Source organism: Panthera leo, chromosome D4 (genome assembly GCF_018350215.1).
Source record: "Panthera leo isolate Ple1 chromosome D4, P.leo_Ple1_pat1.1, whole genome shotgun sequence".
Classification (NCBI taxonomy): Eukaryota; Metazoa; Chordata; class Mammalia; order Carnivora; family Felidae; genus Panthera; species Panthera leo.
Window position 1 is genome coordinate 81,219,686 of NC_056691.1, and position 71,838 is coordinate 81,291,523.

At 39.9% G+C, this 71,838-nt stretch overlaps 5 protein-coding genes across 7 annotated transcripts; 1 reads left to right on the top strand and 4 right to left on the bottom strand.

Moving 5' to 3' along the window:
* Positions 1–15,992: 15,992 nt before the first annotated feature.
* Positions 15,993–16,937, bottom strand: LOC122205090 (olfactory receptor 1L3-like). The gene has a single exon (XM_042913155.1). It carries the CDS (start codon positions 16,935–16,937, stop codon positions 15,993–15,995), a length of 945 nt encoding a protein of 314 aa, XP_042769089.1.
* On the bottom strand, positions 16,678–32,166 carry LOC122205088 (olfactory receptor 1L8-like). 3 transcript variants are annotated; one of them, XM_042913152.1, is made up of 5 exons: positions 31,147–32,166; positions 26,784–26,886; positions 26,195–26,356; positions 21,294–22,565; positions 16,678–16,743 (listed from the first exon to the last, which is right to left on the bottom strand). In XM_042913152.1, exon 1 carries the CDS (start codon positions 32,164–32,166, stop codon positions 31,222–31,224), a length of 945 nt encoding a protein of 314 aa, XP_042769086.1. In that variant the 3' UTR covers positions 16,678–16,743; positions 21,294–22,565; positions 26,195–26,356; positions 26,784–26,886; positions 31,147–31,221. The 3 variants fall into 3 exon arrangements, with proteins under 3 accessions (XP_042769086.1, XP_042769087.1, XP_042769085.1); XM_042913153.1 differs by lacking the exon at positions 16,678–16,743 and adding an exon at positions 17,886–17,958 and having other exon boundaries at positions 26,195–26,257; XM_042913151.1 differs by lacking the exon at positions 16,678–16,743 and adding an exon at positions 17,886–17,958.
* Positions 32,167–46,831: 14,665 nt separating this feature from the next.
* LOC122205087 (olfactory receptor 1L8-like) lies at positions 46,832–47,857 on the bottom strand. Its single transcript, XM_042913149.1, has one exon. The coding sequence runs from the start codon at positions 47,831–47,833 to the stop codon at positions 46,874–46,876; it is 960 nt and encodes a 319-aa protein (XP_042769083.1). The 5' UTR covers positions 47,834–47,857; the 3' UTR covers positions 46,832–46,873.
* Positions 47,858–58,301: 10,444 nt separating this feature from the next.
* LOC122205086 (olfactory receptor 1J4-like) lies at positions 58,302–59,312 on the top strand. The gene has a single exon (XM_042913148.1). The coding sequence runs from the start codon at positions 58,302–58,304 to the stop codon at positions 59,310–59,312; it is 1,011 nt and encodes a 336-aa protein (XP_042769082.1).
* A 6,584-nt stretch (positions 59,313–65,896) lies between these two features.
* LOC122205089 (olfactory receptor 1L8-like) lies at positions 65,897–70,082 on the bottom strand. The gene is made up of 2 exons (XM_042913154.1): positions 69,976–70,082; positions 65,897–67,046 (listed from the first exon to the last, which is right to left on the bottom strand). Exon 2 carries the CDS (start codon positions 66,839–66,841, stop codon positions 65,897–65,899), a length of 945 nt encoding a protein of 314 aa, XP_042769088.1. The 5' UTR covers positions 66,842–67,046; positions 69,976–70,082.
* Positions 70,083–71,838: the final 1,756 nt, after the last annotated feature.

Consider the following 71,838-nt stretch of genomic DNA (forward strand, 5'->3'; position numbering starts at 1 on the left):
CAAAGATTTTGGCTTTAGTGCTGGCTATTTTTATCAATATTTTGTTGCCAATGCCTTTTGATCCTATTTAAGAAATATCCCCTTAGCCCAAGGTCTAAAATAGACCTACCTTTATTTTCTACAAAATGTTGTATTTTTTTTTTTTGAGTCAGGTTTTATGGCACATACATGTATTTATACATTTATGCATTTTATGTATAATAAAATTTATCCATGTTAAATATTCTGTTGGATGAGTTTTGATAAATGTATGCTAGTTATGTCATAATCACAATCAAGATATAGAACATTTCCATCACCCTGTAAATTTCTCTCCTGCTCTTTTGTAGTCATTACCCTTCTCCCACTCCTGGTTCTATACAAATACTGATCTGAATTTTGTTTCCTTTTCCTGAATATCAGATGAACAAAACCACGCAATATGTAGCCTCTTTGTTTAGCTTTTTTCCACTTTGTATACTGCTTTGAGTTCATCCAAGTTGTTGCACGTATAAGTAGGTCATTCCTTTGTATTGCTGAGTAATATTCCATGTATAGATGTACCACTTGCTTATCCATTCATCAGTTGCTAGACTGTCTCCAGTTTTTGGCTACTGTGAATAAGGCTATAGTTCCTTGTGTAAACATATGTTTTCAGTTCTCTTGGGTAAATACCTAGGAGTGGGATTACAGGGTTGTGTAGTAGGTGTACGTTAAACATTTTAAGAAACTTTGAAACCATTTTAAGTAACTGCCAAAATAGAAAGTGACTATTCCATTTTGCAATGGATAAGATTTCCAGATGATGCCCTCATCAAGACTTGGTATTGTTAGTCTTTTAAATTTTAGTCATTTTAATGGATGTGTAGTGATATCTCATTGTAGTTTTAATTTGCATTTCTCTAATGACAAATGATGTTGAACATTTTCCATGTGGTTATTTGCCATCTGTATGAGAAAGAGAGCTATTTAGTTGTTTGTTTAAAGGAATTGGCTAAGGCTGAAGACTGAGGGAAGTGTTGTAGTTCAAGTCCAAAGGCAGTCTGCTGACAGAAACTCTTCTTGCTTGGGGGAGGTCAGTATTTGTTTAATAAATATTTAATAAATATTCAACTGATTGGATGAGGCCCACCCACATTATGGAGGATAATCTACTCAAAGTCCACTGATTTATTTTTATTATTTATTTATTTATTTTTAAATTTACATCCCAGTTAGCTCTTTCCATAATTTGGCTACTTCAATGTTTATTTTCCATTTTTATAAAAAGATTTTTCTTTAATTTTTTTCTACAATATTTTTTATTTTTTGGTAAATTTTTTATTCTATTTTACTTTCTTCATTTCATTTTATTCTATTGTGTTCATTTTTTTTAATTTTCAAACGTTTTCCTAGTTTTTTTTCCTTTTTTTTCTTTTCCTTTGTTTCCCTTTTTTCTCTATTCTATCAATCTTCTTCCAACAACCAGACAAAAACGCATCTAGGATCTAGCATTTTTTATTTGATTTTTGTGTTGTTTTTAATTTTTAATTTTTAATTATGTTATTAATTCTTTTTCTTCCTCCAAAGTGACAAAATGAAGGAATTCACCCCAAAAGAAAGAAGAGGAAGAAATGACAGACAGGGACTTAATCAACACAGTTATAAGCAAGATATCTGAGCCAAAATTTAGAACCATAATAAGAATGTTGGCAGGGGTTGAAAAAAGCATAGAATCCCTGAGGAGATAAAAGAAGTAAAATCTAGTCAGGATGAAATTAAAAATGCTATAACTGAGATGGAATCTTGAATGGATGCCATGGCAGCAGAGATGGATGAAGCAGAGCAGTGAATCAGCGATATAGAAGACAAACTTTTGGGGAATAATGAAGCAGAAAAAAAAAAGAGGGAAACTAAGGCAAAAGAGCACGATGTAAGAATTAGAGAACTCAGTGACTCATTACAAAGGAATAACATCCAAATCATAGGGGTCCTGGAAGATGAAGAGAGGTAAAAGAGGTAGAAGGTTTATGTGAGCAAATCATAGAAGAAAACTTTCCTAACCTGGGGGAAGACACAGACATCAAAATGCAGGAAGCTCAGAGAAATCCCATTATATTCAACAAAAACTGACTATCAACAAGGCATATCATAGTCTAATTCACAAAATACACCGACAAGAAAGAATTATGAAAGCAGAGAGGGGAAAAAAGCCCTTAACCTACAAGGGAAGACAGATCAGGTTCACAGCAGACCTATCCACAGAAACTTGGCAGGCCAGAAAGGAGTGGCAGGATATATTCAATGTGCTGAATCTGAAATATATGCAGCCAAGAATTCGTTATCCAGCAAGGCTGTCATTCTAAATAGAAGGAGAGGTAAAAAGTTCCTCCAGATAAACAAACACTAACCGAGTTTATGACCACTAAACCAGCCCTGCAAGAAATTTTAAGGGGGACTCTTTGAGGGGAGAAAGGATGAAACAGAACAAAAAAGGCTAAAAGCAACAAGGACTAGAAGGGACCAGAGAACACCACCAGAAACTCCAACTCTACCGGCAACACAATGGCAATAAATTCATATCTTTCAGTACTCACTCTAAATGTCAATGGACTAAATGCTCCAGTCAAAAGACATAGGGTAACAGAATAGATAATAAAATAAGATCCATCTATATGCTGTTACAAGAGACCCATTTTATTTATTTTTATTTTTTTTAATGTTTATTTATTTTTGAGAGAGAGAGACAGGTGAGCAGAGGAGGGGCAGAGAGGGAGAGGGAGACACAGAATCTGAAGCAGACTCTAGTCTGCGCTGTGAGCACAGAGCAAGCCTGATGTGGGGCTCGAACCCACAGACTATGAGATCATGACCTGAGCTGAAGTCATATGCTCAACCAACTGAACCACCCAGGCACCCCTACAAGAGACCCATTTTAGATAAAGACACCTTCAGACTGGAAGTAAGGAGATGGAGAACCATCTATCATGCTAATGGTCGCCAAAAGAAAGCCAGAGTAGCCATACTTATATCAGACAATCTAGATTTTAAAATAAAGACTGTAGCAAGAGATGAAGAAGGACATTATATCATAATTACATGCTCTATCCACCAAGAAGATCTAACAATTGTAAACATTTATGCACCCAATGTGGAAGGCCCACATATGTAAATCAATTAATCCCAAACATAAGAAACTCATTGTAAGTGATTTCAACATCCACTTACGACAATGGACAGATCATCTAAGCAGAAAATCAACAAGGAAATAGTGGCTCTGAATGATACACTGGACCACATGGACTTAACAGATATATTCAGAACACTCATCCCAAAGCAGCAGAATACACATTCTTCTTGAGTGCACATGGAACATTCTCCAGAATAGATCACATACTGGTCACAAATCAGCCCTCAACAAGTACAAAAAGATCAAGATCATACCGTGCATATTTTCATACCACAACACTATGAAACTTGAAATCAACCACAAGAAAAAATTTGGAAAGACAACAAATACTTGGAGACTAAAAAACATACTAAGGAATGAATGGGCCAACCAAGAAGTTAAAGGGGAAATTAAAAACTACATGTAAGCCATTGAAAATGATAACACCACAGCCCAAAATCTCTGGGACGCAGCAAAGGCAGTCGTAAGAGGGAAGTATATAGCAACCCAGGCCTTCCTAAAGAAGGAATAAATAATAAATCTCAGATACACAACCTAACATTACACCTTAAAAATCTGGAAAAAGAACAGCAAATAAAACCTAAAACCAGCAGAAAATGGGAAAGAGTAAAGATTAGAACAGAAATCAATGCTATCAAAATAAAAAAATAAAAACAGTGGGAATGCAAGCTGGTGCAACCACTCTGGAAAACAGTATGGAGGTTCCTCAAAAAACTAAAAAGAGAACTACCCTACGACACAGCAGTTGCACTACTAGGCATTTATCCAAGGGATACAGGTGTGCTGTTTCGAAGGGACACATGCACCCCCATGTTTATAGCAGCACTATCAACAATAGCTAAAGTATGGAAAGAGCCCAAATGTCCATCAACTGATGAATGGATAAAGAAGATGTGGTTTATATACACAATGGAATACTACTTGGCAATGAGAAAGTATGAAATCATGCTATTTGCAGCAACATGGATGGAACTGGAGGGTATTATGCTAAGTGAAATAAGTCAGTCAGAGAAAGACAGATCATATGTTTTCACTCATATGTAGAACTTAAGGAACTTAACAAAAGACCATGGGAGAAGGGAAGGGGAAAAAATAGTTACAAGCAGAGAGGGAAGGAGGCAAACCATAAGTGACTCTTGAATACAGAGAAAAAACTGAGGGTGGATGAGGGGATGGGGGAGAGGGAAAAATGGGTGATGGGCATTGAGGAGGGAACTTGTTGGGATGAGTACTGGGTGTTGTATGTAAGCAATGAATCACGGGAATCTACCCCCAAACCAAGAGCACACTGTACACACTATGTTAGCCAATTTGACAATAAATTATATTTTAAAAAAGGAAAATAAAAATATTTTTTTCTCTTTCTGTACTCAAGAATAAGAAAAGAAAAAGAAAAAAAAATTGAATATATGGACCAACACAGAATGAAATGCGAATGAAATTATGTCTAGTTTCCCCTAGAAGTCAAACTATGAAGAACTTTATAGTCCATAAACTAAGCAGGCAGAGAGACTTCTGGTGGTCCTCTAGAGCTTGGTTGGCGCAGTTGGATGGGGCTTGGTGTAACAGCTTTGTTCTCCACTAGATGGTGCTGCTTAGTGGGGTGGATTGTTGTGGAGCGTATGCAGGGGTAGGTGCATGTCTGGAGGAGGTGAAAATGGTGTCACCCAGCTTCCAGACTCTAGCATCAGAACTCTGTGCTCTCTCCTACCGGCAGTCAAGCACTCTCCTTTGTCTCTGGCTTCCATCCACTCCCTGCCTCTGTAGTGCCTGAAACCAAGCTATCAGCCTGCTAGGCAGCACCTCCCTCCTGAATTTTATCTCAGATGGGGCTGTGTTTCCAAACCCCTCACTTCTGAGGGCCCTGCAGCTTGGACCTGCTCTGACCCTTTGGGGGAGGGCCTTCTAAGGAATGTCTGGGTGCTGGCTTGCCCCTGGGAATGGCTACCATGCTGCTGCAGAGGCCCAGAGCCTTTGGCTGGTTGCCCCCCCCCCCGCCCCCCGAAAAAGTTTGCGTGATTGTGCAACAGCAGCATTTCAGGGACTACAGCAAATCACAGCACTCATCTGGCACCAGACTTCACCGCCTCCTAACATCCTTGTTCCAACACCAACAAATGTGGCTGTTCTCCGCGGTTCCCTGGGACCTTTGCCTGTGGAGAAGCCACATGACCTCTACCAAATGTCCTCTCAGCAGGGGAATTGCCTCTTCCCATATGGCCCAAGGACCCCTTGGACCTCTCTGTTCCTAGGGATTTGACCTTCCCACCAGAGCTCTGCCAGATAACAAGCTATGGAGTTTCCATCTCTGTGGCCCCCTGTTTATAGAGTCCTAGTGGTATTGCAACCTTCTCCTTTGTTTCTTGTTCAGTCGCTTATGGGTGTTTCCACTCTCACTTTCTCTCCAGCTGCTTTTGGAGGGAGTGCTTTTCATATACTTCCCCCCTGTCTCCATCCTCTCTCTGCAAGGAAAAACAGCTCGCTAACCTCCATGGCTTCTCTCTCCCCCCATTAACCTCTCCATGCCACAAACCTCCTGAGTTCTTTGGCTCAATTTATGCAGATTGTTGTGTTAATCTTCAGATCAATTTTCTAGGTGTGCAAAATGGTTTGGTGCTGATCTAGCTGCATTTCAGGGATGATAGAAGAAGAAAACTTTCATACTGCTCCACCATCTTGCCCCTCTTGCCCAAATCCACTGATTTAAATGTTAATCTCATCCAGGGGCACCTGGGTGGTTCAGTCAGTTAAGTGTCTGACTTCAGGATATGATCTTGTGGTTCAAGACTTTGAGCCTTTTGTCAGGCTCTGTGCTGACAGCTAGGAGCTTGGAGCCTGCTTCAGATTCTGCGTCTCCCTCTCTCTCTGCCCCTCCCCTGCTCATGCTATGTCTCTCAAGAATAAATAAACATTAAAAATAAATAAATAAATAAATAAATAAATAAATAAATAAAGTATGTTAATCTCATCAAAAAATATCTTCACAGAAACATTCATAACAAAGTTTGACTAAATATCTGGTTATCAGGGCTCAGCCAAGTTGACACAAAAAGTTAACTATCTTCGTTCTTTTCCTCTCAAATGTCTCCATCTTCACCTTCAACCTCCATAAATGGACTACACTTTTACCAATATCAAAAACAAAAAACTAAAAATAAATAGAATCTTACATTTTGTGTGTGTATATATATATATATATATATATATATATATATATGAAATAATGCTTATGATCAGAATTGGGACCTTTTATGAAGAAACAAAGTTTAAAAATCTATACTTTCACTACCCAGAGAAAACTATTGTTTCTATGTCTTAGTAGATTTCCTTCTCTGACTTAAAGTTATTTATTATTTATACCAAGTCTTCTTTCTGAAGAGCATAAGACAGCTTAGAAAAATATATAAAATACAAGACAGGATAAACTGAAAATGAAGTTAGATGCAATCGAAGAAGGTAAAAATAAGGGTGGGAACTTAAAATTGGGCCAGGGATGACTGAAAACACAGAGTGCAATGACTCTTGTTAGGGGTGGGCCTCATATTTGGTTCCAAGCTTTCCAGTCAGTCACAGAGTTCACAGTAGCCAAAGATAAAAATAAGCCAGTTGCTTTGGTGAAATACTATCATGTGTATTCTAAGAACAGACACATATCATGGGCTTTCTTTCAATCAGCTTCAAAATAGCCTTTTGGCAATTACACTGGTACATAAAAATTTACATAGGCAGTAATTTGGAGGCAGAAATAATACCATCTAGATGTTCGGGTCTCCAGTGATCTGGGCTGGCAAGATGTTGGATTTTAGATTTGTAGGGAAGTATGGATGGGTTGCATGTCCTTTGCACTATCTTCTCTAAATGATTTTCCTTTAGAATTTTGATATAAACACCAAGTCCTTTGGTTGTCGCCTGAGCTTTGGCTGGTGTTTATTATTACTTGAGTACACATGAGTCCTATTCAGAGTTGGCAATCAAGTACACTGTAGTACTGAGAGCTGGGTTTGGAGTCAGACAGATATTACAAAGCCACTCTCTAACTGGGGCCATAAGCAAGTGTCAGGGTCCTCACATGTAGAGAGGAGATAATATTAGTACCCATCTTCTTGGGTTCTGTGGAAATTAAGTAAGATAATACATGTAAAGTATTTAACATAATAACTAGTACATGATAAGTGTTCAATAAATAATAGTTATTAGTTTTATTATCCCTTTATAAAGCTGAGGGACATAACAAGGACTCGTGCTTACAAAAGAATGCCATCAGACATCTGCTTCCAGGTGAGCTGAGGTAGCATCCATTGAATACACTCAAGGACCCAAATAAAATGTCTACCTTAGACTACTTAAATTTTGAACTACCTCTCGAGTTCAAGTGTATTCCATACCAGTGCTTTTCAGATATCAGTCTATAGCCCATTATTGGTCCATGAGGAAGTTTCCATTGGTCTTGAAGTTTTCAAGTGCATGCGGCAGGTCTCTCTCTCAGCTTTTCAGCCTTGACAGAAACATTGTACATGAATAGATTGTAGAGATAATTACCTGTTTTAGTCCATCTGGGCTGCGATAACAAAAATCCCATAGACTGGGTGGCTTAAACAGCAAACATTTATTTCTTATAGTTTTGGAGGCTGGGAAGTCTAAGATCAAGGTCCCTGAAGATTTGGTGTCTGGTGAAGGCTGGCTTTCTGGTTCATAGATAGATGGCTGTCTCTTTGTTGTGTTCTCACATGGTAGAAGGCGCAAGGGAGCTCTCTGGACTCTCTTTTATAAGGGCACTAATCTCATTCAAGAGGGCTTCACCCTTGTGACCTAATCACCTCCTAAGGCTCCACCTCCAAACACCATCACATGGGGGAATAGGGTTTCAACATAAGAATTTTGGGAGGATATAAGAATTCAGTCGCTGTGTTATTTGAGGTATGAGCTCGGTGTATTAATTCATAGAGGCCAATAGCTAGGTGACTCACCTCCAGCTTTACCAAGCAAGGCTAACTTGGTTTCAATAAATTTCAGGCTACTTGCTATATACGGGCTTGAAACACTGCCTCATATTGTACACTAAGTGTATGGATTTAAGTGGAACAAATGATCCCATTAATAATCATAGTAAGATAAGATCCTGAATATTTCATATAAATGGATATACGACAATTAAATTTTTTAAATATTTATTTATTTTTGAGAGAGATAGAGGCTGAGTGTGAGCACGGGAGGGGCAGAGAGAGAGAGAGGGAGACACAGAATCAAAAGCATGGTCCAGGCTCTGAGCTGTCAGCACAGAGACCAATGCAGGCCTCAAACTCATGAACCGCGAGATGATGACCTGAGCCAAAGTTGGATGCTCAACTGACTGAACCACCCAAGTGCCCCAATATACCACAATTTTTATATCCATTTGTCTGCTGATGGATAGCTTAGTTATTTCCAGTTTTTGACAATTTAAAACAAAAGCTTCATACACATGAATGTTTACAGCAGCTTTATTAATAATTGCCCCAAATGGAAACTGACAATACTTGAGTAAACAAACTGTGGTACATCCATACAATGGACTATTACTGAACAATGGAAAGAAATGAACTATCAAGTCATGAAAAGAGACAGAAGAGCCTTAGAGGAAACTTACATGCATATTGCTAGGGGAAAGAAGCCAGTTTGAAAAGGCTGCATACTCTATGATTATAATTATATGACATTCTGGAAAAGGCAAACTATAGAGACAGTTCAAAAGATCAGTGGTTGCCAGGTTTTGTTTGTTTGGTGAAGGGGGGAGATGAACAGGTGAAATACAGAGCACTTTGAGGGCAGTGAAACTATTCTGTTGTAATCACAGCTCAAATTAGCGTTTCACTGGTACATACACATTCAATTTTAGTATGGAGAAAACATGTCAAATTGTTCTCCAAAGTAACTTAGCTAAATTATCCTCATATGGGCATTGTCAAAGCCCATCATTGTCCCCTACACTTGCCAACACTCAGAATTTCCAGAAATATTTTTTTCCTTGCCAATCTGTTGTATGTGAAGTATCATCTTGCTATGGTTTTGATTTGTGTTTTCCTAATTACTCCTGAGGGTGAGCATCAACTACCTTTTTGTAAAAATCTTTCCAAAATGAATTATAAATTTTTCTTCCTTTTAAGAGTGGCTATTAAATGTAATTTGACTTTTCTGATGGGCCATGGTCTCTATAAAGTCCCATCTTCCTTCAGGGCATAATAGAGTGTGGTTTTTGGACAGTTTGCTCTTCAAATGAATGGCCCCAGTGGAAGTTGGGCAGAGATAAAGAAGAGGAATCATGATGGAGCCAGTAGGTTTGGGAAGGGAAGTGGGAGAAGGAACTGGAAATGTCAGCAGGGTGCTGATAGGTGTACCCAAGTCTACTGATACGTTGTAATACCAGTCAGGGGCCTGTTGGGGCAATTAGGGTGGAGTTAAAGTTGCTGAGCTCTGGCACGTTCTATTTCCTATGTCTTCCTGTGTCTTACAGAGTCTCTCCCCTGGAGCATGCAGCTGTACACATCCTGGCATGGAGTGGTCATTCCTAAATGGAGTGGTCATTCCTAAAAGGAATGGTCATTCCTAAATGCTGTTGCACAACACAGTACGGAGTCTGTTGCCTCAGATAATCTGAGGAGCATGTTCAAATCCCCTGAGCCTCTTTCTGGTGATGCTGGTCAACTAGTCTGGGATGGGACCCTGAAGGCTATGTTTTCCAGATCTTTCTGAGAGTTTCCCCGGGAACTGCCCCATGGAAAAGGACATGGTATTTTGCTTAAGCCTCCATGTCATGAGGCTAACCCTTGTGGGCTTGTTGCTTTGATGCATCTGAATAGAGGTTTTGCTGGTACCTCCCAGACTGGCCAGAGGAAGGAAACTCCCTGCTCCATATCCACAGCTACATTCCGGAATCTTTCCTAGGTGGCCAGAGCACAGTAAAGAAAAGGATCACCTATTATGATATTACTAAAGATTCAGAAGTACTAAAAGAAAATTATACCACAGAGGCCACCTTACAAGTACAGCACAGGCCCCAAATTTCTCTAGGAACTCTTACCAGGCCAGTGACTTCCTGTCTTAACAGTGGACAAAGATATTTCACACCCCATCCCTGAGACAGAGGCCTTTTCCTGCCTCAGGGTCAGAGCCAAAGTGGCTCTCAAGACCCACAGAAGGAGGTGTTCCCCTTACCTGTGTCTAGCTCCACACCCCCAGTGTGCTTAGCCATCTAGAATCAGTTTTTATAGTTCTGAAGGAAGGATTAGTGACTAGTATAGAGAACTCTCCAAAGATCGCCTGTAACACCAAGTTCGTAAACAACTACAAGTTTCAAAATACATTAGAAATTTTAAAACATATCTGAACACATGACCAGAAATTTAATAAATTATCAGAACCTCATGCCAAAATGAATATCCTAGAATTGAAATGAGTTCTAAATAAACAGCCTAGAAAGTTCATAGTCTGGGTTGCGGGCTTTGAAAAGTCCCTTGAGGCAGTGTAGTGTAAACCCTGACAGTTGTTTTTTTTCATTTTTTGTTCAACCGTGACTTAAGGTTGGATCACCATGACATCCATTTCAAAGAAAGATCCACTTCAGACAAACACACTGTGAGCCACACAACCAGATAAAGAGAAAGGCCATCTCCCCTGACTGAGGCTCCTTTGTTTTAGAAGTCTTGGTTGATTTTTTTAAAAATTTCCTTTCTTTTCTTTCCTTTTTTTAAAAAAAAATTTAAATGTTTATTCATTTTTGAGAGAGAGAGAGACAGAGTGTAAGTGGGTGAGGGGCAGAGAGAGAGGGATACACAGAATCTGAAGCAGGCTCCAGGCTCTGAGCTGTCAGCACAGAGCCCGACGCAGGGCTCAAACCCACGAACTGTGAAATCATGAGTCGAAGTTGGACACTTAACCAGCTGAGCCACTCAGGTGTCCCTTGGTTGATTTTGATAAAAGGACCAATTGGGCCATTTGTCCTTTCTCTTCCTTTGCTCTAAATTCCTGCTCTTTAGTTGTTGTTTTTTTTTTTTAATTTTTTAAATGTTTATTTATTTTTGAGAAACAGGTTTGGGAAAAGTATGTTTCTGTCAAAGAACAATTTGCAAGAAGCTCTCTGAAACTAGTTGTGATTATAGGGTACTCTTAGGAGGCCTGAGAAACAGGACAATAAGGTGGCAGAGAGAGGTCACCTTTATATGGACAAAGGTTGTGGTTTAGTCAAAGGAGGGAAAGTCAAAGGAGGGAAAATGAGGCTGTCTTCTCCACAGGCTCAGAGATGCAGAGAATTTCTTCCCACTGCAGGTGAGGACTGAGCCAAGCAGATGACCAAGATGACCTTAACAGTTCCCCTCAGCTTGCATTAAATGGTAGCCTTCTTCCTGAATCTGGGACCCCAACATTCCTTTTATTAGAAAACTTGTAACTGTGAATTCTTTCTCTACCTCTTTGAGATACAAATCTTTTAAAAAACTTCTTGCCAGTTTCTCAACCTAGGCTTATCTTTCTCAAGGACCTGGAGCTAACTCTTTGAAATGTAATCATTTCACATGAGATAGTGCCCCATCTCCCAATGTCTGTGGGTGCCTTGCTCCAAGTTGCAAAATTGCCTTCTATCACCAAGAAACAGGAAGTTTATTTTCCCTTTGCATAAAGCCAATTAGCAAACACAGATGGTGTATGACTCCCCTAATGTCCTCTGGTACTTTTCCTCTGGCTCAGCCCAGGGCTTACAAACCCTTTCTTTCAGACTGAATTCTGTTCTTTCTCCCTATTTTGAGAGTTTTAAATAAAGTCTTCCTTTATTTGGATTGGAAGAATAAACATTGTTAAAATGTCTATACTACCCAAAGCAATCTACACATTTAATGCAATCCCTATCAAAATAACACCAGCATTCTTCACAGAACTAGAACAAACAATCCTAAAGTTTGTATGGAACCACAAAAGACCCTGAATAGCCAAAGTAATGTTGAAAAAGAAAACCAAAGCTGGAAGCATCACAACCCCGCACTTCAAGCTGTATTACAAAGCTGTAATTATAAAGAGAGTATGGTACTGACAAAAAAACACACACATAGATCAGTGAAACAGAATTGAGAACCCAGAAATAGACCCACAAATATATGGCCAACTCATCTTCTACAAAGCAGGAGAGAATATCCAATGGAAAAACACAGTCTCTTCAGCAGATGGTGCTGGGAAAACTGGACAGCAACATGCAGAAGAATGAAACTGAACCACTTTCTTATACCATACACAAAAATAAATTCAAAATGGATGAAAGACCTAAATATGAGACAGGAAACCATCAAAATCCTACAGAAGAAAACAGGGATCAACTTCTTTGACCTTGGTTGCAGCAACTTCTTATTAGACATGTCTCTGGAGGCAAGGGAAATAAAAACAAAAATGAATAATTGGGACATCATTAAGATAAAAAGCTTCTGCACAGAGAAGGAAACAATCAATAAAACTAAAAGGCAACCGACAGAATGGGAGAATATATTTGCTAATAACATATTGGATAAAGGGTTAGTATTTAAAATCTATAAAGAACTTATCAAACACAACATCTTCCAAATAAATAATCCAGTGAAGAAATGGACCAGAGACATGAATAGACACTTTTCCAAAGAAGACATCCAGATGGCCAACAGACACATGAAAAGATGCTCAACATCACTCATCATCAGAGAAATACAAATTAAAACCACAATGAGATACCACCTCACACCTGTCAGAATGGCTAAAATTAATAACTCAGGATACAACAGATGTTGGCAAGGATATGGAGAAAGGGGAGCCCTTTTCACTGTTGGTGGGAATGCAAACTGGTGCAGCCACTCTAGAAAACAGTATGGAGGTTCCTGAAAAAATTAAAAATAGAATTAGCCTATGCCTCAGAAATTGCACTACTAGGTACTTATCCAAAGGATAAAAAAATGCTGATTTGAAGGGGAATATGCACACCAATGTTTATAGCAGTGTTATCAACAATAGCCAAATTATGGAAAGAGCCCAAATGTCCATTGACTGATGAATGGATAAAGAAGATGTGTATATATGTATGTATGTACATATGTATGTATGTGTATATATATATAATGGAATATCACTCAGTATCAAGAAGAATTAAATTTTGCCATTTGTAACAATGTGGATGGAACTAGAATGTATTATGCTAAGTGAAATAAGTCAGAGAAAGACAAATACCATATTATTTCACTCATATGTGGAATTTAAGAAACACAACAAATGAACATAGGGGAAGGGAAGGAAAAATAAGATAAAAACAGAAAGGGAGGCAAACCATTAGAGACTCTTAAAAAGAGCAAACTGAAGGTTGCTGGAAGGGAGGTGGGTGGGGGAATGGGCTAAATGGGTGATGAGCATTAAACAGGGCACTTGTTGGGATGAGCACTGGGTGTTGTATGTAAGTGATGGATCACTGGTTTCTACTCATGAAACCAATACTACACCATATGTTGACTAACTTGAATTTAAATAAATCAAAAAAGGTCTTCCTTGCCTGTTTCACTTTGCCTGGTGCCAGTTTTGCTTTGATACATGCCAAATATGTGTTTCTCACATTTACCGATCAGATAAGACACTCATATTCCCTGGGATAGAAACCGAAACAGGGTGGGAAAAAAATGAGACAGTGCCTTAACTAAATCCTCTTCTCATGGAGGAAAAGATTGAGACCAGGAAAGCAGCATTCCCATCAGACAATGATGCTTACTTAAACTTTTTACTTTTAGATGTTCACTTATAATATAAAATTTTCCATCTCATTCTGAATTTTCATTTCTTGCCACTGGAAAAATATCTTCCCAAGGTAATTGAGACTGATATTTCTTTTAATCTCTATTGCCTAATAAAATTATAACAAAATGTCTAAATCTAGGACATTCTCTAGAGTCAGCCTTACTTGGACATATACTTTATTATAAAATATTGTTGCCAGTTGTGAACATGAGGAATTTGAAACTCTTTAATATTAAATTATTTCTATGAATTGGAAGTGACCTTGAATATCATCTAGCTCAATTCCAGTCTGATATATAAAACGTCTTTGTACTACCCTTCTCCAGTGAGGGTGGATGTCACCTTTCAATAACTCTGACATTTGAGTTTCTTTCCTTATAGTGTGTTAGGAATTACTTTCCCCAGTCTTACAAATATTATGTCTAGTTCTGTCTTCAAAAGCTACTCAGGGTAAACCTCATTACAGAGAAATATTTTTCTCACCTTAGAAAATAGATCAATAGACAGTAATGATGTCAGAAATATAGATACTTCCAGGGTGAATGACACCAAAAAGATGCTCAGAAGAGGCCATGGACCAAAAGCTGTCAGAGGAACAAAGGGAAGGAAGCCAAGGAAGACACAAAAAAGTAAACGTCAGTTCCATTGCACGTGGCTGGTCACCTGGAACATTGGACCTAAGTTGTTAAGTCAACCAGGTCCTGAGGGCCAACTCTTGATTCTATACTGTGTTCAGGACCCAAGACACTGCCAAGAGAGATTCCAAAAAACGAGGAGACATTATCTATTCTCTGTCTTGCATGCAAAAACTGTCTCTGCTGTTGGGGAGTTCCTAATCTTACAGGGAAAACAAAATGCACACGCACCTGTGTGTGTGTGTGTGTGTGTGTGTGTGCGCGCGCGCACACAATATCACCTTAAGTAATTTCAGGGACGTTGAAATTGCTGAAAATTGAATAACTAATTGAAGACGTTTCTTTCTTTAAGTTTTTATTTAAATTCCAGTTAATATACAGTGTAATATTTGTTTCAGGTGTACAACATAGTGATTCAGCACTTCCATAGTGATTCATCACAAGAGCACTCCTTAGTCCCCATCACCTATTTAACCCATTCCCCACCAACCCCCCTCTTGTAACCATCAGTTTGTTCTCTATAGTTCAAAGTCTGTTTCTTGGTTTGTCTTTCTCTCTTTTTCTATTTTTCTTTTTGCTTGTTTGTTGTGTTTCTTAAATTCCACCTATGAGTGAAATCATATGGTATCTTTCTCTGACTGACTTCTTTCACTTAGCATTATACTATCTAGCTGCATCCACATCATTGCAAATGGCAAGAGTTCATTCTTTTTTATGGCTGAGTAATATTCCATCGTATGTATGTACCATATCCAATTGAAGATGTTTCTTAAATTACATAAGGATACTGGGAGCTCAGGTTTTTTTGTTAAATGTTTATTTATTTATTTTGAGATACACAGACACACACACACACACAAACACACACACACAGAAAAAGAGAGAGAGAGAGAGAGAGAGAGAGAGAGAGAGAGAGAGAATCCCAAGCAGGCTCCAAACTGTGAGCACAGAGCCTGACATAGGGCTCGATCTCACAAATGGTGAGATCATGACCTGAGCCGAGATCAAGTCAGACGCTTAACTGACTGAGCCACTCAGGCACCCTGGGAATTCAGAGTTATTGACAAGGAGAAATCTAGTCAAGAAAAATTAGTGAGAAATTTTTAGTTGCACTTGGAAGGAGTGGATAGGAAAAGGGAATGGGAGTAAGAGAATGAGAAATGGGTGCAAAGACCCTGGGTCAGTTAGGTGGCCCTAATGAGGTGGCTTTGATTGGTGGGTATATGATAAGATATATTATTATTATTATTACTATTATTATACTGTAAGATAAATATAAAATATTATGAATATATAAGACTTGGTATATAATATTCTAGTCTGGTCACTTATACAATTTCCCACGAACACTCAGTTTAGGTATGCTAACTTCTAGCAGCTTGGTATGTAGACCAGGAATCAGCAGAAATGAAGGCTCAAAGAAGACCTGCTTCTGAGTGTGCTCACGAAAGTGCTGTCTGGGACCTCCTGCCCATCAGCTTCCTCAGGCCTTGCTTCATGTCTTTGTTCCTCAGACTATAGATAAAAGGGTTCAGCATGGAGGACAGAACTGTATAGATGACTGTTGCCACCCTGTCCTTGATAGTATAGCTAGACAGGGGTCGGAAATAAACATAAATAATGCTTCCATAAAAGAGGGTCACCATGGTGAGGTGGGAGCCACAGGTAGAGAAAGCTTTATGCTTCCCCGCAGCTGAAGGGATCTTAAGAACAGCAATGAGGATCCGGACATAAGAGATGACAACACACATAAAGGGGGTCACCAGGGTTATCAATCCTTCTGTGTTAATTACAATTTCATTGACAAATGTGGGGGAGCAGGACAATTTCAGCAGAGGGTTGATGTCACAGAGGAAGTGGGGGATAACATTGGAGTCACAGAAGGTGAGACGGTTTATCAGAAGAACTAGTAACAGGGAATGGAGGTCAGAGATGGAGCAGGAGAAGGCCAGCAGCAGGACGCAGCGGCGGTGGCTCATGGTGGTGACATAGTGGAATGGGTCACAGATGGCCACAAAGCGGTCAATGGCCATGGCAGCCAGGAGATAACTTTCTGTGTTGGCAAAAGCCAAGAAGAAATACATCTGGGTCATACACTCAGCGTAGGAGATGGACTTCTTCTCTGACAGGAAATTCACCAGCATCTTGGGAATGATGGTTGTTGTGTAGCAAACATCAATGAAGGATAAGATGCTGAGGAAAAAATACATAGGTGTCTGGAGTTGAGTGTCAGAGCGGATGGCCAGGATGATGAGCAGGTTTCCTACCAGAGTGACCATGTACATGATGAAGAACAGGGCAAAAAGTGGCTTCTGATCCTCAGGCCGGGAGGACAATCCCAGGAGGATGAACTCAGAGACACTGCTGGTTTGATTGACCCTCTCCATAATCCTGCATGTACCAGTGAATATGGAAAATTCCAGAACTTTCAATTCAACAAGTTCCAATTTATTCCTATCTCCCCAAGAATTCCTATAAATTGCCCATGATTCTGTCTTCCTTCCCTTCCACAAAAAGGAGTTGAACAATACAAAAGTTTAACCTGTGTTAAATACAGGGACATCAGAGAAAGGATTTCCTTTCAGAAAGAATCCTTGGTGGACCTCAGTGATGCATGTTTCTCTAGCTACCCATAAATGCTTATTCAGATATGTCAGGTTGAGGCTCATCTCTCTACCCTCCTTGCAAACAAAACAAAGTAAATAAACGACAACAAAAAACCCCAAATACCTAAGTGAAACAGGTAAATATGAATGCTGACATAGGTGCACAGTGTTTATAGTCAACATTTCAGAGACAACATTTCATTAAAAGCTGGCAAAAAAACCCTCTATTATATGTGAACCTATTTATTAGAACACTCTTAGACACTGGGGATTTATGGCTTCACAATTATTCAACACCGTTGCATTAAATGCTCACTGGGAACTCAATTGCTTAGGACTGAACTTTGTACTGAGAGTACAAAGATGAGTCATTCTTGATTCCTAATCTTAAGGTGGTTATAGTCTAGTAGAGAAGAACTTTTTAAACAAATAAGCAAAATAAAATGCTACAGGTGTAGTGACAGGTGCACTGGAAAGCAATGAGCTTAGTGTGGTGTCTCTGCTAAGAGCACACATTTTGAAATCAGCTCCTTCATTTTCTAGGTGTGTGGTCTCGGACTGATTACCTAACTTTGATTCTTGATGTCCTCACCTGTAATATGGGGACAGTAAATACCTTCTCACCTCACCTTTACTTCACCCTTCTCCACTTGCTTTATTTAATTCTTTACTTCCTGCCAAAATCCTCTTGTCTGTCAGGTGTTCGGGGATGCTCTTGAAAGCAATTATTCTGTGTTTCTTGGCAAATCTCTCAGCCTTTGATTTTTCACTGTTTGACCACCCTTCACCTGAGTTTGTGAGACTTTAAGAGAGAACTATTTTTGTGTGCTTTTAGGATCTTAATGAGTATGCAATTAAGGCAAATAATAACAGGTATGCCTAAAACATATCAAGTCTTTGCTATGTATAAGGCACTGAACTAAATATGTACATTACTCAAAACAACTCTGAGCTGGCTCTCAACAGCATTCCCTTTTAACAGATAAGAAAATTGAGGTTAAAGTGTTGAATACTTTTCTCAAGATCATGCAGCCCACAAGGGCCAAAGCCTGGATCCCAACAAGGATGGTCTTAAACACCAAACGCTACCTCCTCACACTTTAGCAAAGCTTCAACAAATTTATGCCAAAAACAAATGGGCTGGGGTGTAATTTTTCACTGTAGAAATTTTCTACCTTAACATCCTTTTTCCAGTAACTGATCCACTTTCAAAATCAATGTTGCATGGAGTCCTTTACTGTAATTGCTAGAGACAGGACCTCCTTCAAATCCAGTGTTGACTGGGGCTGTGTTCATGGAGCTATGGCAGGGCACAGGAAAACAAACTTGGGATGCAGAGAAAGAAGCTGTGGGTTTGAATTTTGGCCCTACTAATCACAATGTGTCTTTGGCAAAATCCCTTCCCTGTTCTGTTTCGCTCTCCTCATACATAAGACAAAATAAAGCCTGTTCTCAAGAGAAAAGTGAAGAAGATGCATGTGGAAGCAGTTTGTAAGCCACAAGCTCAATAAACATTTTGGGGGTGACTGGGAAATGTCTGATAAAGAAGAAGCTGGTGGCTGGGAAGGAGAGGCGGGGCTAGACCAAATACAGAGGGGGAAGGGAAGGTCTTCTGTCTGACAACAGAGGGGGCTGGGGCTAGAAGCATGCAGGAAGACTGTGTTGCTGGAATCACAATCATTTTTCCATTTTTTTTCTGTCTAGTGCCCATCAACATGGGCTTTGTTTCTCTAGGGATCTCCCATGTTTTACCTCATAAATATCTCTTGAATCTTGCAACCTTTTTCATCTCCCCACTCTGGTGAAAACTCATCATTCCTGCCTAGATTATTGCAGTATTGTCCCCATGATGTACTTGGTTCCCACAGCCCCTCTGACACCCCCTCCGCCATCCATTCTCTGCACTGAAGCCACAGTGTTCTTTTAATAATAAAAATGTGATCACCTGACTCTTCAGGCTAAAGTCTGGGTTAGCTTTCTAGGGCTTCTGTAATAAAGTACCACAAACTGTGTGGCTTAAAACCATGGAAATATCTTTTGTCTCAGTTCTGGAGGCTAGAAGTCCACCATCAAGTTGTTGGCAGGGTTGGCTCCTTCTGGGGCTGCGAGGGGTCTGTCCCATACCTCTCTCCTTGGTTTGTGGATATTGGTCTTCTCTCTTGGTCTCTTCACATTGTTTTCCCTTATGCATGTGTGTTCCTGTGTCCAAATGTCCCCTTTTCATGATGACATCAGTCATATTGGATTAAGATCCATCCTAATAACTTCATTTTAACCTGATTACCTCTGTAAAGACCCTATCTCCAAATAAGGTCACATTCTGAGGTATTGGATATTAGGACTCCAGTGTATCTTTTTTCAGGGACACAATTCAACCCATGACAGACACTTTCCTGCTGCATAAGCCTCCCTATTACCCACAGACTGAAGGCCAATTCCTTCTTGTGGCTTACTGAGCTTCCGTGAGGTAGCTCCTGTGGGCTCTGTGGCTCACCTCCTGCCTCCCTCCTGGCCTTCGCCCATTTCACACTCCAACCGTAAGGCATTTTTTGCTTCTTCTTGACTCAAGCATTTCTTATTCCATCTGCCTAAATCATCCATTCTCCCTGTCTGTTAGTGCTGGTGGGAGGTCCTCACCCTCTAGCCTCCAGTAGCACATTCTTTTGGACCTCCTCCTGCACACACAGTATGAACTGGAGCTGAATCTTAGTATTTACAACACTGTCTTCCCTGCTAGACTGTGACCTGCCCAAGTATGAAGACCGTGTCTGGTTCTTTGTTACACCACCCTCCCTGGCGTGCTGCCTGGAACATAATAGTCCCTTGATAAATATTTGCAGAATGAAAGAATGCCTAGATGGTCATTTTGGGTTCTGAACAGATGTAAGAAAGAAATGCAAAGGACGTCAAGTGGCTGTCTAAAGAACGGCACTCTACTTAATTCACTGCTGGTGGGGCAGAGACCAGCCAGGAATGACAGGAGCCTTCTCTTCTGGAAGGTGCCCCTTGATTTCTTACTGCATCAACTTTAATCGTTTTAATGTTTACTTATTTATTTTGAGAGAGAGAGAGAGAGAAAGAGAGGGGGAGCTGCAAAGAGAGGGCTGGACTTGGGGCTCAATCTCACAACTATGAGATCATGACCTGAGCCAAAATCAAGAGTTGGACGCTTAACTGACTGAGCCACCCAGGCGCCCCTGCTTTAAAACAGACTCATAGGGAATCTGTACAGGAGAAACTCTTAGAGATCATGTAGTCCAATCCCTTCATTTTATTTTTTTGTATTTTTTAAATGTTTATTTTTGAGAGAAAGAGCGTGAGTGGGGGAGGGGCAAAGAGAGAGAGAGGGACAAAGAATCTGAAGTGGGCTCTGTGCTGACAGCAGAGAGCCCAATGGGGGCTTGAACTCATGAACCATAAGATCATGACCTGAGTGGAAGTTGGAAACTCAACCGACTAAGCCACCCAGGTGCCCCCAACCCCCTCATTTTCAAGAAGAGGGAAATTGAGGGCTGCTGGGAAGCTGGACCTTAATTATCATGACCATTTGAATTGGTAGAGTGAAGAATGGAACCCAGGTCTCTTGGCTTCTCCCTGAAGAGAGGAAATGCCTTGCCTGTTATAGAGCTCATACAGCATGGAGGCAAAGGGCATAGCTCTGGCCCACTTTCTACATATGGGGTCCTGTCCTTATCAGGCAAGTGGTTCAGGGCAAGTAAGTTAACCTCTCTGTGACACAGTCTCTCCATTCATAAAGTAGAGATAATGGGAGAATCTGTTTCACAGCATCGTTGGCTCAGTGAACATGTAAAAAGCACAGTGCCTGGCAGGGGGTCAGCACCCCTACCCCCAAAGTTAGTGATTTATATTACAAGTCAGAAGAAAATATTTTGATAAAGTTAAGTGACCAGTCACAGTCAAATTTTGGAAGTCTGCCTGTTCTGTACTTAGGTTAACCAAACATGTGAAAACCGGAGACTTAGTCATGGTGACCACCCGTTCCTTTTTGTACACATAGATAGCACTTGTCTTCGTTGGGCTCATTTTGACAATGACACACGGGTAATCCCTTCCTGATTCACTGATATCTTATCAAAACACTCAAAATGATTTTGACATGGACCCTTTGGAACTCACTGTTCTCAGATGGTGGACAACGTGGAAGGCATGCCTGGTAGGTGTGGACTGTGAATGGAAACTCTAGTCCTGGTTGTTTGCTATGTCCAGATGTTTTCTCTCCAGATGCAGATGTGTCAGTGCCATGTCTGCAAATTTATTCAGAATTTGCACTTTAGCTAAAGGTCCCAGCCTCCTTAGATCATCCCCTCACCTCTGCTGCAGGAAGCCAAGGAGAACAGGGAGGAGCAGCCCACATGCTCAACAGGTTTTCCAACACTGCTTCAAATTTCTTACTTGTCTCCACCTCTCGTCCCCAGCTCCAGCCTGACTCCTCACTTCAGGAGACCATTACCCAGAGTAATGTGTCCAGAGACCTCTCCCAGCCTGTAATGGTTTAATTCCTTCACTGGGCCTCCTTGGGGCCGCTTGTGCTCTGAGGGAACAGGGTATTCTCTCTATCTGCTATTCCCTTGGGGAAGTCTGCTCGGTGCCCTCTCCAAGGTTAGAAAGCAAAGCAGAGCCCAAGGGGATGGAGAATGTCTGGGGCCTCCTACTTGGTGTTGGCAATATTCTCCGAGCCTGCGCAGATTCATGGCTAGGTCTCATAGGTGTGACTCAGAACAATGGTGGGTATTTTGGAATATGGGGATGTCAATGGAGGAGACTTGGTATTTTCATTTCAGGAGGGATAGTCTAGGTAATTAGGGGGGCAACAGTTTTCAGATAGTGGAAAGGTGGTTGTGTGTGCACACACATAAGCATGTGTGTGTTTGTGCTAGTCCAGGGACAAGTGATAAAGGTAGATTAGAGTCTGATGTTGGTTTATGAGGTAGTATCAGGTTCATTGGGTTCAAGGGGTATTGATGATGTCAGGGGCTCTTAAGTTTTGGATTTCCAGTATGAAGTCAGAGTAACATTTTACATGGTTTATCCATTGGGAAAGCTCTTAGACTTGTTCCAGTTTCAGCTGAAGTAGTGGCCCAGCTGATGTGGAGTCATCTGTCCTCTGAAGAGAACCTCTGACTCCTGGGTTAAGGAGGAGTGTGCAGGCATGGCTCTTTGGATGCTGGGAAGCATCCTCAAGAATTTCTGTACAGATCAAAGGAGGTGGGAGCATGCTCAGGAGAAGGACTGGACTTTCTGTTAATCTATATGTTGGGGGTCCTGAAAGTTATCCTCTGAAATACCCTAGTCACATGAAAAAGAACTAGTCGAATGCTTGGCTCCCTTCCTTGTTTGCTCTCTCCTTCACTTTCTTTTTTTTCTTTTTTCTTCCTACTTCATCCTCTCCTGAAAAGAATGGAGTTGTTTAGAAGACACATACAATAAACAAGAAAATAAATATATTTAACGACTAAATATCTAATTAGAAAATAAATTAAAAATAGCTGAGGGGCAAGACACAAAAAGGCAAAGTGTAGAAGATGATAGACAGTGTGAGGGTGGGCACAAAATCAGAAGGAAGCTCTGATACCCTTGCTGGAAACGCATTTAGCTCTGCGTTCGCTAATAAGCAAAGTGGAGAGGGTAAGAAAGTCATGTATATGACTCTCAGCATCTAAGAGATAGAAGCAAATTGGTTTTGTAGGAGATGTATTACCAATTCTGGCTCTCTGATCTGAGAGAAATATCTCTTGTGGGTTTTCACGAAGAGATTACTGTGCACTGCAAACAAAGCCTTCTCTACAAGACCCTTAGAGGAAACAGAAAATTCTTTTAACTGCATCAGTGGAGGCTTTGGGGGCATCCTTCCAGGATCCAATTTAGTCAAAGTGATCCTTAGGAGGCCCATAGTGTAGGCAGGTAGGCAGTTCTCTGATGATCTGGCTTGCCTCAGTGTTAGTCTTTACTGAAGGACAGCAATTCTTTTTTTTTTTTTTTTTAACGTTTATTCAATTTTGAGAGACAGAGACAGAGCGTGAGTGGGGGAGAGGCAGAGAGAGAAGCAGAATCTGAAGCAGGCTACAGGCTCTGAGCTGTCAGCACAGAACCCAATGCGAGGCTTGAACTCACAATGCGAGATCATGACCTGAGCCGAAGTTGGACGCCCAACCAACTGAGCCACCCAGCTGCCCTGACAGCTACTCTTAATGTAGAGACATGCCTGACTCTCCCAGTGCATTGTTAGGCTACAAGAGACTGTGCACCCTCTGACATGGTGTGTACATTTCCTATGTATGTAGAAATGTGCTTTTTTTTTTCTTTCTGGGGATGACATACACTGTTTTCATTAGATTCTCACATGGATCTTGACCTAAAATGGAGCTGTCTACACAGAGCACTGGTGCTTAGGACATTCTCCATGAATGTCGTTTATCTCCACTAGGGTTTTTTTTAATGTTTTATTTTTGAGAGACAGAGAGACAGAGAGAGAGGGAGGGAGAGAGAGAGTGGGGGATGGGAAGAGACAGAGGGAGACACAGAATCTGAAGCAGGCTCCAGGCTCTGAGCTGTCAGCACAGAGACCGATGCGGGGCTCAAACCCTTGAACTGTGAGATCATGATCTGAGCTGAAGTCAGATGTTCAACCGACTAAGCCACCCAGGTACCCCAAATCTCCACTAGGTTTTGATAGTTGTGTTAGTGATGATGAGTTCTGGATTAGCAGGTGCTCAGAAGGTCACTCCTCTGTGTCTGGTGATGTCTGTCAGCCATGCTGGGCTAGGACTGAGATGTACTTGCCAGGTTAAGAAGCTTAATGAGGACAGGGGCCTTTGCACATTCTAGTTAATGCAATTGGCATCCTGTGGAGTGGGGCAATAGACCCTTGCTTGCTTAGGAGGTTAATTCACCTCTGCTTGGTTGGGAGACTGGAACATTCCCCTGATAAATCCAATCCTCCCATAGAGAGGAATCTGGAATCTGCTCTAACACAATGATCAAGGCCACCAAACTTCTGTGCCCAAAGCAGGGTCACCATAATTTTAGCCTGGAACTTTCTTTTTGTAGCTCTGTTTTTAAATTTCAGAAGTAGTACATGCTCATTCAAATAATTTAGAAGTTTAGTTAGTGAAAGTGAAGAGTCTCCCCTTCAAATCTCAATAGAACTCTTCCCTTTATACACAAACGTGTTTATATACAAATGAAGCCTTGCTATTTGTATTGTTCTGCAACTTCTTCCCCCCATGAAATATTCTATCAGTGCATATAAACAGCACTGATATTAAAAATTTCTAACAACTGGACTACTGATATAAATTAATTTATAAATATAAAACATATATTCCACTTAGTGTCTAACTCAACTTAACTGTATACATCAGGGGTTATGAATTATATGGCCTGCTGGCCAGATTATGTCCACCACCTGTTTTTGTAATGGAATTTTGCTGGAACACAGAATACTCATTTGCTTACATTTTGTCTGCGACTGCTTTTGCACTACAGTGGCAGGGTTGAATAGTGACAGAGACTGTATAACCTGCAAAGTATTTACTATCTGGCCTTTTACAGAAAAGTTTGTCAAATCCTGATAAATATTATAGAGTCCCTTAGCAAGTCATTACAAGCTGTCAGCACAGAGCCTGATGTGGGGCTCAAACCCATGAACCATGAGATCATGACCTGAGCTGAAGTCAGACGCGTAACTGACTGAGCCACACAGGTGCCCCACATGTCTCACTTTCCTAGAGGTAAATTCACTTCTTTCCCTGGTTAATAAGTCTCCCTGGGTATTACATCAACTGGAAATTTTGGTTTGGTTCCCTAAAAGATATTTTCATTCTGGAAAATATTTTATACCTATGTTCCATTTCCATTCATTTTTATAAATTGATGTAAAAATTTTTTACTATATAAAGCTGAATAGCTGCGACAGAGAGATTAAATAATGTTTAACACATCCTCATTAGTTATTATAACAATGCCACTTTCCTAACCTTCCCAGAAAAAAACACCATTTTCTTGTATACCATACATTTCTTGTAACTGGTGTAATTACTAAAGATCATTCCTCAGAAAACTCTAGTTTCTATCTGGTCTGGGGCATAATTATACTTCATTCACCAAAAAACAAGTTTTCTATTAACCTAGGATTTAGGTATCATTGTGGAGCACTGTCCATTTGTCTCCCATGGGGATGATCCAAAGTTGATCCTTTACCTGTTCAAAATTACCAATATCGCGGAAAGCCAAATTCCTTTTTTAGAAGTGTCAGTAAACACCATCCTTACCAGTAAAATCTTGCCTTGGTTTAGGCTGGCCATACTGTTCCCACAAATGAACCTCCTCTTGTCTGAGCCTGTAGCACAACTGGCCACTGCTGTTTAAATGTATCAGATGTTATTGCTGTCAACATGGCAATTGTTCCTTCCTGGGTGAGGGTGTGTGTTTTTTCCCCGCGGTTATTGACAAACAAGGTGTTGAGTCAGTTTAGTAAAGGCACAGTCCATTCAAATATTGCTTCATCATATTTCTGGGCCAAATGCCAAGTTCAGGCAGTTTACTAGAAGAAAACTCCCTCTGGTGACCATTTAGAATGTAACAGTGAGACTTCAGGATAGTAATTTCTCTTGACTCCATACACTTAATCAAGCTCCTGACTCCTTAACGACCTGTTAGTCCTCAGAGCCAATGCTGTATGATCACAAGTGTTGTTGCCATGAATATTTGTGGTGCAAGACTAATTCAAGTACACTATATTCACCAAAAAAGTGTTATGTTCCTCAAGGAATTGCCAGGTGAGCATGTTCACATAGCAGGTGCAGTTAAGTTCAAGTATCCCAAAGCCTTCCCACAATTTTTTTCGGAGGGGGGGGTACTTTGCAGAGTGAAATCATCATTGATATGTGACAACTCTGTAATGTCAACGTTCCCCTCTCGTTCTTAGTTCTCTTCTTTTCTTGTTCTCCCTTCCATTCCTTTTCATGTCCTTAAATCTTAGCTTTAATATGAGATCAAAATTTTAAAAAAACATTTACCTCTTGGACATCATTGTAATTCCTTGAATACCTGGTGGTATAGTTTTCCATCCATGTTTATATCTGGCAAGTTAAAAGAGCAAATTAAATTCCAACATTTTGGCAGATGACAACAATGTGTGTTCCTCATATACAGGTACTTGCTTTAATAAAGGCGTCATCCTGGTTAAAGAAACATAATGTAGCAGTTGTTAGCTAACAGTCACAGTATTCCCAGTGAGGTTCAAAGGCAGGAATCAAAATGATAAACATAACAACATGGCACTAAAATAATAATTCCAATCTACTATTATCTAGACAGCTCATCAAGGAACACTGAGTGATGTCTTCCCTTCAAATTGTATGTATAAAGGGCAGTGTGGCTTTGGTCCAACTGTCCTTGGGAAAATGAGTCCTGGGGCATATTCTAGTATTGGCCATGACTAAACACTACATATGAGAGAAATAGCTAAGTCTATTACTGTCATGCACTGAGGTGGTTTTTAAGGAAAGAGTGAAAACTCCCTTTCCAGCCAGTATTTTCCATTATGTTATTTCTTTTCAACTGCCACAGGTCTCTCTCACTTATTCTAATCATTACTTGTCTTACCTAGACTGGGCTTCACTGAATAGACATCGCTGGTTCAGCTATACTGCCCTCTAGCGGCACGTAGCGGGATTAGGCTCTCCAGAGCTGCTGCTTTTGTTCATTTCTGGGAAGGAGAAGAAAGGCAAAGGATGATGGGCGAATCTCCACTAGGAAAGAGGGAGGCATCACCTATGGTCACTCTTAACTTAGGGCCGCTATGTGAAGTCATTATCTGGCTCATTTTTCTTTTAAGAATATGCACAAGTTTAGAGGAATTTAAGTTGAATTCTGAGCTGCAATGTCTCCTTCTGGACTGGATGTGCAGATGTTATCCTGGACTCAAGTCAATTGGATTGACAGGACACAGAGGCATTTTGTGAGGTGCAGATAACTTTTGTGAGGTGATAGGTAGCATCATCTCTGTCCCTCTCATTCCTACCTCTGAATGTCCCAAATTTTCAAAGATATTTCCCTAATACTGTCCCTTGTATTCAGATGAAGCACATATTTGCCTGGTGTTAATCTGTCCTGTGCACAGGTGCTGATAGTCCCAAAGCCTCTTCTCATTATCTCCAGGTCATCCAACTTCTTTTAAAATTGAAATGTAGTTTACATCTAGTAAAATAGTGCAAATCTTAAGTGTATACCTTTTACTAATGATTTGTTTATCTAATTCCTGTTAATGAACATTTGACTTGTTTTTAGTCTGCTCTATTATGAATAAAGCTGGTGTGAATATTTTGTACAAGATTTTTTTGTATAGACTTAGGGTTGTTTTATATTTAATTTTATTAATTTAATTTTAATTTTAATTTTATTGCCAAACTGTTTTCCAAAGTGATTACATAATTTCACATTCCCACTATCAATATATGAGAATTTTGGTTGTTCCAAATCCTACAAAAATTGTGTATTGTCTTTTAAATTGTAGCCATTCTTTTGAGTGTTATGTGGTATCACATTATGACTTTAATTTCCATTTACCTGGTAAGTAATTATGCTGAGCATCTTTCACATGCAGTATTGGCCACTTGAATATCTTCTTTTGTAAAGTGTCTTTTCAATTTTTATATCTACTTTTAAACATTAAATTTATGCTTTTACTTTTTGATTTGATTAAGTTCTTATATATTTTAGATATGTTTTTTGTCTGATATATGTAGTGTGAATATTTTTCCCATTTTTACTTTCTTTTTTTAAGTTTATTTATTTATTTTGAGAGAGAGAGAGAGAGAGCTGGGGAGGGGCAGAGAGAGAGAGAGAGAGAGAGAGCATCTCAGGCAGGCTCTGTGCTGTTAGCACAGAGCCCAATGCAGGCTACAACTCTCAAACCATGAGATCATGACCTGAGCAGAAATCAAGAGTCAGACGCTTAACTGACTGAGCCACCCAAGCACCCCTCCATTTTCACTTTCTTAAGGTGACTTTTGATAAGCAGAAGTTTTGAATTTCATGAAATCTACTCAATAATTTTTCTCTTATGGTTGGTTCTTTTGTTTCTTGACTGAGAAATCATCACTCATGTCAAGGTCACAAATATATTTTTCTATTATTTTTGGATAAAAAAAATTTAACAGTTTCAGCCCTTACATTAAATCTATGAGCCACTTTGAATTTATTTTCATGTATGGTGTGCAGTAATTAGTAGGCTATTTTCTGTGTGCATATCCAGTTGCTCTAGCATAATGTATTGAATGGGTACTCCTTTCTCCACTAAATTGCATTGGCACTTGGTCAAAAGTCAAGTGATTATATAAATAAGTATATATTTCTGTGTTCTCCATTCTGTTACCTTGATCTATTTATCTATTCTACACCACATAAATACTGCACTATATTAATTATGTCAGCTTTGTAGAAATCTTGAAATTTGGTAATGTGTTTCCTCCAACTTTGTGATTTTTCTTCAAGGTTGTATTAGCTGTTCTAGGTTGTTTTAATTTTCATTTAAATTGGGCCTGTCAATTTCCAAGGACAATGACCAGGCTCCTGCGCTGAAATTTGGAGTAAAGTGCATGGAATCAGAGTTCACTCTCCCACAGCTTAAGCAGTAGCAGCCTGGTCACATTTGGTGTAGGGTATCTATAGACTGTGATTAGGGGAGGGGGTCACAAAGGAACATAAATTACAATGACCTCTTGTTTCTCAATGGAAACACTTGATGCAGTAGGACAATCCAGGTTTATCCTTAAACTTTCAAAACTTTTGGTTTCTAGAATGTTATATACCATCAAATTATAATTCGAGTGGCAGAACCAAACTATGATGTGTTTCAGATATGCATACACATAGAAAGTTTCTCCTCTTTGGTACCTTGCAAAGAAATTCCTTCACCATTGCATTGGCCATCTGATTTATTAATCGGTTTACATTTAATGTGCTATCAATATTTATTTAAATGAATTAGAGATTACAAGTGTGCATTAATTGGAAATTCTCTCTGTCCCCTACTACACTTACATTCTTACTGCATTGACTATACCCACATATATATTTATACAATCTTTAAAAACATAATGAATTCATACTTTTATACTTGTTCTATATCTTTATTTTTCCACCTAATGGCTTTTCAAGGAAGTAATAAACATTTATTTGATTCTTCCAACTTGCTACATATTCTTTTTTAAAAAAATACTTTTTGAGAGAGAGAAAGCAAGCAGAGGAGAGGGGCAGAGGGCAGGGGGAGAAAGAGAGAATCTTAAGCAGGCTCCATGCTCAGCACAGAGCCTGATGCAAGAGTTCGATCCCATGACCCTGGGATTGTGACCTGAGCCAAAATCAAGAGTTGGATGCTCAACTGGCTGAGCCACCCAGGCGCCCCTCAACTTGCTGCATATTCTTACATTCTATGTAACTAATCATAATATCTCCATTCTTCAGAGATAAGATTTTAGGTTGTTGCCATTTAAAAAAATGTTGATGTTTTTATTTATATTTGGGAGAGAGAGAGAGAGAGAGCACAAGTGGAGGAGGGGCAGAGAGAAAGGGAAACACAGAATATGAAGCAAGCTCTAGGCTCTGAGCTGTCAGCACAGAGCCTGAGGCAGGGCTTGAACCCACAAGCAGTAAGATAATGACCTGAGCCAAGGTGGGACGCTTAACCAACTAAGCCACCCAGGTGCCCCGACTGTTTTGCCAATTTTTATCTGTAATAACTGGAAATCAGTGAAAAAAATGTATCTCAATATCCAATATACTTTTATGATACTATTTCCATAGGTTAGAACCCGAAGAGTGGGAGTTTCTAGAATAAAGTATTAAATCACATATTTTTAAACATATATGTTTAGGGATAGATGGAGGAAAGAGAGGTTCCAACTTCCTCCTTGTGGAATGGATAACTTTCATATAATCACTCTTGGTTCTTGTTCTTTCTGGCTATTACCATTTTTAAGTTGTATAGTAAAAAAATAAGAGGAAATATAAGAGAAATAAGGCCACAGCAACATAATCAAGAATAGAAAGATAAGGAGCACATGGGTGGCTCGGTCAATTAAGCATCTGACTTCAACTCAGGTCATGATCTCACAGTCATCAGTTTAAGCCTTGTGTCAGTCTCTGTGCTGACAGCTCAGAGCCTGGAGCCTGCTTCAGATTCTGTGTCTCTTTCTCTCTGCCTCTCCCCCACTTGCTCTCTCTCAAAAATAAATGGACATTAAATTTTTTTTAAAAGAATAGAAAGATAAGAGTAAAGGCAAAATTTAATTTTTAAGCAAGAATAAGTTTTATGAAGGAAAAAAAATAAGAAATTATAAAAATCCTTATAAGAAAATTAGCTAAAATTTAATTCCTCTCCTCCCCTTCCCTCTCTCCCTCTATTCTTTCTCCCTTGAAATGTTTACAAAGATATTCAACAGCTTTAAATTAGGTAATCGTTTTCAGCAATATACTGAAATGTGAAAGGTATTGGAGAGTAAGTCTTAATAAAAGGACAGCAATTTTTTCAGGAAATATTAGTTGGAAATGGTTAGTTTAAAGTATTATTTTTTTTTTTAAATTTTTTTTTTCAACGTTTTTTATTTATTTTTGGGACAGAGAGAGACAGAGCATGAACGGGGGAGGGGCAGAGAGAGAGGGAGACACAGAATCGGAAACAGGCTCCAGGCTCCGAGCCATCAGCCCAGAGCCTGACGCGGGGCTCGAACTCACGGACCGCGAGATCGTGACCTGGCTGAAGTCGGACGCTTAACCGACTGCGCCACCCAGGCGCCCCTAAAGTATTATTTAGAGGATGAGAATGTGATGAATCTTTGTGAGAAAGTTGAGGAATAGTAAGGAAGAGTATCATGATTTAAACAGAGTGGGGGACAATTGTGGGCTGTCATCAATGCATGTGATCACCCACAATAGCCGTGTCTCACATGGATTAAAAAAAACTAACCTCTAGCAGTTCAGTGGTTCACCAAGATCTAGTAGATATTAGATTCAAGTGAAGCAGATTCCACTTGCGTGTTTGTCAAGAGGGTGCTGCCTGGGATTTCCTCCTGCCCATCAGCTTCCTCAGGCCCTGTTTCAGGTCTTTGTTTCTCAGGCTATAGATAAAAGGGTTCAGCATGGAGGTAAGAACTGTGTAGACAAGTGTTGCTATGTGGTCCCTGGCAGTGTAGGTGGACAGGGGCTGTAAATAGACGTAGAAGATGCTTCCATAAAAGAGGGTTACCACAGTGAGGTGAGAGCCACAGGTGGAGAAGGCTTTGCGTTTCCCAGCAGCTGAGGGGATCTTGAGAACTGTGATGAGGATTCGTATGTAAGAGAAAGTGATGCACAGAAAGGGGGTCACCAAAACAACAGAGCCTTCTGACATTATCACAATTTCATTGAGAAATGTGGAGGAGCAGGACAATTTCATCAGGGGACTGAGGTCACAGAGGAAGTGATGGATAACATTGTTGTCACAGAAGGTGAGACGATTCAGTAGCAGTGTGTGTAGGAGTGAGTGGAGGTGAGGAAGTGAGCAGGAAAAGGCCACCAGCAGGACACAGCGGTGGTGGTTCATGGTGGTGACATAGTGGAAGGGGTCACAGATGGCCACATAGCGGTCAAGGGCCATGACCGCCAGGAGGCAGCTGTCAGTGTTGCCCAGAGCATAAATAAAATACATCTGTGTCAGACACCCAGCATAGGAGATGGTCTTCTCTGACAGAAAGCTCAGTAGCATCCTGGGGACAATGGTTGTTGTAAAGCAAATGTCAGTGAAGGACAGGAAACTCAGGAAGAAATACATGGGGGTCTGGAGTTGGGGGTCAGAGTGGATGGCAAGGATGATGAGCAGGTTCCCTGTTATGGTGACCAGGTACATGGTGAGGAAGAGGATAAAGAGTGGCTTCTGGTCTTCAGGCTGGGAGGAGAGCCCCAGGAGGATGAACTCAGAAACACTGCTGGTTTGGTTGACTCTTTCCATTGACTTGAGTCTAGTTATATACAAGACGTTTATTTTTTTACCATACTGTAAGACCAGAGCCCAAATCCTGAGAACCCAGCAAGTCTGTTTTTTCTCTGGTTGCAATTAGTTGCTCTGTAGGGACAGCTTATTAGTCTCATGGTCCTTGATGTGGTCCTTCCTTCCCAAATCCATGGGCATCACAAGGGCCTTATATTGAAGGCTGGAGGGATAGAAGAATTTACATTTAGAAACCATATATGTATGCAAAAATACCTATGAAAACATATTAATTTTATATATATTAACTGTTGACATATATGTGCTTTTTCTCAGTCATATCCAATTACCCGGTGATGGATATCAAAGTGGCCTCCATTTATTGCTACTACAAAAGTTTCTGCAATGAGAGATCTTGAATAAACAAAGTGTTTTAAATCAAGTTTTTGGAGTCAGCATATTCATCTATATCTCACCAATGAACATATTACATAGAGGTTCTCAAAGTTTGAGACACTGTTTATTTATATATTCGTTGTTGCCATAAAAATCTCTACAACGAACATGCTTATATCATGAAAGTGTTTGAAATAATTTCTTTAGAAGCAGCATATTCTTTCACACCTTTTCAATGACCCATTTACATTAGATTTTCATGCATTAAAAATTCTTATTCTATATTAATATATTCATTTGTTTAATGTTGAAATATCAATGTATTAACTCATTTAACAGTTAAATGCTGTACAGATATTAACAATTCTATAATGTCATGTACATCATGGCGATTATAGTTATAACATTGCATTGCATATTCCAAACTTGCTAAGACAGTAAATCTTTAAAAAAAGTGCTTACAATGCAATGGTAAATTGCTAAACATCTTTATACCTCAGATTCACTATGTATGATATTGGACACAAATATTCACATGCTCATGAGAATTTAGTGAGAAATGAGAAGACAGAAGAGAGACAAGCATATTGTGAACACTCAGGAGAAACCCTTAAAAAAATTTTTTTTAAATGTTTATTTACTTTTGAGAGAAAGAGAGAGACAGAGGCATGAGTGGGGAAGGGGCAGAGAGAGGGATACACCGAATCCAAAGCAGGATGCAAGCTGTCAGCACAGAGCCCGACGAGGGGCTCAAACTCACAGACCGTGAGATCATGACCTGATCTGAAGTCGGACGCTTAACTGACTGAGCCACCCATGCGCCCAGGAGAAACTCTTGATCATCATCAATCCCATTGTTGCTTTCCCTTATCTGCTATGACTGGTTGTCCTCAAAATCAATCACTCAGATGCTTGAAGTGTCATATCCCTCAATGCCAAGTTGTCAGACTAACCTCATGATTTTGTAAGATCCTATGGAAGGATGATTTGTTTAGGCATTGAATGATCTGAGTGAACCAGTAGTTAAAGTTAAAAACAATAACCAATATTATTGAAAATGTACTACATGTCAAGCTTGTGCTAAGCACCTCACAAATTCCCACGATGAGGGATCACAACGTATTGTTGTTATCAGAAGCCTGAGGCTTAGAGTGAAGTGGTTTGCTCAAGGTCACTAAGTAAGTGAGTAGCAATCAGGATTTGAACTCCAAGAGGAATCACTCTGAAGCTCATGCTCTTAACCCTCAGGCTACACCTCCTCGTGTTTTGGTGTATATACTGTCTGTCACAATCACGCACAGGCACTGTTTTCCTCACTGTGTCATTTCCTAAATGACCTCCCTTTCTTTCCCTCTTAACTAACAATCTTTCTTTTCCCATGTTCAGAATCTATCCTTGTAGTGGCTGAAGAGGTGACTGATCTTGCTGTGTTACACAGATTGTGGATTTGAAATTTTGAACATCTATGATTAATTGGCCAAAATCAGGTGGAAAAAATTGGCCATGCATGTCTGGGGCATGTCTGGCATGGAGAGTTGTGGTTGGTGCTGGACAGTGTCCTCGAGTTAAGACAAAAGATGGGGGCTTGATTTGTCCTTGGTCACCTGCTCACAAGCTGATTCCGGATGTTTTATGAATAGCAAATGAGACACCATGTCTGCAAGACAGTTTTTTAAACACAGGTCAATATTAAAAAGTGAGCCATCTATGAAAAGGCTGCCTGTGGAAATAAGAAATTAGTGGAGATTTGGTTTAATTAATGGTATTGGGTGATCCAGGTCATAAGTGAGAGGATCACCTATTCTGATAACTAGAAAAAAGGAAGGTCTTGAATCTGAGAATCAGGAAGAACAGTTCTCAAAGCACAGGGTAAGTGTGTAAGACTGGGAATACAATAGTTTCCTTTCCTTCTTTCTTTCTTTCTTTCTTTCTTTCTTTCTTTCTTCTTTCTTTCTTTCTTTCCTTCTTTCTTTCTTTCTTTCTCTTTTCCTTCCTTCCTTCCTTCCTTCCTTCCTTCCTTCCTTCCTTCCTTCCTTCCTTCCTTCCTGTGTTTTGCTTCTAGCAAAGCACATAGGGTAGATGGTCTTGAGGTCAAACTGGATGGACTGAAAACCAAAAGCTGGGTGGAGGTTTTAGTTGGACCCTATGACTGCTTAATCCACACAATATTTGAAAATTCAGGGAGGAAAGAGTAAGTGCCAGAGGTTGGAGGAGCCAAGAGGGTGGCCAGCTTACTGAAGCTCACCTCCAGATCCAGATGCTGCTCTTGCCTTCCCATTTTCTCCAGAAGCTGGTCTGCACCACATCTGCTACTCAGCTGCAAGTCTGCTTCTCAGCCAAGCACAGCCCCCTCATGTTTCTCCCATGACACTCTGGGCTGATTAACAAGGAGAGGAACAGGAAAGGCGGGGGAGCTGATGTGCTACTTGGAAGGGATAGCACGTTTCCCCTCACTGGCCTCCAATCCCTCAAGTCTGGCCCCCAGCATGCTGCTGCTTTCCCAGCTCCCCATTTCAGAAGGCAGAGACGTCTTGACTCAAGGGGCAAGGACCGTCTTGATGGCAGAAGCTCAGGCAGCGAGCGTCTCCTGAGTCTGAGCTCTGCTCTGCTGGCCTCGGGGGCCCTTGTTAGGCTGAAGGAGTTGTGGTGTGATGACCTCTCAAGGGAGCTGGTCCTGTGATTGCTCTAGGCAGAGGAAGCAGACTGGAAATCACACCTAGCATGGCTGACTCAAGGGGACAGGGGAGACCTGAGGCTTTCTGTTTTGATGTGGGGTTCATCCCAGAGCCACTTAACCTCACTGCAACATCTCAAGGGTGTGCTTTAGTCTCCCCAACTCTGGGTTATCAGGGGTGGACAAACATTTATGTGGGTGAATATTTTTTGTTTGGGGATGCAGGTGTGGACCGCGGTATATTCTAGAACAGGGAGGTGGCAGTTTCCAGGGGATTCAGTGGGGGTAGATCAGTGGTATGTATGTGTGTTCCAGTGTCTTGGCAGGCATGTGGATCTGATTATTTTTTTTTCCTCTGTGGGATTAGTTTAATGTCGGTTGATGTATGTTTAAAGCACGGGGTATGCAATGGTTGTTGTCATATTTAGCTAAGGGACTTTGGAAAAATAGTACATGTGTTTTCAGAGTTTAGGCTCAGAGCAGTCTTTTAAGGGTTAGTGTTGAAGAAAGAAGATTAAAAAATGTTTTTAATGTTTATTTATTTGAGAGAGAGAGAGAGAGAGAGAGAGAGAGAGAGAATGAGTGGGGGAGGGGCAGAGAGAGAGGGAGACACAGAATCTGTAGTAGGCTCCAGGCTCTGAACTGTCAGCACAGAGCCGGATGTGGCGCTCAAACCCATGAACTGCAAGATCATGACCTGAGCCAAAGCTGGAGGCTCAACTGACTGAGCCACCCAGGCGCCCCAGAAGAAAGAAGATTTTAATAGATTGCTGGCCTTGCCAGTAAGTTAGTTGCTTTTAACAAATGACTTAGCCTGCATAATAGAGCCTCAGTTTTCATCTGAAAAATGAGGATAATGACTCATCCTGGCATTGAAACCAGATAGAAAATTTCCTTTGGAATTTTATAGACAGAATATTGTATATCATGGTGAACACTATCCATAACAAGATGTAGGAAATGAAACACATTTTGCTGTTGTCGCAATACATGTGTGTGTCTGCTTCCTTAGCCTCAAGGTTAATTTTTCAGCTTTAATCTATGTATTAGAGTAGGTACTACAGAGATAGAAAGTCCTGGATTTTTACTCCTGCCTCTTCCTCTTACTAGTCATGTGGCTGTCCTTTCTAATCATTCATTCAACTTTTTCTCATTCTTTCTTCTTCCTCCCTCCCTCCCTCCCTCCCTCTCTCCCTCCCTCTCCCTCACCCTTCCTCCCTCTCTCCCTCCCTTTCCTTCCTTCCTCCCTTCCTTCTTCCCTCCCTTCCTCCCTCCATTTCAGTCCCTTTTCTTCTTCTTCTACTCCTCCCCGCCCTCCTCCTTCTCCTCCTTCTTCTTTATATTTTGGTTAGCATACAGTGTAATGTTAGTTTCAGGAGTAGAATTCAGTGATTCATCACTTACATACAACACCCAGTGCTCATCACAAGTGACCTTCTTAATACCCATCACTCATCCAGCCCACCCCTCCCTCACCCACCTCCCTCCACCAACCTTCAGTTTGTTTTGTATTAAGAGTCTCTTGTGGGGGCACCTGGGTGGCTCAGTCAGTAAAGTGTCTGACTTTGCTTCAGGTCATGATCTCACAGTACATGAGTTTGAGCCCTGCATTGGACTAGCTGCTGTCAGTGTAGTAGGGCCTGGAGCCTGCTGGATTCTGTGTCTCCTTCTCTCTGCCCCTCCCCTGATTGTGCTCTCTCTGTCTCTCAAAAATAAATAAACATAAAAAAATTAAAAGAGTCTCTTGTGGTTTATTTCCTTTTCTTATCTTTCCCCCTCCCATATATTCATCTGTTTTATTTCTTAAATTATGTATATGAATGAAATCATATATTTGTATTTATGATTGATTTATTTCACTTAGCATAATAGATTCTAGCTCCATCCATGTCATTGCAAATGGCAAGATTTATTTTTTTGATGGCTGAGTAATATTCCATTATATGTATATACCACATCTTCTTTATCCATTCATCAGTCAATGGACATTTGGGCTCTCTCCATAGTTTGGCTATTGTTGATAATGTTGTTATAAACATTGGGGTGTATGTACCTCTTGGAGTTTGTATTTTTGTATCCAATGGGTAAATACCTAGTAGTGCAATTGCTGGGTTGTAGGGTAGTTCTATTTTTAGTTTTTTGAGGAGCCTCCATACTGCTCTCCAGAATGGCTTCACCAGTTTGCATTCCCACCAACAGTGCAAGAGGGTTCCCCTTTCTCTGCATCCTCGCCAACATCTGTTTATCTACAGTTATTAATTTTAGCCATTCTGACAGGTGCAACTTGGTATCTCATTGTGGTTTTGATTTGATGGTGAGTGATGCGGAGCACCTTTACATGTGTCTGTTGGCCATTGGGATGTCTTCTTCGGACAAGTGTCTATTCATGTCTTCTGCCCATTTCTTCACTATATTATTATTTTTTGGGGGGATGTTGTATTTGATAAGTTCTTTATAGATTTTAGATACAACACTTTATCTAATATGTCGTTTGCAAATATCTTCTCCCATTCTATCTGTTGCCTTTCAGTTTTGTTGGTTGTTTCCTTCTCTCTGCAGAAGCTTTTTATCTTAATGGTGTCTCAATAGTTCATTTTTGTTTTTATTTCTCTTGCCTCCAGAGACATGTCTAGTAAGAAGTTGCTGTGGCCAAGGTTACTGCCTGTGGTCTCCTCTAGGATTTTGATGGTTTCCTGTCTCACATTTAGGTCTTTCATCCATTTTGAATTTATTTTTGTGTATGGTGTAAGAAAGTGGCCCAGTTTCATTCTTCTGCATGTTGCTGTCCAGTTTTCCCAACACCATTTGCTTTCAGCTGTTTTTGTGTCAGTACCATACTGTCTTGATGATTACAGCTTTGTAATACAGCTTGACATCCAGAAATGTGATGCCTCCAGCTTTGGTTTTCTTTTTCAACATTACTTTGGCTATTTGGGATCTTTTCTGATTGCATACAAATTTTAGAATTATTTGTTCTAGCCCTGTGAAGAATGCTGTTGTTATTTTGATAGGATTACATTGTATGTGTAGATTGGTTTGGGTAGTATTGACATTTTAACAATATTTGTTCTTCCAATCCACGAGTATTGAATGCTTTTCCATTTCTTTCTGTCTTCTTCAATTTCTTTCATGAGCATTCTATAGTTTTCAGTGTACAGATCTTTTACCTCTTCGGTTAGGTTTTATTCCTAGGTATTTTATAGTTGTTGATACAATTGTAAATGGGATCAATTCCTTGATTTCTTTTTCTGCTTCTTTATTATTGGTGTATAGAAGTGCAACTGATTTCTGTACATTGATTTCATATCCTGTGACTTTGGTGAATTAATGTTTGAGTTCTAGCTGTTTTTTGGTGGAGTCTTTTGGCTTTTCCTCATAGAGTATCATGTTGTCTGCAAACAGTGAAAGTTTGGCTTCTTCCTTTCCATTTTGGATGCCTTTTATTTCTTTTTGTTGTCTGATTGTTGAGGCTAGGACTTCCAACACCATGTTGAACAACAGTGGTAAGAGTGGACATCCCTGTCATGTTCCTGATCTTAAGGGGAAAGCTCTCAGTGTTTCCTCATTGAGGACAATATTAGCTGTGGGTCTTTTGTATATGGCCTTTATGATCTTGAGGTATATTCCTTCTATCCCTACTTTCTTGAGGGTTTTTATGAAGAAAGGATACTATGTTTTGTCAAATATTTTTCTTCATCTATTGAAAGGATCATATAGGTCTTACCCTTTTATTAATGTGATGTATTACATTGATTGATTTGTGGATATTGAACCACCCCTGAAGCCCAGGAATAAATCCCACTTGATTGTGGTGAATAATTCTTTTAATGCATTGTTGGATTTGGTTTGCTAGTATCTTGTTGAGAATTTTTGCATCCATGTTCATCAGGGGGGTTGATCTGTAATTCTCCTTGTTAGTTGGGTCTCTAGCTGGTTTTGGAATCAAGGTAATGCTGGCCTCATAGAATGAGTTTAGAAGTTGTCTTTCCATTTCCATTTTTTGGAACAGCTCCAAAAGAATAAATACTAACTCATCTTTAAATGTTTGGTATAATTCCCCTGGAAAGTCATCTGGCCCTGGAATCATGTTTGTTGGGGGATTTTTGAATCAATTTACTGATTCAATTTCTTTACTGGTTATGGGTCTGTTAAAATTTTCTATTTCTTCCTGTTTCAATTTTGGTAGCTTATATATTTCAAGGAATGTGTCCATTTCTTCCAGATTGCCCAATTTGTTGGCATATAATTGCTCATAATTTTCTCTTATAATTGTTTGTGTTTCTGCAGTGTTGGGTGTGATCTGTCCTCTTTCATTCTTGATTTCATTTATTTGGGTCCTTTATTCGTTTTGATCAATCTAACAAAATCAATTAATTTTGTTAATTGTTTCAAAGAATAAATTTCTGGTTTCGTTGATCTGTTCTGTTTTTTGTTTTGTTTCGATATCATTGATTTCTGCTCTAATATTCATTATTTCCCTTCTTCTTCTGGTTTTAGGTTTTATTTCTTGTTCTTTTTCCAGCTCCTTTAGGTGTAAGGTAAGGTTGTGTATTTGAGACCTTTCTTCCTTCTTTAGGAAGGCCTGGATTGCTATATACTTCCCTCTTATGACTGTGTTTGCTGCATTTCAGAGGTTTTGGACTGTTGTGTTTTCATTTTCATTGGCTCCCATGTATTTTTTAATTTCTCCTTTAATTTCTTGTTAACCCATTAATTATTTTCATAGGATGTTCTTTAATTTCCAAGTATTCGTGGTCTTTCCAAATTTTTCTTTGTAGTTTATTTCAAGTTTCATAGTGTTGTGGTCTGAAAATATGCATGGTATGATATTGATCTTTTTGTACCTATTGAGGGCTGATTTGTGACCAGTATGTGATCTATTTTGGAGAATGACCCATGTGCCCATGAGAAGAATGTGTATTCTGCTGTTTTAGGATGAAATGTTCTCAATATATCTGTTAAGTCCATGTGGTCCAGTGTCATTCAAAGCCATTGTTTCCTTGTTGATTTTCTGCTTAGATGATCTGTCCATTGCTGAGTGGGTGTTGAAGTCCCCTACTATTATGGCATTATTATTAATGAGTTTCTTTATATTTGTGATTAATTTATTTCTATATTTGGGCTCTTTCAAGTTGGGGGCATAAATATTTACAATTAAAAAAATTTTTAATATTTTTTTAATGTTTATTTATTTTTCAGACAGAGACAGAGTGTGAGCGGGGGAGAGGCAGAGAGAGGAAGACACAGAATCTGAAGCAGTCTCCAGGCTTTGACCTATCATCACAGACTGATATAGGGCTTGAACCCACAAACTGTGAGATCATGACCTGGGCCAAATTTGGACAATTAACAGACTGAGCCACACAGGCGCTCAAAATATTTACAATTTTTAGATCTTCTTGGTGGATAGACCCCTTAATTATGATATAATGCCCTCCTTTCTTGTTACAACCTTTGTTTTAAAAGCTAGTTTTTCTGATATAAGTATGGCTACTCCAGCTTTCTTTTGACATCCATTAGCATGTTAGATGGTTCTCCATCTCCTTACTTTCAATCTGCAGGTGTCTTTAGGTCTAAAATGAGTCTCTTGTAGGCAGCATATAGATTTTTTTTTTAAATCCATTCTGAAACCCCATGCATTTTTATTGGAGCATTTAGTCCACTTACATTTAGAGTGATTATTGAAAGACATGAATTTAGTGTCATTGTGTTTCCTGTAGCGTTGCTGTTTCTGGTGGAAAAGATTTCAACCTTTGACCATTGAATATGATGTTAGCTGTAGGCTTGTCATATATGCCCTTTATTATGTTGATGTATATTCATTTTATATACAATTTATTGAGTTTTTGTCATGAAGGAGTTTGCATTTTGTCAAATGATTTTTCTGTGACTATTGAGAAGATCATATGATTTTTAATCTTTCAGTGCAAAGCTCGAAGTGGGGCTCAAACTCACAAACTGTGAGATCATGACCTGAGCCAAAGTTAGATGCTTAACCGAGTCACACAGATGCCCCCAATGGATTTATTCTTAAGCATTTTATTTTGCAACTTGCACTTCATTTATAACATTCTATACGTGTGGTGTATCATATCTGTTGATTTGTGTATAGTGAACTATCCTTGCATCCCAGGGATAAATCCCACTTGATCACCATGCAAGATTTCTTAAATGTTTTGTTGGGTTTACTCTGCTCACACATTGTATTCCTAATTTTGTTTAGTTGTCTATCTGTGTGTTCTTGTATTTTATTAAACTTCTTCAAGAAAATTATTCTGAATTCTTTGTCACACAATTATAGACCTCACTTCTTTTGGATCAGTTATTGGAGCTTTATTAGTTTCCTTTGGTCGTGTTATGTTTACCTGATTCTTTATGGTCCTTGATTCCTGGCATTGGTATCTGAATATTTGAGTAAACAATCTTCTAGACTTCCTAGATTTGATTTAGCAGGGACAGTCCATCAGTCAGTTCAGCTTGGGTTTATGGATGGGCCAGTTGGTAGCATCTTTAAGCAAGTGGGGCTTGCTAGCGGGGATTCTAGCTAGCTGCAGGGAGCTGCAGTGGCCCCACTGAAGCCCCACATTTGAGTGAGCCTGCTTACTGTGGTCCGTGATCAGTGGTGACACTAGCTAGGATCTTTTATCATCTCTGTTCAGGCAACGTGCTGGCTATGGTGCTATGTTGAGCAAAGACCGTAGGAGTGCAATGGTGAAAGTAAGAACAGTTGCAATAATGCAGGTGAGAAATGATAGTGGCTTGAATGAAGGTGGTTGCAGTGAAGGTAGATATTTTGTGAAGGTAGAACCAACAAGACTTTCAGATACATTGGTTGTGGCATGGGCAAAAGAGAAATGAGTCCAGAATGACTCCAAGGTTCCTGGCCTGAGCAACTGCAAGGGCAGAGTCCTCATTAATTCAGATGAAGAAGCTTGTAGGGAAGAAGGTTCAGAGGAGATCAAGAATTTGGTTATTAGAGCACCTGGGTGGCTCATTCTGTTAAGCATTCAGCTCTTCATTTTAGCTCAGGTCACAATCTCACAGTTCATGAGATTGAGCCTGGCATCAGGCTCTGCACTGACTACATGAAGCCTGCTTGGGATTTTCTCTCTCCCTCTGCCTCTCCCTCACTTGTGCACACTCTATCTCTCTCTCAAAATAAATAAATAAACTTAAAAAAGAGTTTGGTGGGGGTGTCTGGGTGGCATCTAACTCTTGATTTCAGCTCAGATCATGATCTCACAGTTCGTGAGTTCAAGCCCTGTGTTGGGCTCTGCACTGAGGTGTGGAGCTTGCTTGGGATTCTCTCTTTCTCCCTCTCTCTTTTCCCATGCTCTCTCTCTCTCAAAATAAATACATAAAGTCAAAAACTTAAAAAAAAAACACAAAAATTTGGTTATTGACATGTTTAGTTTCTGATATTTATTAGACATCCAAGCAGAAATGTTGAGTAGACAATGGATGTACAAGTCACAAATTCAGGGAAAAATCTGTGCTAGAGAGATACTTCACCTATTGTGCCCTGTTTCCTTACAAAACAGGGATTATAATAAACACCTCAAAAAGTTTGGTCAGGATCAATCAAGATGATGCACATACTGTTAAGTATTCCATTATATAAATATGCCACACTTTATACAATGAATTTATTCATCCTACCATAGGTGAATATTTAGATTATTTCTAGTTTGGGGCTTCGTAAGTTTAAATTTTTTTTAATGTTTATTTTAGTTTTGAGAGAGACAGAGTGTGAGTATGGGAAGGGCACAGAGAGAGGGAGACACAGAATCCAAAGCAGGCTCCAGGCTCTGATCTGTCAGCACAGAGCCTGACATGGAGCTTGAACTCATGAACGTTGAGATCATGACCTGAGCCAAAGTCGGACGCTTAACTAACTGAGACACCTAGGCACCTCTAGGGCCTCATAAGTTTAATTCCTGTATTAAATGTTTTTATTCATGTCTCTTGTTGGACATGTACATGTGTTTCTCTGGAATATATATCCAAGAATGGAATTAATAAATTGCGTAATTTTACTATGTTATGTAACAACAAATTGTTTTCGAAATTGGTTGTACCAATTAATACTCCCACTAGCAGAATAATGATCTACTCTTCCACTTTTTTTTTCTAACCCTTGATATTTAACTTCTGAATTCTAATTTTGTTTATCTGGTAGGTGTGCAGTGGGTTCCCATTATGATTCAGTTTGAATTTGAATGAAACTCAGCATCTTTTAATGTAATTATTGGCCATTTGGGTGTGTGTATGTGTGTGTGTGTGTGTGTGTGTGTGTGTGTGTGTGTGTGAAAAGCTTAATTCCTTTCCATAGTTTCCTCCATCACTTTCTTTTCCTTCTTGATTGCCCAGGATCTTTATGTATTCTTAGTTTGGGTGTTTTGTTGGTTTTATGAATTTCAAATATCTTTTACCATTTTGTCTTTTTACTCTATAATGTCTTCTGACAAACAGACATAAATTAGTATTTAACTTTAACACGTCCAATTTGCTATTCTTTTCTTTTATGGTTAGTGCTTTCTGTCTACGTCTTAAGAAATATTTTTCCACTTCAAGAAGACAAAGATATTCTCCTAATTCTTTTATGTAAAGGTATAGTTTTAATTTTTATATTTAAGTTTAGAATTCAATTCACAGGTAAGTTTAGTTTTTGCATATGGTGTGTAATAGGGATCCAATTTCATTTTTCTGTGTGAATTCCTAACTGTCTTAGTTCCATTTATGAAAATATGCTCTCCAGTGCCTCATTCATAAATCAAGTATACACTAATCTATGGATATGTTTCTGGGCTCTTGATTTACGGCATTTGTCTTGTTCATCTAGACTTTCAGAAATATCCATATAGTTTTAGTTACCATAGATCTATAGGAGGTCTTGATATCTAGTAGCCTAGTGATTCTCAAAGTATTGTTTCTAAATCCACACATCAGCATTAGCTGGGGACTTGTTAGAAATGCAAATCATTGGACCTCACCCAGACTTATTCAAGGGACAAAGGACCATGGTCAAAGGCCTATCTATGGCTATGCCCATTCTTGGAGAAAAAATGATCAGAATTTTCTCTTCCAACGCCAGAGTGTTGATAGTAATAAAAGACAGCTATGGTTGTGTGGAGGTGAGATTGCTGCACACATGGAATGTTCCCCTTTACCGGCTTCTCCAACATAAGAATTAGGACATTGAATGGAGGGTGATCTGACCTCCTTTATATCAACCCTTTCCTACCAGGGCATGATATTATTTCTGTTTAAACAAAAGTAAATGCTATGAAAAACAGAGCAATAGATTATGTTACACTTTCCTTAGTGATTAGTAGTTTTAATCTACAAAAAATATTTGTGCCATTTTAACAACTTCCAATATTACAGATATATACAAACTAAAAAGCAAACATTATCCCTTGCTTCCCTATTCCATGTCCTGTCCTAGAATTAACAAATTTCTTTAAATCTTTTAAATGTTTATTTATTTTTAAGAGAGAGAGAGAGAGAGAACGAGAAGAGGAGCAGAGAGAGGAGACACAGAATCTGAAGCAGGCTCCAGGCTCTGAGCTGTCAGCACAGAGCCTGATGTGGGGCTCTAACTCACGAGCCGTGAGATCATGACCTGAGCTAATCAGACACTTAACCTACTGAGCCACCCAGGTGCCCCTTTAAAAAAATTTTTTTTAATGTTCATTTATTTTTGATAGAGAGAGACAGCACAAGCAGGGGAGGAGCAGAGACAGAAGGAGACACAGAATCTGAAGCAGGAATTAACAATTTGCAGTGGGAGATTTTCTTACTGAATATATAATCTCACTTATTCATCATACACACATACACATTTAAAACACAGATTTATGATTCAGCATTTTATTTATTATTAGGCTTATTCTTTTTTTTTAAATGGGTTTATTCTTGTTTTTAAATGTTAACTTATTTATTTTTGAGAGAGAGAGAGAGAGAGAGAGAGAGAGAGAGAGATAGCACAAGCTGGGGAGGGGCAGAAAGAGAGAGGGAAACACAGAATTCCAAACAGGCTCCAGGCTCTGAGCTGTCAGCACAAAGCTCGACGCGGGGCTCAAACTCACAAACTGTGTGATCGTGACCTGAACCAAAGTTAGATGCTTAGCTGACCAAGTCACCCAGGACCCCCAAAATGGGTTTATTCTTAAGCATTTTATTTTGCAACTTCACTCATAATGGCTATTCAGGGCAGTGGTAGAGATACACCTTATTATTTATAATTACTATATATTATTTCTTTCTATGGAAAAATTGAACCATTATTTGTCTATTCTCCTACTGATGGGCATTTAGGTTGTTTCTAATTTTTCACTATTACAAACAATGCTGTAATCAATGAGTGTCTGTGTACATGTAGCTTGATAACTTGATATACTATTACTATTGGACATGAGTCTTAGAAATACAAACATCGAGACAATGAAAGATTGGAAATTTTCAAACATTCAGCCTCTCACATAAGGCCAAGTTAGTTTTCTCTATGGGGTGTTTATTAAAATCCAGGTTCACAGGCCCCCATGTGAGACCTGCTGAGTAATATCTTTGGAAATGATATAGAACAGTAAGTGGCAAAAATATTAAGATACAAAATATTGCAGAGTCTAAAACCCCTGAAAGAATAATAGAGAATAAAGAATGAAAAGAAAAGTAAACAGAATCAAGTCATTGCCTGTAGCACTGGATGACTCTACATCCCAGAGCCTCTATGTTTGGTTCTGGAATCTCCTAGTTATATATCTGCCTTCAACGTTCACATACGGGTTTTAACTCTCTCTTCAAAAAATATGGAAGATAATTCTAAGTACATACAACAAATCTTTCCTTGCAAAGCAGACAGATTTCAGAGGGGTAGTGATGGTAGAAACAGAGGGGTCTGTAAGAGGAGTTGAAACTAAGAGAGGGCTCAAGGGGAGTGAGTGCCTATGAGGGACAGACAACAGATGACCAGGGTAAAGACCCAGAGGCAACTCCCCGCTGCATGCTGGCCTGATCATTGGTTCAGTTGTGTGCTGAACTACTAAGTCATTTAGCTAATCAGGGCTAAGAGATGGGCCTGTGTTCCTACAGAGCCCAGAATATTCTGGAATATCCTGCTGTCAATGATAGAGAAGAAGGAAGAGCAAAATCCCTGCATAAAGTGATGGGCCAGACACATTCTTTGCTTTGGTGAAAGTTTCCAATTGATGAAATTTTCAATCTATCTCTGTATCTCTCTCTCTTTCTCTCCCTAAATTACTGTAATTATTTTCAAAAAGCTAGCAAAACTGATTACAGAAGTTCATTAAAGTAAGAAGGATACTAAGGGAATCAAAGTCCTTGAACCGTTATGAATTAGTTCCAGGAATTTATGTGGAAACAGGTTTCAACTGTACTTAAAGGGAATGAAAAAAGATATGGTTTCCTGGAGAAGAGGAAGTAGAGAGAGGTAGAAATGTGAAAACTGGAAGCCAAGATTTTGGTAGACCTTGAGCGAATTATTGAATCATAATGATCTCAATGGAAGATGGTTGCATATGCAAAGAAATGGATACAATCCAACATCCATGACACATATGAATTATCCCTCTTGAGCAGCAGAAACAGGGTCCAAAGGAGAAGAGACACTCATGAACATGCTTCCAGAGGTTCTGGCTAGGACTTCCTCCTGCCCATCAGTTTCCTCAGGCCCTGTTTCAGGTCTTTGTTTCTCAGGCTATAGATAAAAGGGTTCAGCATGGAGGTAAGAACTGTGTAGACAAGTGTTGCCACATGATCTCTCACAGTGTAGTTGGACAGGGGCTGTAAATAGACGTAGAAGATACTTCCATAAAAGAGGGTTACCACAATGAGGTGAGAGCCACAGGTGGAGAAGGCTTTGCGTTTCCCAGCAGCTGAGGGGATCTTGAGAACTGTGATGAGGATTAGTATATAAGAGAAGGTGATGCACACAAAGGGGGTCACCAAAACAACAGAGCCTTCTGACATTATCACGATTTCATTGAGAAATGTGGAGGAGCAGGACAATTTCAGCAGAGGGTTGATGTCACAGAGGAAGTGATGGATAACATTGTTGTCACAGAAGGTGAGACGATTCAGTAGCAGTGTGTGTAGGAGTGAGTGGAAGTGAGGAAATGAGCAGGAAAAGGCCACCAGCAGGACACAGCGGTGGTGGTTCATGGTGGTGACATAGTGGAAGGGGTCACAGATGGCCACATAGCGGTCAAAGGCCATGACCACCAGGAGGAAGCTGTCAGTGTTGGCCAGAACGTAAATAAAATACATTTGTGTCAGACACTCAGCATAGGAGATGGTCTTTTCTGACAGGAAGTTCACTAGCATCCTGGGGACAATGGCTGTTGTAAAGCAAATGTCAGTGAAGGACAGGAAACTCAGGAAGAAATACATGGGGGTCTGGAGCTGGGGGTCAGAGTGGATGGCAAGGATGATGAGCAGGTTCCCTGTTATGGTGACCAGGTACATGGTGAGGAAGAGGATAAAGAGTGGCTTCTGGTCTTCAGGCTGGGAGGAGAGTCCCAAGAGGATGAACTCAGAAACACTGCTGGTTTGGTTGACTCTTTCCATGATCATGAAGCCAGCTAAAACAAAGAACATCTTACCATTTCACACAAATTGCTTTCATAACAAGCCAGTAAGTATGTTTCTTCCTATGCTTACTTTTCACCCATAAGGTCATGATTAGCTACCATATTGGCAACTTGTCAACTTTGTGGTCCCTGATGCTGCCCTCCCCTCTCAGCTTTCAGATTTCACACACTTCTGGTATTGATAGCATGGACTTTGGGAACAAGAATTTTCTTTCAGGAACAGAGTTTAACTTTCCTAATTCAGCTTAATATTAAATCTTAAACATATTTGCCTATTGAGCACCTACTTTGTGTAAAGTGCTCTTCTGGGAGTAGGGACACCACTGTGAAAAAGGCAGAGACAGCCTGGCTTTTAGATCTTCCATTTTAATAAAGAATCTATCTATCTATCTATCTATCTATCTATCTATCTATCTATCTATCTTCATCATCATCATCATCTATCATCTATCACCTATCATCAGATAGTTCTACATTCTATAAAGAAAAATAAACCACATAAGGGGATAGAGACTGACAAAAGTAGAGTGGAGTTATTTTAGATTAGATGGTTTTATTTTTCTCTGTATCAAAACAAATGCTCAGTCATGTCATTCTGAGCTTTACCTTTGAAACTACTTGCCAAAAAAAGGGGGTTGATGAAATTTTCAACAGGGAAATCAGAGGAATAATGAACCTAGGCCAACAAAGTTTTGTTGTTGTGCTTCGTTTATCTTTAGCAGTACTTATTTAGAAGCTCATGTTCCTTAGTGAATGTCAACCTATCATTATCAGTCCATACAAATCCTTATTTATTTATTTATTTAAAAAAATTTTTTTAACGTTTATTTATTTTTGAAACAGAGAGAGACAGAGCATGAACGGGGGAGGGTCAGAGAGAGGGAGACACAGAATCTGAAACAGGCTGCAGGCTCTGAGCTGTCAGCACAGTGCCCGACGCGGGGCTTGAACTCACGGACCGCGAGATCATGACCCAAGCTGAAGTCGGCCGCTTAACCGACTGAGCCACGCAGGCGCCCCCAAACCCTTATTTTTAAATTTACTTTTTACCTATTTTTCTTCTAGTTTCCTAAATCTGATCATGTTCCCATATCCTGGACATCCAACCATTAAGCAAGCATATGTCCTTCTATGCCAGCATCCATTTATTTAGTTATATCGATAGCCTTATAAAATATCTATTATTGCTTTGTCTAGGTATTTTTCCTTCCACTTACTTCAACAATTACTTCAATAATACTGTGGCATATATCTCATTCTTTCTTTTTCTATCTATGTATAATTTTGGAGATCTACCAATGTTCTGGCCCTTTACTTCTGACTCTTTCCATTGTACTCATGCAGCACACTTACTATGTTTCCCTAAATGTCCTCTAAATCTTTGTTACCATGAACAACATAAACTCACATATCCTCATGCCTACAAAGTGTTTTATTTATTTATTCATTTATTTAAAAACATTTTTTAATGTTTATTTATTTTTTACAGAGAGAGAGAGACAGATTGATAGCAGGGGAGGGGTAGAGAGAGAAGGAGGCACAGAACCTGAAGGAGGCTTCAGGCTCTGAACTGTCAGCACAGAGCCCAATGTGGGGCTTGAACTCATGGACCACAAAATCATGACCTGAGGTGAAGTTGGACACTTAACCGACTGAGCCACACAGGTGCCCCTACCTACAAAGTGTTTTAAATTATTCATCAAGACATTGAGAATGGACACATTGGATAGGCATTTTTTAAATAGCAGTTCAAAGAATCACCATTTGTTTATTCATTTGGTCATACAACAATTAAATGCCCACTTTGCAGCTGGTTAGTATCAGGCAAATAATTAAGTATCTTTACATTTCAGTTTTCTTATCTGTAAATAGCTATACTAGTATTTTTCCCTATAATATTTTTATGATGTTTTCATTTAAAAAATGTGCTTAAAGCATTTAGAATGATTCCAGGGACAGAGTAAATATTTGATACCATTGTCTTTTCCCCATCACTGTTGGTGCCAATGACTTTTTCTCTAACTAGGTATTTGTACATTTTCTCAGAAGTAATGAATCTGAATACTAAAACAACACCAGTCCCCACACGTTAATACTTTTATGGCCAGATTAACCTTAATATGAAGTTACAAAGCTTTCTTAGATGGTGTATTTGTCCATATTTTGAATAATCTGAGAGTGAATCAGTAATTAAATACTTATCTCATACAGGTAGAATTTTGTTTAATCCTCACTGCAAACTTGTGAGGCATAAGCTATTTTTTTTTATTTGACTGAGAGAGAAAGAGCATGCAAGTAGGGGATAGGCAGAAGGAGAGGGGGAGAGAATCTCAAGCAGGCTCCATGTTTAACGCAGAGCCTGATGCAGGGCTCGATCCCACAATGCAGGGATCATGACCTGAGCCAAAATTAAGAGTTGGACACTCAACCAACTGAGCCACCCAGGTGCCCTGGCATAAGGTATTATTATTCCTATTTCCTTTTTCTAATGAGGAAGCAGATACAGAGATAAAATAATTTGCTAAACTCACACATCAAGTAAATGTCCAAAAATAGGTTTCAAATTCAGGATTAACTCTGAATCTCAAGATTTAAGTATTAACCACTTTTCATCTTCTCATATTTTTATAAAGCTATAAAATATGTCTGAAACAATCATGCACAGGATCAATTTTTTTTCCAATTTGATCATTTTCTATTTTAACACATACACATCCCACACATTTTGTTTCCTTAAATGTTTCTCACCCCATGTTAAAAACAGACCTTTGCTGTTATGGTGGGATATCTTTTTTTTCTATGTTAAACAGATTGCAGAATTTGAAAATTCTCATATGTGTGATTGGCAACAAAAATGGGGAATTTGGTCTTGGATGGCTGGGGCACTGTGTGTATATTAAGTCAAGGGTGTGGTAGAAAGTGCAATGGACTTGGAAGCACAGGTGGGGGGTGTACTTGACCTCTATTACTTGTGCATTGAGTGATTTTAGATATTCTAAAGAGCAAATAGAACATATAAGTGCAGTTTGTAAAATATACATCAGCAAAAATAAGTTATTTATGAAGGGGATACCTGGAGAGTGTGAGATGAAGATTTAAAGGGATCAAGTAAGGTTGGGTACCACTGTGTCTCATCTGGGCTGAGTACGTGGCAAACTAGAAAGAAGCTTTGGAAGTGAGAATCTGAGGGAATCATTCTCAAAGCGTGGGATGTGTTAGGGAGGGGGACTTTTGTGTATGTATGTAGCTTTTCCACTAAACTCCCCATATCTACTTATTGGGAATCTGATTCCTTAAAAACCATGGTATAGGGCACCTGGGTGGCTCAGATGGTTGAGTGTCCAGCTCTTGATCATAGCTCAGTCATAATCTCACTGACTTGGGATCGAGCCCCACTTTGGGCTCTGTGCTGAGCATGGAGCCTGTTTGGGATTCTCTCTCTCTCCCTCTCTTTCTGCCTCACCTCTGCTCATTCTCTCTCTCTCTCTCTCTCTCTCTCTCTCTCTCTCTCTCTCTCTCTCTTTCTCTCCCTCTCCCTCTCAAAATAAATAAATAAATACCCTCCTCCCAAATCATGGTATAATAACATACTGGCATAGGGATCAAATAGGGTGATCATAAAATACAAAGCCAGACTTAAATGTTAGGCTGAACTCTCATATACTGTGTCCATGTGATTTTTGGAGCTAAAGGAGCTAAAAGGTGGCTGAAATAAGTACCCAGGTCAGGTGGATGGTCAGGTGGGCAGCCAGCATGCTGGTGTTCACTGTCCATATCCAGATATCGTTTCACCCTTTCCGGTTTAAAAAAATCTTTTCTCCCTCCTGAACCCCTTTTCTAAATTGGTTAAGTTTATCTATCCATCAAAGCTGATCTTTGACCTTCTAGCCAGAGATAGCAAGAGGGGTTGGGAGGAAGGAGGAAAAAGCAGATAGGCAGATTGCTCTAGATTCCAGAGGGAAAATGTTTTCTGATATTGCCTCACATCCCTATTCCTCACCCTCTGTCTCTCAGCATCCTTCAGTCGTTCTCTGTTCTGCAGAAGGCAGAGATGCCCAGGTTCACTGTAGCAGGAACTCTCCTGGTCGGGGAAACTCTGTTGGCTTCTCATGAGTTTGCCTCTGCTCTCCTGGACTCCTTTGGGTCCTTGCTGGGCTGAGGAAGCTACAGTGTGTTCATTCCAACTGGACCCCTCAAGAGAGTTTGCACTGTGACCTCTCTCTCAATACAGAAATCACAATGGCAACCGAATTGAGCAGAGCTGCCCTTAGGGGAACAACAAACTCCTGAGGCCACCTTCTGAAGATAGAGGTTATTTCCAAGCCTTTCAAACTTACCATAACATCTCCAGGGCATGCTTTAGTGTCCTCAAGTATAGAGTAATCAAAGGGGAGGATGAGTGTGTGTGTGTGTGTGTGTGTGTGTGTGTGTGTGTGTGTGTGTGTTTGGTTGAGTAGGGAGTGTTACAGTTTGGGTTCTCCAGGAACCTGACTTTCAGATGGAGATTAGCCTGTGGGGCATTTATTAGAAAGGGCTGTAGGGATCCACATCTGTGGAAAGGAGAGGAAGAAAGCAGAGTTGGGCAGAGGGAGAAGTTGGGTTGTGATACAGTCCTCATGAAGGTCTCAGCTGACCCTACTGGGAGCTCTGGAGCTAGGACATTGAGGGGGATGGCTCTTTATATCCTCATGTTGATCACTGGGTGTAGGCTGCCCTTGGATGGAAGAATGCTTGTATGAAGCAGTTTCTTTCAGTCAAGGCTATCCCCAAAAAGAGCTTAAAGCTGAGGGCTACCTTACGAGGCAAACCTTGATGAATAATAGTGGAGTCATTATTCATTTTTGACCTACAATTACACAGTGAGCTGATCTATTTATGAACCATGCTCAGGAGTTTTCTTCCTGTCACCTGGTTATAGGGGATATTCTATGCAGCCATAGCTTTCTGATCCCTCTCCTAGATCACTGGGTTTCTATAAATGATACTGGTATAATGGGTCCCCTGCATTTTTGCAGTGATTATCTTTCACCCTCAAGACTGTACATGTCTTTCTAAGGCTCCAACTTGCTAGTAACTTCTTGGTTATCTGATCCATTTACCATGGTGTCATTGATACAGTGGACCAGTGTGATGTTCTGTGGGATATCTAGATTGTCTGCATGTTTTACAACTATATTATGACAGAATTCAAGAGAGTTAGCAGAACCCTGGGGAAAATCATATACCATTTCCATTCAAAGTACACGCAAGCTGTTTCTGATCCTTTTGTGTATTAGAGGTGGAAAAGAATGCATCCACCAGATCAGTGGCTGCAAACCATGTAGCTAAGACCACATACTAGTCCTCAGTAGCAAATATACCACATCTGGGAAGATGGCTGAGATTGAGGCTACTCCTCGGTTGAGTTTGCAATAGTCCACTATCACCTTCCAGGGTCTGTCTTTTGCAGGGACTCAAATGGTGAATGAAGGAGAGAAATGATGGATATCCTCTCTGGCATGCTTTCTCTGCCATTCCCCTCGGATTATTATTTTTGATTTATTGCCCTGACTTGGTGATGGGCAATTTCAGAGGATCCCCAAAGGTCAGGGATTCAATGTTGGGGATGTGCCAACTGCCAAGCATTCTTTGTAATTATATTTAAGGAGACTACTGAAGTCACACAGTGAGTCTGCAGATTAAGTGGACCCACTGTATAACCGATTTGGCCAGCACTCCATTTAATACCTTGTCCCCATTTGCATCCTCTCTAACAATGACACCATGATGAATTTTCCCCCATATAAATTTGCCCAAGTAAATGGCCATAGGTACCTCTGGGGAAGGACAGGGAGAATCATCATGAGCGCACTCTCTGTGGTGTTGCATGGCTTTTCCTTCTTGGGACGTGGTCTCTCCATCCGTCAGTAGATTCTGGGTCTGAAAAGTGGCTCAGGTCTAAAAATCGAGCAAGGGACTAGAATGTTTTATTGAGTACACTCAGTCTCCTCATTCATCCTTGATTTTCTTTGTTCATAGAGATGGAACAGTACCCCTTACTGGTTGCTGATCTATTTTCTCATAGCAACCCTATCTCCATATTTTTCCCAGGTGAGGATTCCTTGACTGGCACTCTGACCTCACCACTTGTGATGGTTAATTTTCTTTGTGAAGTTGGCTGGGCTATGGTACCCAGTTACTTAACCAAATAGTAATTCAGGTGTTGCCATGGGGGTATTTTGTTGATGTGATTAACATCTACAATCAGTTGACTTTAAGTAAAGGAATATAATTTAAGTAAATGAATAAAATATTTTATAAAGTAAATATATGTAAGTAAAGTAGAATAATGTTAAGTAAAGGAGATTACTCTTATTTAATCAGCTGAAGGCCTTAAGAGTCCAATAAAAAAATGAGATTTCTTGGAGAAGAGACTCTGCCTCAAGACATCCTGAATTTCCAGCCTGCAGATCTGTCTGCCCTGTGGATTTTGGACTTGTCAGCTCCCACAATGGCATAGGCCAATTCTTAAAATCTCTATCTCTCTTCCTCTCTCTGTCATATATACATTTCTGTGATGGCATATATTACCATTATTCTGACTTTCAGAAGAAAGAAGACCCATTATCAAAAGCATAAAATGGAAAATAAAGTCTTGTGTTCCTGTTTCCCATCCAGAGTCTGCTACTAGCATAATTTAAAATTAAATGAAGACTCGGGTTGGTATGTTACAAACTTGAACAGTTATTAAAGTGAATGCTTCATTTGGCAAATTCATTAGGATGTTTGTCCCTTAGGCCATTTGTCTTTAGGAAACTGGCTGGGTTTAGTGCTTTAGCACCAGTATCTCATTTAATGCTGACAATAACCTTGCAGTCAAGGAACTGTTACCACCTGCCATAGGTCTGAGGGAGCAGAACGTAAATCCCTTGCTTAGATGACCCAGTGGCAGAGATTGTACTGATCTCAGGTCAGTCTGTGTCTAATGCCCTGGGATCAATCTCACCATTTGACTCTTTCCTGATCAAGCCTCAGCTCCTGCCCTGCAGAGTATCTCAGGGGAGTGAGGAGACCTGCAAGCTCTCAGGTGGCAGTGGAATGCTTGCTCTGATGGAAGCCAAGTCTTAAATTTGGGAGTCTGCAAGGGCCAGGTCTTATCCTGTTTTGGCCATTCTGTAAGGTATGGAAAGGCTGCCCCCATAGCTATTCAGAAGCCAAGGTGGCCATGGTCACTTCTGCTCTTCATGACATCAACATCAAGGACACCTTCTCCTGGGACTTGTGACTCAGCTCCTCTAGTTCCTTCACAGGTTACCTCCCAAGGGAAAGGCCAGAAATTGGGCAATTAGCCTATATAGGCTTCTGCTCTCATCAGAAGCTTGGGCTGTTCCCCCGGGGTATTAATCTTGTTGGTGAATGAGGATCTTCTTGCCCATTTTTCTGCTGCTGGAAAACAGGGATGAAACCTTCACAAGGTCCCTAGGTCATGAGAAATTGTTCCTTGGCTACCAAGTGTCCTGAACAAAAAGTGAAGGCCCAAGGAACAACCTCGACCAGAAGTGTCTGAGCTCACCAAGGAATGTTGCAGGTCAGAGGAAGATGGAGAATTACCACCTGGCACTGGATGTGTATTTTTTTGTGTTGTTTGTGTAACCCAGTGCACTTAGTGGTTAACTGACTCACATACCAACTCTGTTCATGTAGACAGGGTTTCAATAGATTATGGAAGGAAAACTCTTCTTGGTAGTGTGTGTGTGTGTGTGTGTGTGTGTGTGTCTGTGTATTCCTGTGCTGTTTATGCTTATGTTTGTGTGTGGTGTATTTGCATTGCTGCACATGTACCTATCTGTAGATAGTATGTGCTTTTTTGTGTGGGTTGTGCTTTGTTTGGATGACTGTGATGTTTATGTATTGTGTTGTGTGCAAGGGTGTTTTATTTATCCGTTGTGTGTAAATTCATGTAAAAGCAACACAAACCCTGAATGTGTTTTACCTAGAATGAGTTTATGTCGTGAAGAGAATGCATATAGATCTGAGGTCTGTGATGGTGTGCATGTGTGTGTGACTACATGTGTGTTTTTATGTATAAAACACTCACACTGTATTTTAACCAAGAATGGGTATAGAAGGGAGAGAACTAAAACCATGATAAGGCAACATGTGTGTGTGTGCATAGTTTTGTGTGTATGTCCATGGGTGTGTGTATGTGCATGGGTGTGTTTGTGTATGATGTGTGTGTCTATGTGTATGTGTTGGATAAACAGTCTGATAGCTACATTCTCCTCTTATGTCTTATCTCCTTTTATTTCAGACAGAGACATCCAGCTCCAAGAAGAGTCATTCTCAAGCCAGGTTGTAAGCCATTTGTCCATGTGATTTGAAGACCCCACAGTGCACTGAGGGCACTTTTCTTCATTGGTCTTCCAAAATGCCATATTTCTACTCTTTGAAAAATTTTGTTTCAATGTTTACCTATTTTTTTTTTTTGAGAGAGAGAGAGAGCATGAGTGGTGGAGGGGCAGAGAGAGAGACACAGAATCTGAAGCAGGCTCCAGGCTCTGAGCTGTCAGCACAGAGACCAACTCAGGGCTTGAACCCACAAACCACAAGATCATGACACAAGATGTGAGACCATGGCCTGAGCCAAAGTCGGCTGCCCAACCGACTGAGCCTCCAGGTGCCCCAACCATATTTCTACTCTTGAGAACATGGTAGTGGTTAAGTGCTTAGGCTCTGGTGTCACACACATTTTATTTCAAATTCTTATTTTGACACTTCATTTTGGACTGTGGGCTCAACCTCTGTGAGGCTAAGAAGGATGAACTGTAAAGTGATAGGATTATTCCACCCAGTATGTGGCATGTGATAAGCATGCACTAAATGGGTGCTAGCATCATGATTATTCCCTAAATGCATGAGATTTTAAACTTGCTAGTCATTTCTTGACTGTTCAGAGTATTTTGTGCAAAGGCAGGGGAAACATCCAAACAGTCTCTTTCAAACTCCAGCAGACAGCTTCCCTTCCTCCTTCCTGAGGCATGTATCCAGCTGTTTCTTTCACACAGGGGTGGCTTGCATCAGGGTTCTATCTTCCTGGTCCAATCATTGAAGGTGAAGATTCTACTTGACACAAAACTTTTGGATTTCACCCCCAAAATGCTTGAATTCCAAAGAGAAGTTTTATCCAATGAATGTCACTGGGCAGCCATGTATCAGCAGAAGGTTTAAGTCACTGCTCTCCATCTGGTCCCACTGACTGAGATGAGCTCAGAAATGGCTGAGCTCATCTGTGTTCTTTGAAGAGACTCTTCTATCAGATCCCTATCATTAGAATGATGCTGTCTCACTGGGTTCCATCGTAGGGCTTCTGTATGTGGCCTCTAAGTCTGATTTAATTCCCAGCAAGGGAGCCTGGCTTTTAGTGTAAAGACTATCAGAATCTCTATGCTTTATATCAGAGTCTATCAACCACTACATGCCATGGAGTATGTGACTTCACACCTGTTTCCACTATAGTAAGATGAAAGAATTAACTGCTGGAATTTCTGTTTTACAGGCACTCAATAAATGTTTACTAATTAATGTAATTAAGTGCATGTGAAAGACCTTTGAAAATTGTAAAGTGTGGTGTAAGTAGGTGACCATACATTCTGGCTTGCCTAGGAAAATCTTGGTGTAGACCTATTGTTCTGGTATAATTATTATATAACTTCTCTCCTCAATCTTTTCTAAAAATTATTTTTAGAGGGAAAGGGAGAGTTCCTGGGCAGAGGGAGAGAGAGAGAAATCTTAAGCAGGCTGCATGCTCAGTGCAGATCCCGACGTAGGGCTTGATCCCATGACCCTGGGATCCTGACCTAAGCCGAAATCAAGAGTTGGATGTTCAACTGACTGAGCCAGCCAGGTGCCCCTCTTTTCACTCTTAAAGCATGCTGGCTTGGATTAGATAATATAGGGTCATCATATGTATGAGTATAAGTAGGTAATCAAGCAGGTGGCTGGGGTAATTTTGAAGCCCTGAAACAATTCCAAACATGGACTAGAATATTCTGCCAAATGAATGAAGGGCAGGAACAACAGAATGCTGAAGAGTAGGATCTCTGATTATGGTGACAAAGAGAAAGTCCCCAGGGTCATTCAGGGAGTAAATTATTGAGGTTGGAGTCCAATTAAAGATTTTTAGCTACAGAACCCTAGCTCCTGATCAGTACTCTATATTGTGCTCAATAATTGTGAGCTCTAAGGAGGAAGAGGATTGCATATTTTATTTTCTGTTTTATTCTCAGTGCCAAGAAAGTATCTGGAACATGGTCAAGTAAGTAAAGAAATTTAGGCTGACCTCCTTTGAAGGAAACCTTGTTTGCTGTTGGAAATCCGATGTACTCTGTGACCACAATGGGGCAGATGGAAGACTCAGACAGCAAAATGTGTGGTGTGTCTGAATTTTGATACAGTTTCCAGGAGAAACAGCATGTGGCTGTAATGTACACATAGTGATGATAAACGCCATATCTCAGTCCCTGACACTTCCTACTCCTTCCATCCCCAGCAGAGATAAGAACAACATGAGGCCTAAGAACCAGAGCAGCATGTCCGAGTTCCTACTCCTGGGGCTCCCCATACGGCCAGAGCAGCAGGGCATGTTCTTCGCCCTGTTCCTGGGCATGTACCTGACCACGGTGCTGGGGAACCTGCTCATCATCCTGCTCATCAGGCTGGACTCTCGCCTCCACACGCCCATGTACTTCTTCCTCAGCCACTTGGCCTTCTCTGATATCTCTTTCTCATCTGTCACCGTCCCAAAGATGCTGATGAACATGCAGACTCAGCACTTATCCATCCCCTATGTGGCATGCATTTCCCAGATGTATTTTTTCATATTTTTTGTCTGTCTTGACAATTTCCTTCTTGCAGTGATGGCATATGACAGGTATGTGGCCATCTGTCAACCACTCCACTACACCACTGTCATGAGGGAGGAGCTGTGTATCTTACTGGTGGCTGGATCCTGGTTCTTCTCGTGTGCCCATGCCCTATTGCATACTCTCCTTCTGTCCCGCCTGTCCTTCTGTGCTGACAATACCATTCCTCATTTCTTTTGTGATCTCACTGCCCTTTTGAAGTTGATCTGTTCAGACACCTCCCTCAATGAGCTAGTTATCTTCACCGAGGGGGGAGTGTTTGCCTTCCTGCCATTGTGTGCTATTTTGGGCTCTTATATTCGCATTGGGGCCACCATCCTAGGGGTTCCCTCCATCAAGAGGATCTGCAAAGGCTTGTCCACCTGTGGCTCCCACCTCCTTGTGGTGTTTTTGTACTATGGGACTCTTGCAATGATTTACTTCATTCCTTCATCAAACAATTCCAAAGTCAAAGATATAATTGCTTCAGTTATATACACAGTGGTGACACCCATGTTAAACCCCTTTATCTATAGCCTGAGGAACAGGGACATGAAACTGGCTCTGGGGATACTTTATAGGAGGAAAATTATTTTTTCTAAGTAACAGTTACTCACTCATATTCTTAATTTTCCTAGTGATGTTTCTAGAGACACCTCCTTGAAAAATTGTGTAGGTGACTGTTGTAGATAGCAAAAACGGCCAAATTACTTCACTGCCCCTCTTATAAATGTGGTTTGTTTCCTTACCCACTGAATCGGGACAGGACTTCTGACTGACTTTGACTAATAGATTCAGTGAAAGTGGTGTGAGATTTCCAAGCCTATGTAGACTCTGTTCCTTCTCCTCTTGGAACCTTGAGACCACCATGTGAAATAGTCCAAGCTAGGGTGTGTGAAGATGGGGGCCATGTGAGGGAGAACCAAGATGCTCCAGCTAACAATCAACCAACTCCCTGGTGACCTGGTAGGTGACAGCAGAAGCATGAGTAAGCCCTTGTTGTGGTCAGTTGAACCAAACCCAGATGAGAAGCCCTATCCAGCTAGCACATTCCCTGCTCAAATTGCAAGTGCATGGAATTGTCATATAAACAAGTGGCTGTTGTTAAGCCACTAAATTTGGGGATGGTTTGTTATGCAGCAAAAGCTAACTGATACATTGACTGCCTTTGTTTCCTTGTTTTCCTTGATTTCAATGGTCTCTCCCCCCTTTTTGGATCCCTACTTGGATTGTATTCCCTGCCTATTTTTCAGGTTATGATCTCCATAACCTATTGCCTTAGCTTTAGGTATCTTTTCTTGTCCTCATTATTCTCCCATAAGCGTTGGTACATGGCATTATCAGCAACTCTCATTTTTGTCAAGTCAACATTTTAAGGTATGGCCTTATCTATCTGAAGAGATATAAATGAATTGCTGTGATATCAAAACACATGAACTTCTTTTTCTGAAAGAAGGTTACACATTCTGTTTCTTCTTGAAGAAGAGAAACAATCTTAGACTAAGATTTGCGGTCTAAATTATGTTGCATTTTGTATAAGTTATACCTTCTGACCCCTTAACTTACTGATGCCAAGTTAAAGAGATAAGAATTCTCAAATGTGAGGGGCGCCTAGGTGGCTCAGTCAGTTAAGTGTCTGACTCTTGATTTCAGCTCAGGTTACAATCTCATGGTTCGTGAGTTTGAGTGCCACATTGGGCTCTTTGCTGACAGTGTGGAGCCTCCTTGGGATTCTCTCTCTCTCTCCCTTGCTCCCTACCCCTCCCTGCACTCTCTTTCTCAAAAAATTAATAAACTGTTGGGGCGCCTGGGTGGCTCAGTCGGTTAAGCGTCCGACTTCAGCTCAGGTCACGATCTTGCGGTCCGTGAGTTCGAGCCCCGCATCAGGCTCTGGGCTGATGGCTCAGAGCCTGGAGCCTGCTTCCGATTCTTTGTCTCCCTCTCTCTCTGCCCCTCCCCCATTCATGCTCTGTCTCGCTCTGTCTCAAAAATAAATAAACGTTAAAAAAAATTTTTTTTAATTAAAAAAAATTAATAAACTATAAAAAGTTTTTAAAAGAGGACTTCTTAAAATGATATGCTACTTGTTTATAAAACAAAACTAATATCTGGGCCATTATAGCTGAGTTAGTATTAAGGTTTGTGAAATATGTTTTTGATAAACAAAAAGGCATAAAAATAGTTAATATGACACTGAATAATGAATAGAATTATTGAATCACTATATTGAACACCTGAAACTAAGATAACATTGTATGTTAACTATACTGTAATTAAAATTAAAAATGGTAAATAAATGCTATTGTTTGTATAAAAAATGACTAATATGAAATTTAATGATAATTCATAGTGTGTATAAATTTATGTAAATGAGATAACAATAAACAATTTAGTGTTTTTGTCCTTTTGTCTATCATGTCTATAGTTATAAAAAGTAAGTATTGCTCTAAGTGTTTAAGGTAAAGAAGTTGAGACTGCATTTGTAATATATTTGCTAGTTACATATTGTGTCTAAAAGTAAAACATTTGCAAATATTTTGGCTTTATTATCCTTAAGTTAGTTTTTGCCTGTGCTAAAAACTCAGCAGAGAGGCACAGTGCATTAAATCTCATTCCCAAATTCCCTAAACCAATGTAGGATGTATTTTTTTTTAACTGGAAGTTTCTTTGTGGGGACAGCTTATTTACTTATGCCTTCTTAATTCTAGGTTATAAAAATGGGTTATCTTTTGCTCCACAAACAGCATGACCTGATTTCTAGAAAAGAAAACTCTAAATGTATATAAAAATAATTGATTTTTTGACAGGTATTTAGGACGTGTTTCCTGGGCTTATGGAAATTTCTAGAAGAGAACAAATCAGACAGAAATACTTTCCTTTTGTAGAGCTTATATTCTAGTAGAGGATGACAATGAAAATAAACATAATATGTGAGTAAATTTCATGGTTTTAAGTGCTACAACATGCAACACTGTGAAGAAATCAGGAATCCAGGGCCCAGGCTGCTATTTTAAATAGTGTGATGAGGATTGGTCTCAACAAGAAGGTGCTATTTGAGCAAAGAATTGAAGGCATCAGAGAACGGAGCTACAGGGATATTTGCAGGAAAATCATGTCAGGGAGCAGGTACAGCAGCTGCAATGCTCTGAAATGTGACAATGTCAGCTATGTTCCAGGAACAAAAAGGAGACTGGTCACTGAAGAGGAGTGAGCATGTAGAAGAGCAGAAGGAAGGTGGTCCAGTTTCATTCTTCTGCATGTTGCTGTCCAGTTCTCCCAGCACCATTTGCTGAAGAGACTGTCTTTTTTCCATTGGATATTCTTTCCTGCTTTGTTGAAGATTGGTTGGTCATATATTTGTGGGTCCAATTCTGGGTTCTCTATTCTATTCCATTGATCTATGTGTCTGGTTTTGTGCCAATACCATACTGTCTTCATGATTACAGCTTTGTAATACAGCTTAAAGTCTGGGATTGCGATGCCTCCAGCTTTGGTTTTCTTTTTCAACATTACTTTGGCTATTCAGGGTCTTTTCTGGTTCCATACAAATTTTAGGATTGTTTGTTCTAGCTCTATGAAGAATGCTGGTGTTATTTTGATAAGGATTGCATTGCATGTGTAGATTGCTTTGGGCATTATCAACATTTTAACAATATTTTTTCTCCTAATCCATAAGCATGGAATGTTTTTTTAAAAATTTTTTAATCTTTCTTATTTTTGAGAGATAGAGCATGAGCAGGGGAGGGGCAGAGAGAGAGAGAGGGAGACACAGAATCTGAAGCAGGCTCCAGGCTCTGGGCTGTCAACATAGAGCCCGATTCAGGGGTCAAACTCACAGACCACAAAATCATGACCTGAGCTGAAGTTGGATGCTCAGTTGGACGTTCAGTTAACCAACTGAACCACCGAGCCTCCCCAGGGCATGGAATGTTTTTCCATTTCTTTGTGTCTTCCTCAATTTCCTTCATAAGTATTCTATAGTTTTCAGCATACAGATCTTTTACCTCTTTGGTTAGGTTTAGTCCTAGGTATCTTATACACAAAAATAAACTCAAAATGGAGGGAAGATCTAAATGTCAGAAGGAAAACTATCAAAATCCTACAGGAGAAAACAGATAGTAACCTTTTTGACTTAGGCTGCAGCAACTTCTTACTTGACATATCTGTGGAGGCAAGGGAAATAAAAGTAAATATGAACTATTGGGACCTCATCGAGATAAAAAGCTTTTGCACAAAGAAGGAAACAATCAGTAAAACTAAGAGGCAACAAATGGAATGGGAGAAGATATTTTCATATGATACATTGAATAAAGGGCTAATATTCAAAATCTATAAGGAACTTACCAAACTCAACACCCCAAAAAACAAATAATCCAGTGAAGAAATGGGCAGAAAACATGAATAGACAATTTTCCAAAGAAGACATCCAGATGGCTAACAGACACATGAAAAGATGTCACCATCACTATCATCAGGGAAATACAAATCAAAACCACAATGAGATAGCACCTCACACCAGTCAGAGTGGCTAAAATTAACAACTCAGGAACAACAGATGTTGGCAAGGATGAGGAGAAAGGGGAACCGTTTTGCACTGCTGGTGGAAATGCGAACTGGTGTAGCCACTCTGGAAAACAGTATGGAAGTTCCTCAAAAAATTAAAAATAGAGCTAACCTACAACCCAGCAATTGCACTACTAGGTATTTATTGAAAGGATACAAAAATGCTGATTTGAAGGGGGGGTACATGCACCCCAATGTTTACAGCAGCACTACCAATAATAGCCAAAGTATGGAAAGAGCCCAAATGTCCATTGCCTGATAAATGGATAAAGAAGATGTGGTGTGTGTGTGTATATGTGTGTGTGTGTGTGTATAATGGAATATTATATATATATTATATTATATATGCACATTTATATTCCATATATATAATATAATATGTATTCTATATATAATGGAATGTGTATATATATATATAATGGAATATTATTCAGCAATGAAAAAGAATGAAATCTTGTCATTTGCAACAATGTGGATGGAACTAGGATACATTATGCTAAATGAAATAAGTCAGTCAAAGAACAATAAATATATGATTTCACTCATGTGAAATTTAAGAAACAAAACAAATGAACATAGGGAAAGGGAGGGAAAAATAAGATGAAAATAGAGGGGGAGGTAAAACATAAGAAACTCTTAAATACAGAGAACACACTGAGAGTTGCTGGGGGGGTGTTGGGTGGGGTTGATGGGCTAAATGGTGGATGGGCATTAAAGGGGGCACTTGCTGGGATGAGCACTGGGTGTTATATATGTGATGAATCACTAAATTCTACTCCTGAAATCTATTACACTATATGTTAACTAACTTGGATTTAAATAAAAGAAAAAAGAAAAAAAAGAAATATTCACTCATCTGAAGGTCACAAATACATACATACATTTATGTATATATGTACATATGTGTGTGTGTGTGTGTGTGTGTGTGTGTGTGTTTGTATTCTGTTTTCTTTGGTAAATTTTAGTTTTATCCCTCTCATTTAGGTCTATGAGCCTATTGTGTATGGTGTGAGTAAGGGGTCAAGGCTAATTATTTCCTATGGCATATCTAGTTGTTCCAGCATAATTTATCAAATGGCTGCTTCTTTCTCCATTAAATTGCATTTGCACTTAGGCAAAAATCAATTGATTATATAAATAAGGATTTATTTTGGGTTCTCTATTTGTTACGGTGTTTTATTATTTATTTATTTGGTAATCTAATATATTAATAGGTTTATATGAGCTATATATATTAATTTAAAGAAATTCAGATGTTACAACCATGTATTAATTGGAAATTCTCTCCCTCTCTCCCCCACTGACCTTTCATTCTTACTCTAGTGACTATACACATACACAGATTTATACAATTTAAAAAAATGAATTCATACTTTTTTACTTGTGCAACATCTTGATTTTCCTACCTAATGGCTTTTCAAAGAAGTAATAGACATCCATTTTATTCTTTCAACCTGCTGCATATTCTTACATTCTATGTGATTAACCATAATTAATTTCTCTATTCTTTATTGGTAGGATTTTAGGTTGTTCTGAATTTTTATCTGTTATAATCTGGGAATGACTGAAAAATCTCAATATCCAATATATATTTATGACAATATTTCCATAGATTAGACTCCTCAGAGTGGGAATTTCTAGAATGAAGCATTCAATCACATATTTTTAAACATATACCTTTGAAGATAAATGGGAATAAGAAATGTCCCAATCTCCCCGCTGTGGAATGGATAACTTTCAAGTAATTGCTCTTGGTTCTTGTTCTTTCTGGCCATTCCCATTTTTTAAATTGTATGGTAAAAAAAAAAAAAAAAACCCAGGAAACTAAACAGAACAAAAGCACAACAATTTAATAAGGATATAAATTTAAGAGAGGAGTAAAAGTGGGGCACCTGGGTATTCAGTCGGTTGAGTGTCCGACTTCAGCTCACGTCATGATCTCATGGTTCATGAGTTCAAGCCCCACTTCAGGCTCTGTGCTGACAGCTCAGGGCCTGGAGGCTGCTTCAGATTCTGTGTCTCCCTCTCTCTCCACTCCTCCCCTGCTCACACTCTGTCTCTCTCTTGAAAATAAATAAAGATTAAAAAAAATTTAAGAGAGGAGTAAGGGTAAAAAATTTTAAGGAAGAAAACGTTTTTTGACCGAGAAAAATGGGGAATTATAAAAATCCTCACAATGAGAAAAGTTGCTAAAATGTAATTCTCCTCCTTCCCTTCCTTCTCTGCCTCCATTCTTTTCCACATGAAATATCTGCAAAGACATTCAAAAGCTACAAATTCAGTAATCATTTCCAGCAATAGGCTTCCATGTGAAGGGTTTTGGAGGGCAAGTCTCAATAAAAGGAGAGCAATTTGTTCAGGAAATATTTGTGGGAAGAGAATTAGTTTCAAGCAGTATTTGGAGGATGAGCTGATGAGTCTTCATGGGGAAATGGAGGAATGGTGAGGAAGAGTATCATGATTTTAGCAGAGAAGGGGACAATTGGTGGGCTGTCATCAATGCATGTGAGCATCCACAACAGCCTTGTCTCACATGGGTTAAAAAAGCTCATCTCCAACAGTTCAGTTGTTCACCAAGATCAAGCAGATATTAGATTCAAGTGAAGCAGATTCCACTTGTGGGTTTGTCAAGAGGGTGCTGCCTGGGACTTCCTCCTGCCCATCAGCTTCCTCAGGCCCTGTTTCAGGTCTTTGTTTCTCAGGCTATAGATAAAAGGGTTCAGCATGGAGGTAAGAACTGTGTAGACAAGTGTTGCTATGTGGTCCCTGGCAGTGTAGGTGGATAGGGGCTGTAAATAGACGTAGAAGATGCTTCCATAAAAGAGGGTTACCACAGTGAGGTGAGAGCCACAGGTGGAGAAGGCTTTGCGTTTCCCAGCAGCTGAGGGGATCTTGAGAACTGTGATGAGGATTCGTATGTAAGAGAAGGTGATGCACACAAAGGGGGTCACCAAAACAACTGAACATTCTGACATTATCACAATTTCATTGAGAAATGTGGAGGAGCAGGACAGTTTCATCAGGGGACTAAGGTCACAGAGGAAGTGATGGATAACATTGTTGTCACAGAAGGTGAGACGATTCAGTAGCAGTGTGTGTAGGAGTGAGTGGAGGTGAGGAAGTGAGCAGGAAAAGGCCACCAGCAGGACACAGCGGTGGTGGTTCATGGTGGTGACATAGTGGAAGGGGTCACAGATGGCCACATAGCGGTCAAGGGCCATGACCGCCAGGAGGCAGCTGTCAGTGTTGCCCAGAGCATAAATAAAATACATCTGTGTCAGACACCCAGCATAGGAGATGGTCTTCTCTGACAGAAAGCTCAGTAGCATCCTGGGGACAATGGTTGTTGTAAAGCAAATGTCAGTGAAGGACAGGAAACTCAGGAAGAAATACATGGGGGTCTGGAGTTGGGGGTCAGAGTGGATGGCAAGGATGATGAGCAGGTTCCCTGTTATGGTGACCAGGTACATGGTGAGGAAGAGGATAAAGAGTGGTTTCTGGTCCCCAGGCCGGGAGGAGAGTCCCAGGAGGATAAACTCAGAAACACTGCTGGTTTCGTTGACTCTTTCCATTGATTTGGGTCTACTTATATACAAGATGACTTATTATTTACCATACTGCAAGTCCAGAATCCAAATCCTCAGAACCCAGCAAGTCTTGTTTTTTCTGTTTTGTTGCAATTAGTTGTTCTGTAGAGACAGCTTGTAAGTGTCATGGTCCTTGATGTATTTCTCCCTTCTCAAATCCATGGGCATCACAAGGGCCTTATGCTGAAGGCTGGAGGGACAGAAGAATTTACCTTTAGAAACCATCAGAGATGGACCTTGTTGATTGCAGTTCATTAGTTCTTATTCTGTGCAAAGCCTGTTCTCTTGTTGGGGATGTAGTGATAAAAACAGGCAAATTCTTGCCATTGTGTAGCTCGTGTTTAGTTGGGGAGACAGATCATCAACAAACAACATAAAGCAGTATATAAGGGATGAAGATGAATGGCGAATGGAGTGGAGGTATTTTTGGTACGGGAGGTCACAGGACACTCATTTCCTATCAAAGGAAACCCAGTGGTGGCATTGTAATGTTCATATTTGCGTTGATTTGGAAAAAAATAAGGGTTTGCCAAAATAACCAACAGGGCAAATCTAATGGGAATGTTGAACCTGTTTCAACAAAGTGGGCTTTTCCTCCTCTGGACATAGGATGAAGAGTTCATCCTCCTTAGTTCATGGTATGCTATCATCACCAGTGTAAGTCTCCCCTTTTTTTGTAAATTGTTTTCCTTTCTTTAACTCTATGTTCTGAATCATATTTGTACAGGATGAGAATCCATTTGTACAGGATTATTGAATCGTTGGGTATTCAACAATTTTTTGTCGAATCTTTATAATTCAACTTTCCTATGTGTATGCAAAACTATCTATGAGAAATATGTTAATTTTCATATATTAACTGTTGAGATATCTATCTATCTATCTATCTATCGATCGATCGATCTATCTATGCTTTTTCTCCAGTCATATCGAGTTATGGACAATATCACTATGTGATGGACAAAAAAGTTGTCTCCACTTATTGCTACTACAAACATGTCTGCAATGGGAGATCTTGTATAAACAAAGAGTTTTCAACCAATTTTTTAGAGTCTTATATTTACCCATACCTTCTTAATGGACATATCACATAGGGATTTTTAAAAATTTTGAGATATTGGTTACTTATATGTTCCTTGTTACCATAAAAATCTCTATAGTCACCATACTTATATATCACCAAAATTTTTAAAATAATTTCTTTTTCTTAAGTTTTATTTAAGTAATCTCTATACCTCACGTGGGCCTCAAACTCATAACCCTGAGATCAAGAGTCACATGCTCTTCCAACCGAGCTAGCCAGGCACCCCTAAAATAATTTCCTTGGAAACAGTATATTCTTTCACACTTTTTGAATAATCACATGCATTGGAATTTTCATGCATTAAAAATTTTATTATATATTAATATATGAATTCATTTAACAATTAAATGTTGTATTTACATTAACAACTAAATGATGTCCTGTACATCAGGGTAATTATAGGTAATAGCACTGCACTGCATATTCAAAACTCGCTAAGACAGTAAGTCTTAAATGTGCTTACAACTTTATCATAAATAACTAAACATCTTTACACCTCAGATTCACCATGTATGATATTGGACACAAATACATGCATGCTCATGAGGATTTAGTGAGAAATGCATCTACACTCAGGAGAGAGACAAGCATATTGTGAACACTCAGCAGAAACTCTTGATCATCATCAATCCCATTGTTGCTTTCCCTTATCTGCTATGACTGGTTGTCCTCAAAATCAATTAACTCACATGCTTGAAGTATCATATCCCTCACTGCCAAGTTGTCAGACTAACCTCATGATTTTGTAAGATCTTATGGAAGGATGATTTGTTTAGGCATTGAATGATCTGAGTGAACCAGTAGTTAAAGTTAAAAACAATAACCAATATTATTGAAAATGTACTACATGTCAAGCTTGTGCTAAGCACCTCACAAATTCCCACGATGAGGGATCACAACGTATGTGTTGTTATCAGAAGCCTGAGGCTTAGAGTGAAGTGGTTTGCTCAAGGTCACTAAGTAAGTGAGTAGCAATCAGGATTTGAACTCCAAGAGGAATCACTCTGAAGCTCATGCTCTTAACCTCAGGCTACACCTCCTCGTGTTTTGGTGTATATACTGTCTGTCACAATCACGCACAGGTACTGTTTTCCTCACTGTGTCATTTCCTAAATGACCTCCCTTTCTTTCCCTCTTAACTAACAATCTTTCTTTTCCCATGTTCAGAATCTATCCCTGTAGTGGCTAAAGAGGTGACCGATCTTGCTGTGTTACACAAACGGTGGATTTGAAATTTTGAACATCTATGATTAAATGGCCAAAATCAGGTGGAAAAAATTGGCCATGCATGTCTGGGGCATGTCTGGCATGGAGAGTTGTGGTTGGTGCTGGACAGTGTCCTCGAGTTAAGACAAAAGATGGGGGCTTGATTTGTCCTTGGTCACCTGCTCACAAGCTGATTCCGGATGTTTTATAAATAGCAAATGAGACACCATGTCGGCAAGACAGTTTGTCAAACACAGGCCAATATTAAAAAATGAGCCATTTGTGAAAAGGCTGCTTGTGGAAATAAGAAATTAGTGGAGATTTGGTTTAATTAATGGTGTTGGGTGATCCAGGTCATAGATGTGAGGATCACCTACTATGATAACTAGAAAGAAGAAAGGTTTTGAACCTGAGAATAAAGAAGAACAGTTCTCAAAACACAAGATGAATGGCTGAGGCTGGGAATATAATAGTTTTGTTTTGTTTTGTTTTCTTCTTCACTTTTCCCTCCCTGCCTCCCTCCATCCCTCCTTCCTCCCTTCTTCTTCCTTCCCTCCCTCCCCCTTCCTTCCTTCCTTCCTTCCTTCCTTCCTTCCTTCCTTCCTTCCTTCCTTCCTTCTTTCCTGTGTTTTACTTCTAGCAAAGCACACAGTGTAGATGGTCTAGAGGTCAAACTGGATGGACTGAAAACCAAAAGCCAGGTGGAGGTTTTAGTCGGACACTATGACTGCTTAATCCACACAATATTTGAAAATTCAGGGAGGAAAGAGTAAGTGCCAGAGGTTGGAGGGAAGCTGGCCAAGAGGGTGTCCAGCTTACCGAAGCTCACCTCCAGATCCAGATGCTGTTCTTGCCTTCCACTTTCTCCAGAAACTGGTCTGCACCACATCTTCTACTCAGTTGCAAGTCTGCTTCTCAGCCAAGCACAGCCCCCTCATGTTTCTCCCATGGCACTCTGGGCTGATTAACAAGGAGAGGAACAGGAAAGGCGGGGGAGCTGATGTGCTACTTGGAAGGAATAGCACGTTTCCCCTCACTGGCCTCCAATCCCTCAAGTCTGGCCCCCAGCATGCTGCTGCTCTCCTAGCTCCCCATCTCAGAAGGCAGAGACGTCTTGACTCGAGGGGCAAGGACTGTCTTGATGGTGGAAGCCAGACTATCTCCTGAGTCTGAGCTCTGCTCTGCTGGCCTCGGGGGCCCTTGTTAGGCTGAAGGAGTTGTGTGATGACCTCTCAAGGGAGCTGATCCTGTGCTTGCTGTAAGCAGAGGAAGCAGACTGGAAATAACACCCAGCATTGCTGACTCCAGGGGATAGGGGAGCCCGGAGGCTTTCTGTTTTGATGTGGGGCTCATCCCAGAGCCACTTAATCTCACTGCAACATCTCAAGGGTGTGCCTTAGTTTCCCCAACTCTGGGTTATCAGAAATGGACAAATGTTTATGTGGGTGAATATTTTTTGTTTGGGGATGCAGGTGTGGGCCGCGGTATATTCTAGAGCAGGGAGGTGGGAGTTTCTAGGGGATTCAGTGGGGGTAGATCAGTGGTGTGTATGTGTGTTCCAGTATCTTGGCAGGCATGTGGATCTGGTTTCTTTTTCCTGTGTGGGATTAGGTTGATGTTGGTTTATGTGTGTTTAAAGCACAGGGTATGCAATGGTTGTTGTCATATTTAGCAAAGGGACTTTGGGAAAATAGTGTATGTGTTTTTAGAGTTTAGACTCAGGGAAGTTTTTGAGGATTAGTGTTGAGGAAAGAAGATATCTAATAGAATGTTGGCCTTGCCACTAAGCTAGTTGCTTGTAAGTCTGAGTTTCTTCATCTGAAAAGTGAGGATAACAACTATTATTGGCACTGAAATCAGAGAGAAAATTTCCTCGTGGGTTTTATATAGAGAATATTGTGTATCATGGTGAACATAATCCATAACAAAGTGTAAGGAATGAAACACATTCTGCTGCAGCCTTCAGCATAAACTACTGTCTCACACGATATATGTGTGTCTTTTTCTTTAGCCTTTAGTTTAATATTTAAATTTTAATCGACATATTAAGAGTAAATAATACATAGACAAAAAGCCTTGGGTTAGAGTCCTGCCTATTCATGTGGCTTTCTTTCTATTCATTCACTTAATTCTTTCTTTCCTTCTTTCCTCCTTCACTTCCTTCCTTCTTTCCTTCCTTCCTTCCTTTTTTCTAGCTTTATTGAGATATAATTGACACAGAACATAACTTTAAAGTGTAAAACACAGGATAAACTGAGAGCTTTCCCCCTAGGGCCAGGAACAAGACAGGGATGTCCACTCTCACCACTGTTATTCAACATAGTATTGGAAGTCTTAGCCTCTGCAATCAGACAACACAAAGAAATAAAAGGCATCCAAATCAGCCAGGAAGAGGTCAAACTTTCACTCTTCGCAGATGACATGATACTCTATATGGAAAGCCCAAAAGATTCCACCAGAAAACTGCTAGAACTGATTTATAAATTCAGCAAAGCTGCAGGATGTAAAATCAATGCACAGAAATCAGTTGCACACCTACACACCAACAATGAAGTGACAGAAAGAGAAATCAAGGAATCGATCCCATTTACAGTTGCACAAAAAAACCATAAAATACCTAAGAATAAATCTAATCACAGAGGTGAAAAAATCTATACACTGAAAACTACAGAAATCTTATGAAAGAAATTGA

Excerpts from the sequence above, each read along its gene's own strand:
- LOC122205087 (XM_042913149.1), bottom strand. The coding sequence starts at position 47,833 with ATGTTCTTTGTTTTAGCTGGCTTCATGATCATGGAAAGAGTCAACCAA.
- LOC122205090 (XM_042913155.1), bottom strand. The coding sequence starts at position 16,937 with ATGGAGAGGGTCAATCAAACCAGCAGTGTCTCTGAGTTCATCCTCCTG.
- LOC122205088 (XM_042913152.1), bottom strand. The coding sequence starts at position 32,166 with ATGGAAAGAGTCAACCAAACCAGCAGTGTTTCTGAGTTCATCCTCCTG.
- LOC122205086 (XM_042913148.1), top strand. The coding sequence starts at position 58,302 with ATGATAAACGCCATATCTCAGTCCCTGACACTTCCTACTCCTTCCATC.
- LOC122205089 (XM_042913154.1), bottom strand. The coding sequence starts at position 66,841 with ATGGAAAGAGTCAACGAAACCAGCAGTGTTTCTGAGTTTATCCTCCTG.